Here is a 72,089-nt window from a genome sequence, read left to right on the forward strand (position 1 = left end):
AAATTAATCAACTTGGTTGTATCGTGCTCAACATAAGACACATTACGGAGCCTCACAGTATTACATAAAATATGGATCAGTGAAGATCAATATTGTGGAATACACAAGGATTCATTCTATCTTCCATCACTATTTGCATAACGATATTTAATAGACATAGTCCTTGAACACAAAAGATTTTAACCTATCTTCCATCAAAGAATTGACAATATAGGCTTAACTTTTGTATATGTCGTCAAGAGATCATCGATCTTGTATCAATATTGCATATCCACAGGTGAAAGAGTTAACATTAGACAACATATGGACATTTTATGTAGCAAGTTAATTTTGAAAGATAGACATTCAAAAGCTAAACATAAAAGTTATTACAGCCCATAAAGTATTAAGATAAGTTCAAACTGACACGAGAAAAGTAAACAACATAATAAGTTCAGGTACTAATCACTCAAACCATAGTGATCTCTTTCAATCTCATAGAATTTTTCCAAGAGTTCCGGAAAAGCATCTCCAGCATATTCAACTTTCTCTCGGAGAACAGCATTTTCTTCTCTTGCTTGAGAAATTTCTTCCTGGAGACGAGCAATTTCATCAACAACTGAGACAGATGTATTTCTTGGGACGTTTCTGACAGTATACGGCCTCATCTTTTCAATACTAGACATCTTCAGCACAGTTGGTCCTCCAAGATTGGACCCAATCATCTGAAGATTAGAGTTAGCACAAATCCTTGAGATGAGGCAAGGTAACCCAGGTTTCCTGTCACTGTGTCTGACACTAATCATAGAGTTAATGATAATTCCACAAAAATCAAGTTGCATTCTTTCAACAATAAGGTAAATGAACTCAGTAACATCCCTGGTCCAACGATTGCTATCACAGGTACTTGGCATCATATTTTCCACAATGAGTTTTGCAGCAACTTTGAGATGTAGACTATCTCCTTTTACAAACACCTTACCATCATTTCGGACAAGGTTTTGATCAAACAAGATATTGGACAGATTTTCTAGTGACAGTCTCTCATACTCAGGTGGAGGAAACCTAGCACCTCCAATGGGTACATCTAGCAAGCATGAGATGGTTGACCTGTTCAAGATAATAACAATACCTCCTACCATAGTTTTGAAGGAGTAGTCATCAGTATTTTCCTCGTGAATGTTTGTATAGAACTGAGCAACTGTTTCAGCATGAACAGTACCTAAGGGTTTGATAATGATTCCCCAATGATGATGATTAAATAAGTCGTCCAAATGAGGAACTCTAATTTTAGATGGGTCAAAGTATCGTTCACGAATGGGTGTTTTGTTCATGAATTCTAAGTACAGTTCACGAGCTCTGGGATTAATAAAGCTAGCACCTATACTTGGGTCAAAAAATGATTCATCTCTTGGTTGTCGGCTTGAGCTACCTACTTGTCTAGTTCTTCAATGTTCCATGGCAATAAGACTCCAAAAGAAGGTAGATAAACTTACTTGGTTCGCCGACTGATGCTAATGGTGAACTACGAATAGGAACTTAAAACCACAAACTGTTTTCTACCCAAGATGCAGCGGCTTCTTCCGATTTCAAAGATATAAACACTTTGAGAAATCAAGCAAGAAGAATGAAGAGGTATGCGAACTGTTGGTGTTTCTCTCAAGTTCTTGAACTGTGAAAGAAGAAGATGAAAAGAACGAGGAAGAGGGTATTTTCCTTTTTTGGTGTTTACACAAAACACTATCCACGTTCGCGCACTTGACTCGTTCATGATATGGTTCCTGAACCAACACATGAACCGCTTGTGTGATCCCTAAGGACGTGTTTGGTATATGGAGGACATTAGTGTAACAGTGACTGAACACCATAACACCATGAGAGAGGTTCTTTCCAACAGCTCCTGCATCCCGGAGATGTGAGATGTTTCCAGAACATAATTATCATAGAACTGTACAAGAGTATCAACAGAATCAAGATATTAAAGATCTAGTATCCCTTTCTCCATCCTATCAGAGATTGTTCTCGAAAAAAGTTTTGACTGAACCTGTCTTGATAACAATTGTCAAGAATTAGGAGATGAAAAAATTTATTTGTAACAAGGTATTTATGTGGCTGGGAATTAAACTCCTCTTGAGCAAAATCTTGCAGGATAGAAGATCCCAGAGGAGGAGCACAACTCTTATTGATAATTGAATCAATGTCAACCTCTACATAATTATTATTTGGCATAGCTTGGTTTATCCTTTCAAGATATTATTTCTCATTCTGGAGAAACATGTCAACATCAGAAGACATGCTTTCAAGTTTCTTTTCAATTTCAGAAAAGATTTCAAGGGATTTTGTACCTGGTGGAGGTATAAACAGATTTTCTTCTATAGATATTAAAAAATCAGACATGGAATAGAATTCTGAACTCCCTGGATCTGGTGGTGCATTTATTGAGATAGCACTACTTTCCATAGAGTCAGATCGCTACAAACATAGACTTGTAAGGTCTTGAACGTGTTTGCCTGCTCTGATACCAATTGAAAAAGCAGGGGTCTAACAACCCACATCCAATATTTCGCTTAGCAATCTGTATGGACAAACTCGAATATACTTTTAAGAGAATCAACAAGACTCAATCAATTAAAAGTACATCAACGAGTTTATATCTCTTTCTCTTGATTTGATTTTCTCAAACAGAAACTGCGAGTACTAATCAAATACAAGGAATAACTTGGATGGTACCAAAGACCAATTTCCAAGGATCAATCAATGACAATCAACAACCAAAGGTTGGATTACTCTAATTGATGATCTAACGCGCAACCTGTATTATTTCAATTATAAAGATAAAACAATATAATGTGGAAACTGAAATAACACCGGACACCAGAAATTTTGTTAACGAGGAAACCGCAAATGCAAAAACACCCTTGGACCTAATCCAGATTGAACACACATTGTATTAAGCCTCTACAGACACTAGCCTACTCCAATCTAACTTCGGACCGGACTATAGTTGAACCACAATCAGTCTCCCACTGATCCAAGGTACAGTTGTACTCCTTACGCCTCTGATCCAAGCAAGATACTGCGCACTTGATTCCCTTAGTTGATCTCACCCACAACTAAGAGTTGATACGACCCAAAATCGCAGGCTTTAACAATAAACCAACCTGTCTTCCACAGACAAGTCTATCAAAGGATCAATCTGTCTTCCACGGAAAAACCCTAAAGTTTTTGTTCCGTCTTTTGGTAATAATCAAGGTGAACAGGAACCAATTTATAATCCGGTCTTATATTCTCGAAGAACAGCCTAGATAAATCAATCACCTCACAACAATCTTAATCGTATGGTAGCGAAACAATATGTTACGGAATCACAAAAAATGAGACGAAGATGTTTGTGACTACTTTTTATATCTTGCCTATCGGAGATATTAATCTCAATCCAATCAATATGATTGTACTCGTACGATAGAAGATTCAAGATCAGATCACACAACTACGATAAAAGTAGTATCGGTCTGGCTTCACAATCCCAATGAAGTCTTTAAGTCGTTAACCTGGTTTTAGAAGAAGCAAACCAAAGGTTAAAGGAGAAACGACTCTAGCACGCAAACTAGTATCACACGTGAAGTGTGGGGATTAGTTTTGCACAATACTAGATGCCTCCTTTATATAGTCTTTCAAATCAGGGTTTCGCCTTGTCCCAAAGCAAAAAATATCCACCGTTAGATGAAAACCTGATTTAGATTCAAGCTAATATTTCTCTAGATCTAAAACTTAGCTTGTTATACACAAATGAAATGCACGCTTCTAGGTTTTTTAACCGTATCCAAACGTGTACATTGTTGGTTCAACAATAGTTAACCAAAAGGTTATCCATATAAGCATTTCATACCAACCATATTCTTCTTCACCATAACTATTTCAAATGACTTCAAGATGAACTAGTTAGAGAGTTGTTCAATTGCAAGGAAATCTTATGTACCACACAAGACACAATTGAAGCAAAGATGATTTGATTCACTTGAATCGGTTCATGAAATTTATAGCCACGATTTGCAAATTGCATTCCTTAGTCTTTATAAGTTTAAGTTCAGAAACCATCTTCAGATATATAACCTTCTTAAGTTCGCACACTAGTTTCGCGGACTTAAGTAACCGAGCCGAGTTTACAAACTCCAACAGAAAATATCGTCAAAGAATTTCCGTTGGTTCGCGGACTGGGTTCGCGGAAGCAGCTAGTTTGTCAACTCCAGCAGAATTTCTCGGGATGAGAAGTTCGGCAGTTTGCGGACTTGGCAACAAGCCATTCTTACGGTTTCTCTTGATCAACAAAGTTCGCAAACTTTGGTTCAAGGGATAAGACTTACGCACATATGTGTTTCTACAACAATACTTATGTCCATCATTGGTTATGTAATCTAAACTCTCATTCCAACCATTGAAACATTCTTAGAGGACATTATGTAGTTGTTACACCATTTCTCGTCAAAGCAATTTTCAAAGTGATTGAAACATATCATGACTTATGTCACTAGGTAAAGATAAACATGGTCGAAGTGAAACGCTTACCAACACATATTTCGAGATATAGATGGGAGAGGTATACCCGGCTCGAATTACCAAATGTGTATAATCTAAGTCTATATATAGCATACGACTTTTTGTCTCAAGAAGTAGGATATAGAGTAGATATATTTTTGAGTGGAAGATAAGTTCAAGTCTTCACATACCTTTTTGTCGAGAAGTTCCACCGGTTCCTTGAGTAGTTCTTCTTCTTGTATGATGAATTGCCATGAAGTCCTTGATCTCAACTACACTATCCTAGTCCGAGACTTAGCTATAGTAGACTAGAAATCAAGACTTATAGTTTTAATCACTGACATTGACAAACATGCTTGAGATAGCAACGCATGCGAGTTCGACCGAGCAATGCTCTAACAGGAATTCCAGTGAGAAAGGCAATGGAGATATGATTCAGCGTCCTTTTGGTATTATTTGATGTTAGATTCATATTGGTCGGTTTGGAGCAATTTTCCATTTTCAGTCGGGAAGGTACATAGGCCTTCAGAAGAAGATGAAGGTGGGAAATCAGGAATGGTGATTTTAAAAGTTGATTTTAGTTGAGTCAATGGAGATGTAAATGACGCAGAGATGCAATTGGATTTAAATGAGATTAAATTAGCCACATGAGAATGAAAGGTTAAGGAAATAGATGCTTAAGAAATTTGGGATTCGAAAGAATCCCTAACATTTTCAAAGGAGAGATGGAAGAAAATGAAAGTCTTCTATTAAGAATTAGAGATTTGAACTTGGTTCTGACTTTGAACGAGTTAATTATATCCTGGAGCAGTTCTGAAGCAGGTTCAGGAAACGGATCATCCGATCTGGCTGAGTCCAAGACTCAGTACGTTTCCGAGTCTGCTGATCTAAAATACTTAGAGTCTGAGGAGTGTAAAGGAATGTAGTTCTCAGGCAAGTTGAAAGGAAAAGTATATTTTCCTAAGACAAATTATGATGCCATGGGAATATCTTCATCAGTGATTACAGGACCGATGACTTCATAAGATGGATCATCTATTGACCTAGAGTAGTTATTGATTCCACTTGATTTATTTTTCTAAAAAAATCATTGAAAGTGTCTCTAACTCCTGGTAAATCCAAGTATGCTTTAACAGACTCTGAGTTGCCATGACAATCTACATTGTCTTTCGGGTTCCAAATTTGAACTGGTCTGTCATTCAACCAGTAAAAATCATCCCTTGGATACGACGAGTCCACTGAAATATCATAGATATTCTCCAAAGTTCTTCCTAGAAGGATAACACAATTACTTACCTTGTGGACTAACCTAAGACAGTGAGAGCATAACTTTGAAGGTGGGTTCAAATAGTTGAAGTTGTAGGGTATTTGTCAACCTTGACTAGGAGATTCTCTACTAGTGGTTTTTCTATGTTAACCCAGATTAGAACTCTGGGTAAACAATCTGGAGCCGATATTTCACTTCCTAAATATACCCTACTAACTTTACCTAGATTGTGTCATGTACCTTGTCATGACTTGTTATGGGCTAACCATCTTGTGTAGGTGCTTTTAGCGATTCGTAGGTGATGTTAGTTATTAGTAGATGTGGCTCAGGTTCATTGCGTATGCATGTGGGTCACACGCTGGCCTGGAGAATGTCGCCTTTATTATTTTGGTTGGTTGTAGGAAAGGGATATCATGAATTAATCAATTATTGTTGTTTTACTCTCTGCCTTCTCTTTATCTTCCTCTTTCGACTAATTCTTCTTCTTCTCTATGAATGCTTTCCCTCTATACTTCTAATCAAACCCTATTAAGAGTTGTTACTGATCACCCATTATAGTGTATTCACTACAAGTGGTATCAGAGCACTCGATTCTGAGTGACTGATAGCCATGGTGAGTAAATCTAAGTTCGATGCTTTGACTAAACAGATAGCTTCGATTGTACAAACAAATGAGAACCTAGAAAAGGAAGTACTAGAGATTAAAGCTAAACAGGATTCACCCTCTCCGCTGATACTAACTACGATGATGGATCTGTTCAAGACAGAGTCTAAGAAGTTGTAGGACGAATATCGAGACCAGAATACTAGATATGGTGATGGTCTACTATGACCTCCGGGAATGAGTAATAACCACAATCGATCTGGGGGTGGAAGCAATTTTACTGGTGAGAACTCTAATTTTGCTCATACTCAAAAGTTTAAAGTAGATTTGATGGTATTAATCCCAGATCATGGGTTAGGAAGTGTTCTAGATACTTTCAATTACATCAAATGAATGAGGAACAAAAAGTACATGTAGCTTCTATGTATCTGGAAGGGAAGGCCGACATTTGGTTTCAAGATTATCAAGTGGGAAAAAATATCATATACTAGGAGGTATTCTTGAGAGACATATGTTCAAGGTTTGAAGAACTGGGTCATGATGACATAGTGGGAGAATTTAACAAGCTGAGCCAAACAGGCACGGTGTTGGAGTATCAAGAGTTATTTGAAGAGCTGAAGGCTTTGATGCTGGCTAAAAACAAGCATCTAACTGATGATTATTTTACATCCAGTTTTATCAGTGGTTTAAAGGAAGAGCTCGGAATTACAGTACAAATATTCTTGCCTACCACACTCGAGAAGGCAATATACTTAGCCCGAATGCAAGAGATACTATTAGAAATTAATGCAAAACAAAAGATAGAAGCACTAGACCACCTCCAATTTTTATTACCCAGAACCACATAAATGCAGTGACTAGCCCAAAATCAACATCTCCTTCCCCTAGACACTCAGCTATCACCAGTCCAAAATTACCCCCAGTGAGAAAGCTCACATATGCTGAAATGAAGGCAAGAAAGGAGAAAGGACTCTGCTACAACTGTGATGAAGAGTTTAAATATGACCACAAGTGCCTCAAGCAACAGCTATTCATGTTGGTGGCAGATGAGGATGAACCAACCAACCTTGAAGAAGAAGCACCTCGTACTGCTCCATTCATACAAGAAGAGGTAGAAGAAGAAATGGAGATTTCAGTACATGCCTTATCAGGTAATACTTCTCCTAGCACCATCAGGATACAAGGAAAGACAATGAACAAGCAGTCCATTACCATATTAGTGAATAGTGGCAGCACACAGCTTTATAGACCCTGAGATAGCCAAGTTAAGTGGATGTTTGGTAGATCCAACACCAACCTTCCAAGTAGTTGTGGCTGATGGAAATAAACTAGTGAGCTCTTCTAAGTGTCCAAGGTTGCAGTGGGAAATGCAAGGCCATAAATTTAATTTTGATATGAGAATTCTTGCACTTGGAGGGTGTGACATGGTCTTAGGAGTTGATTGGATGAAGGGAATAAGTCCAGTTTAGTTTGATTTCAAAAAATTGGTTGTTACATTTCATATGGAAGGGAAAAAGGTAGTATTACAGGGTATAACTGAGAGTTCCAGCATTTCTCTTATGTTTGGGAAAGAGTGTGATAGATATATGACGAAGCATAAGCATGGGCTAGTAGGACATTTATACTCCATTTCAGGGGAAGACAAGCAAACCTTAATACCTCCTACCCTACAACCTCTTCTCAGCACATTCCAAGACATATTTAGAGAACCCACAGACCTTCCTCCTACAAGGAGCCATGATTACCACATACCCTTACAACCAAATTCATCCCCTCCCAATCAAAGACCCTACAGTATACCCTACATTCATAAGGACATAGTGGAGAAGTTAGTCAAAGAAATGCTATCTTCTGGGGTTATCAGGCCAAGCCACGGTCCATTCTCATCACCAATTCTGATAGTCAAGAAGAAAGATGGGAGTTGGAGGTTTTGTGTGGATTATAGAAGGTTGAATGAAATAACCGTCAAGAATAAATATCCAATACCTGTTATTGATGAGCTTCTAGATGAACTGAAGGGGGATAAGGTATTCTCCAAGATATACTTAAGGGCGGGGTATCACGAAATAAGAGTCCATCCACATGATATCCATAAAACAACATTCAAGACCCACCAAGGACATTATGAGTTCCTGGTTATGCCATTTGGGCTTACTAATGCTCCAACAAGTTTCCAAGCTCTTATGAATGATATATTTCAGCCCTATTTAAGAAAGTTCGTTCTAGTCTTTTTTGATGACAGACTGATATACAGTCCAGATATGGACTCACACATCCAGCACTTGAATGTCACTCTGGAGTTACTCAAGAAACACTCACTCTTTGCTAAACTCAGCAAGTGTTCATTTGGACAGTCACAGATTGATTATCTTGGACATATCATTTCTGGTGAAGGTGTTGTTGTTGATCCTGAGAAGATTGATTGCATGGTTAAGTGGCCAGTACCATCCATTCTGAAGGATCTTAGAGGGTTCTTAGGCTTGACTGGCTACTACATAAAGTTTGTCAAAGAGTATGGCCTCATCTGCAAGCCCTTAACTGAGCTACTTAAGAAGAATGAATTTCAGTGGAGCGAAGCAGCACAAGCAGCTTTTCAGCAGTTGAAATAAGCTGTGACTACTACCCCTGTCTTGGCTTTACCAGACTTCACTAAGCCCTTTGAAGTGGAAACTGACGCTTGTGATGTTGGGGTGGGAGCTGCCTTAATGCAGGAAAGAAGACCCATAGCCTACTTCGGCAAAGGTATGGGCAGCAGGTTTCTAGCTCTATCTACTTATGAGAAGTAAATGATGGTTGTTGTTTTAGCTGTTTCTAAATGGATAACTTACCTATTGGGGAATAAGTTTACCATCTACACTGATCATCAAAGTATCAAGTATTTTATGGATCAGGGAATTCACTCAATGCTGCAACAGAAATGGCTTGCTAAGCTTTTAGATTATAACTATGAGCTTAAGTACAGAAAAGTAGTTGATAACTTGGTAGCTGATGCCTTATTTAGAGTCAAATTTGGAGGAGAGATGTCTTGTCAGGCCATTACTCAAGTACATCCAACATGGCTAAATGAAGTTCAAGACAACTATAAAGATGATCCCACTGCTTCAAAATGGATACCTGAGCTAACAGTAAAGAAATCAAGAAGTAGATGGATTTTCTTACTTGAATGGAATCATGAGGTACAAACAAAAGATATACATTGGGCAATATGGAGATCTGAGAAGGGCCAAAATAACTGCCTTGCATTCCTCACCAGTTTGGGGACACTCAGGAGGTCAAGCCACTTATCATAATGCCAAACTATACTTCCATTGGAAGGGAGTGAAAAATCATATACTCCCATTTGTTAGGGAGTGTGATGTTTGTCAGCAACATAAAGGATTCAATACCTTGCCAGCTGGGTTATTACAGCCACTACCCATTCCTAATCAAGCATGGGAGGATATCAACATGGATTTCATTACAGGATTACCCAAATCTGAAGGAAGAGAAGTCATCATGGTAGTGGTAGATAGGCTCACAAAATACATCCACTTCATTGCACTAAGCCATCCGTACACATATGCTTATGTTGCTACCAGATTCATTGATACTGTCTTCAAGTTGCATGGCATACCAAAGTCTATTGTCTATGATAGAGATAGTATCTTCATCAGCAATTTCTGGCAAGTATTATTTGCTAAGGTAGGTACTTCCTTGCATCTCAGCACTGCATATCATCCACAAACTGATGGACAGATAGAAAGAGTGAATGCATGCTTAGAATCTTATTTGAGATGCATGACAAGCTCAAGACCAACCAAATGGGTTTCATGGTTATCATTAGCAGAATGGTGGTTTAATACTTTCTATCATACTAGCCTGAAATTAACTCCATTTGAAGCTCTGTATGGTTATGCACCACCACAATTTGGAGTCCTTTCTGCTCAAGCAGGTATTCATGCTGCAGTTGAAGATTATTTACAGCAGAAACAAGAAATGGGACAAGTCCTCAAGGAAGCCTTGGAATCTGCACAACACAGGATCAAACAATAAGCAGATAAGAAGATATCAGAAAGATCTTTCAATGTAGGGTACTAAGTATACTTAAGGTTGCAACCATACAGACAGTCCACTGTTCAGTTGAGAAGAAATCTGAAGTTAGTTTCCAAATTCTTTGGTTCTTCTCAGGTAGTGGCCAAGGTGGGAGTTGTAGCTTATCAGCTGAAGTTACCAGCAGGCAGTAGGATTCATCCAACATTTCATGTATCCCAACTGAAGCCCAGGATAGGAGTGGGAGTAGTATCTCATTCAAAAGAACCAACAGGCTATATCTCAAATTTTGGTTAAATGGAAGGGCTTATCTGAATCAGAGGCTACTTGGGAGGACAACCAACTCATGAAGATACAATTTCCAAAATTCATCCTTGAGGACAAGGATGTTGTGGAGTAGTGGGTAATTGTTATGTCCCTTGTCATGACATATTATGGGCTAACCATTTTGTGTAGGTGCCTTTAGTGATTCGTAGGTGTTGTTAGTTATTAGTAGATGTGGCTCAGGTTCACTGAGTGTGCGTGTGGGTCACACGCTGGCCTGGCGAATGTCTCCTTTATTATTGTGGTTGGCTGTGGGAAAGGGATATCATGAGTTAATCAATTATTGTTGATTTACTCTCTGCCTTCTCTCTATCTTCCTCTTTCGACTAATTCTTCTTCTCTATGAATTCTTTCCCTCTATTCTTCTAATCAAACCCTATCAAGAGCTGTTACTGATCACCCATTGTAGTGTACTCACTACAGATTGCTAGCAATAAGACATCGTATTTCTCTTGTTCTATGTTCATGCTTGGCATTAGAAATACTAGCCCAAATGGGTATTTCTTTAACTGCTTCAGTGGAGATATTTGGGCCGACCGAGCTCCACTGAAGCGAGGGAGGACCTTATATGGATACTTTTTTGTAGAATCTAAGTCATCAATTGACACAAAATGATTGGATTTCTTTTTGGTGTACACATGAAAATCCTAAAATGCCCCTCCCTTTTAGCCCAATTACTATAATTCCTTATGTATCCTATTTTTTAGGGGTATAATAATTGGAAAGTAAACTTTAATATAACATATCTAAAATTCTGTGTCTTGGAATTTTATAAATCTTATCTCTTTAGAAAGCTTATAAAAAAATCTACACAATGAGTACAAACAACAATATCAAATTTAGAGTTTTTACGAAAACTTCGGAGGTGTTTATCGTTTTAGACACAATTTGAGAAAATTAAATGTATATCCATTATGCTCTGTGAGAACACTAATTCATTCTTCTTCTTTTTTAGATAATCAAAGCTCCTATTCAGGTCAGGAGTGTTTACAGGACTGACTAGGTCTACATCTATTATATCAAATTCTAGTGCTTCAAACATACGATAAGAACATTTATGCCAGATTAACACCATAGTCCCAATCCCTCATTGGAAAAAAAAATCCTATGATTCATAACCGATTCCAAAATATCGTGACAAGTTTAAATGATCTTGCTTGGATTAAATGTAGCACATCCAAACCATATAGCAACTCTACATAAAATAGAGGTGTTAGGAAACCATTTCTCAAGATTTTGTTCAAAATCACAGTAACAGAAGAGACAAAGGTATAATATAATCTATAGATTAATCTTTTTGTCAGTGATTTTTTCTTCATAGTAGCAGTAACACAAGTAACAGGTGTAATGGGAATTTATACAAACTACCAGAAAGGATACATAATACTTTATGTAGCCATATTTTGATTTATGCATCGACTAATTTTCCATTACAACTAAAAAACGATTTACTCCCTCCGTTTGAATAATGGATACATATTTTGATCCAAAGATCCGACCATTTCTCAGGATTTTTTTCAACTAATTTTGCAACACATTCGCTCTGTTTTAGAAAAGTGATACTTTCGCCCCATTTCAGAAAAAGTGATACTTTCGCCCCGTTTCAGAAGAAATGATACTTTCCCTCTATTTTTTTTGAAACAGAGCGAAAGTATCATTTTTTTGACACTGAGCGAAAGCATCACTTTTTCTGAAACAAGGTGAAAGTAGCACTTTTTCAGAAACGATGCGAAAGTAGTCGCAGACAAACTCCATCTTCAGATTCTTCTTCGGTCAGCCCTCCCACTGTGGTAAAGGTTGTACTAATCATACCGGGATAAGCTGAAGTTGCCGAAAGAACATTTCCAAATGGGTACCAAGGACCGTTGAGGGAAATCCATTTCAGATCCTCCGGAGAACGAAAGGTAATGATCGATAAAAAGGTTAGGGTCCCAAAAATGACTTAATACACCTCTAATCTCCCATTGTTCGAAAAGGTCAGTTGAGAACACCCTTGCTAAGATGTTGTTTTCTTTTATGCCAAAATCTCCAATAAACTCGGGAGGTGTTGGAAGAATGCCCACATTGCTATGGTTTGTGAATCTCCGTGCTAAGCATAATCCACTTAAGTGTCTATATAACTTGTAACTATTCCGCATAGTAAGAAGAGAAAGCAACAGAAAAGAAGATTGAGAGGGGATGATCAATGAAGTATAAGAAACCAAAGGAAGTATAAAAGTTCTTAGGATATGGTTTGCTACACAACAACAAAAACTAATGATAATCTGCCTGCCTGGTGAAGGCCGCCATTCTATAAAGAAATGAATTCTGGTCAAACTATCATGACCAGTGGTCAAATACTGAAACGATTGCCAAAGCATGGACAAGATTCCTCTACTGAAGCATCCCTTACTCCTCATCTCAATCTACCACATGGTATGGTGAGATCAGTCATCAAACACTTAACCACCAAATGAAAAATGATGAATATTACAAGAAACTCGATTGTGCTTAGTTACAACAATGGCTATGGGGAGAAGTACACAACTTCAAATTAAGTTGGTGTGTGTGTGACATACAGGTTATAAAATAAAAACTGAGTTTCCTATATTTTTGGATCCACCATTCGTGAAGCAGAAGTATTAACCTAATGGTGAACCCAAAATGTTACTTTACAGGTCGATTGGTCGGAAAATAAAGATAACATAATTGACTGGTTGCGGTGTATAGCACCCATTAGCTAAAGCTTCGTTATAACCTATAATTTCGATAATTTTCTCCCTATAGTGAAGCTTATCTTAGTACGGGCTAGATTACAAACAAGAGCAGGTACAATGAAAAACATCCCTCCATAATGTTGTTTTTCTAAAATCAGATTATTTTGAACAAATAGCACAAAATTGACATATTTTTACTTTGTTTCGTCTTCTCCGGGTGCCAAGCTAGGGATTGATTAACCTGGTTTTAGCCGTCCTTAAAATCTTCAAATCCATACAAAACCTTTCATTTCCTATTTTATTGCGTTAAGCCCACCAAACCTTCCATTTCCTATTTTGTTGCACTAAGCCTACCAAATTTTTAGCATTTAGTCCACCGAAATTTCCACATTTGTTGTAGGCCTACAGTCTATGGGTGTACGGTCCAACTAGAAACCTAAGGATTTTCTCTTTACATGTATATAAAGGATACTTTACCTATGTAATAGGCTAATCAATATAGATCCTTATCTTCTCTGACTCTTCCTTTTTCTTCTATTATTCTACTAGAACGCGTTATCATGCACGAAGCTATACCACAGAGATATATTGGATTGGTTGATTTTTTTTTGCATGGATGCTTTAACAGGTATTTCTTTTGAACAAAGAAATTTCGTTTCATAGTATATGTTAGGGTTCCACGAAAGCACGATTATCAAAAGTATAGATTTCACCTTCATATTTTCATGAAATTTTATTATATTCAACCATATTAGTCGTTATTTACTCTGATAAAATTTCAATCAAATCGGAATTATGATTTTAGTAGAATTGTCTTCGTTTAAAAAACCCTAATTATAACAGCGTCGAAAAACCTAAGTTTCGTATAATTTTAACCGTTGGATTATTCTGTAACTTTTATATGTGATATATGTTATCCTCATGGAGGTACAGTAAAAATTTCATAAAGATCCAACCATGGAAAATACTCAGAAGTACGTGATATTTCCTGATGTGTCCACAGAAACGTGAATTCGAATAGTTATACGGCGTCATAAATATATTTTTATCTAGCCGTTGGATATCTTTGAAATTTTAATATGTTTTTCGCAACATTGGGTTGTATGTACAATACAAATTTAATCATGATCGGACTATGATGCCTTTGTCTGTCGATCAGAATAGTTGAAAGAAAATTAATTCAATTTTTAGGGTTAACGATATGTTTTGGGCTCATATGCTAATAGTTTCACACTTATTATAAATGAGCCTGAATATTTCATATATAATGGACCATATATGTTTATATTCATTAAACATGACCTTGTCAACCCAATGGACCAGGTCTTGACCAAATAGTTGACCAGAGTTTGACTAAACCAATTCGATCTAATTTGACCTTTTGAACTCATAAGTACTTGAGCACCACTAAAGAGTCTATTATGTGGAAGTTTTGTACACAAGTACAATACTTTCTTCATAAAAATCTTCAACTTATAAAGATACACCTTTCAAAGAGGAATACCTTCAACATTTCCAAGGCGATACATTAACTTCAGACGATGTATTTCTTTAAAGGAAGTTTGTTGAAACATTCATTTTCCCCCAAAATTGAATGTTAAGTGGGATGTAATCCACTTGTTAGATTATAATGAGTCAATAACTTTGAAAATAATATGTTGTAATGAAAAGCACACCTCACTTTTTGTGGAAAGAAACTCAGAAAAGTTTCCATGAGTCAGAGATATAATTCTGGCTCCAGTAGTAATGTACAAAGTAAATGTATCTACCTATAATGGGACAAAGATGTAATTCTGACTCATACCAATGAGAGTTGCAAATCTCAGTATAACCATTTACTGAGAATGATACAAGCATTGTAATGCAAGTATCATATATTAGTAGTCAATTATAAGAGATATAGGGAGTTTAAAGGAAAACAAACACACTATATTCTTGGAGAAGGTCATGCCCTAGACATCAACATTAATGGAAACAAAAAAATTTCCGAGTCAATACACTTGCCCATTTTTTTCCTTACCTTTATTCAATCGAATTAGTATGGTTAGATTCTACATTTTGATCCTAAACTGTTGTCTACATGATAGTTTGACATATATTTCATTAGCTAAAATAAAGAATTTCTTTTTCATTGTCTGCACTTATGGAATGAAAAGTATATCATTTTCATGAGATTGAAATACTCTAAAGAACTTGAGATATACTCAAAAGTACTTGAGTTATAAGGATCATTCGTACATTATGATGAAAAGTATATCATCTTCATGAACGGTAACACTCTAAAGTAAATGAGATAGATTTTCTTTTGTTACGTAATATGGTCACACCACTTATTATACGAAACTCTTAAGGAATTTAAATTAGTTGTTGAACTATTTCCTTATAATGTGACTACGATGATTGGATTATCGAGCGAAGCATGCTCAAATTTTGTTTCCAAGATGGAACAAAGATTAAAAGTCACAAAAGCTCTATATGTATCGAGAGCTAATCACCTTGTTAAATTCCAAAGAGACCCATGCAAGTGGATATCATATGGAAACAAACAATTATGAGAATGTAATTAATTGCATCTTTTATAGTCTCTAATATATTTGGAAGGAAATATATCTTATAGAAACTAATGAGTCAATCTAGTGAAATGTAAATCACTATAGTATTTGAATTATTGAATCCATATTGACTTCGACGATGAAATATTGGGAATTGACTCATACAGACTTTGACATAACCATAAAGGCACTTTGGTTGTGACATGATGTTTCGTTTTGAAATGACTCATACGTACATCACTGTGTTTGAGTGGACGAGACAACGAGAAAAAGATTGACAAAATGTGAAGTAAAATCATATCTCTCAATAAGTGTTCTCTAAAGAACTAGACACACATCCCCCCTTGCCGTTATGCTTTTAATTAAGAGAGCATATCACTCATTTCACAAAGCTTTCAGTAAAATAGGACCGAGACCATCCTAAGATGCAAATGGTAAACAATCCATATTACAAAGAAAACGAGGTGATATTTTGAAGAATATCCATGCCGAATACGAACCATTAAAGTGACTTATGGCTCTCATGGATTTTTTTTTTTGACATTTTGGACTAGTTATAGTTCCCAAGTAATGTTGCGTTTGGAAAACTACTACCACACATTATACATGTAAGGACTCACCATCCCTTGTAAATGCTAGAGAGTATACATCAAAAGGACTTGATGGTTATTGCATGTTTAATAGGATCAATGTAGAGCATCCTATACCCTATGGTATCGCAAAGGCTATCCTCAAAGGTTACATATGGTGCCTAAGGCATGGTTATGCATACAAACCTACCTTTAACTGCTTGGGGAATATGCAATATTACATACATCTTCACTTATTCGTTTTATACCCACAATTGGACAACCATTCTTTGCGTGCCAGTTGGTAACTGGATATAAGCCTAATATTTTGTGTTCCTACACATGTTCTTACGCATTTTTGGTTGCACTATATATGTGCCCTTACGACTCAACGTCGTACTATTATTGGGTCATCAAAATGATTAAGTGATTATGTTGGACAAGAATTTCCAACAATTATCCGCATTTTAAAACCTTTGGCAGGAGATCTCTTACCGCTAGATTTGCGGGTTATTACTTTAATGAGACAGTCTTCCCGTCGTTAGGGGGAGATAAGAAAAAGTATTTTCTAAGGGAACGACAGGAATTGCCGCGGTGTGTTCCCACTGTGTCTCATATTGATTCTTGTACTCCACAAATGTAACTGTGAAGTGAAAGAATAATCGATTTTCAGAATGTATATTGATGTCGCTAAAGTGATGAGGTCACACGTATCAGCTGCAAACCTTGCAAGGTTACAAATCCTCAATAAGGGATATACACCATAGACTAAGGTGTTGCAACTACACTTAGTGGAAGTGTGGTTGAGGCCGTGGATCCATAAAGCAAGTTGGAGAGACCACTTGGTTCGATCAATCCTCACTTATAAAGGAAGTAGGTGAGGAAGGCACACATTAATTATATCATCAGAAATAATCTCATAAGATTGTCTCTGAATATGTTCATGAATCAAACTGGAGGACGCTAGAAAGTTTAATGATTCCAGAGAACAATGACATCCCAAGTGGATTATGAGAATGCGCACGAGTCAATGGAAAGATCATGCGAGCATATTGATGATTAATTTCATATACACTTGCTTAAGGAAATAGAGCAAGATGAGATCGAACCGTGCTCCTTGTTGCTTAATGTCAACGAATAGTATATTTGGCCTATACAATCCAGGTAGAACTTGGTTCTTTGACAAATATACAGGTATTTAGTATGGTAGTGCTAACCGACCAAGTGTAAAGCCTATTGGACATACATGATTAATTTGTCATAAAGCATAATGAGAAGAAAGAAGTATTAAAGTATAAAGACTCTCCTTATGGCGCGAGGTTTCTCATAAAGCCTTGGAATTGTTTTGTAGGGAACTTCATAGTGTTCGGCTACTCAATTAGCTTAGTAATTTCAATAGGACTTGAAATGCAGCATATATATGTGGTTGTTACGTATCTCTGAAAGAATCAAGAGATAAAAAGATATTTACAAAAGTACTTGATAGCCTTTTGTTACCCAAATCAAGTGACTCTAACCCACATAGTGGGTTTACCGTTAGACAGAACGCTTACTTATAGATAGAAGCACTCAGGCGGATGTGGTATACCGGTCTAAATGGCTATTTGATTTGGAGGGGATACACAAGTAATTTATTTTTCCTTGCATATTCACAAGAAAGTTCCTGATTTGGAATTGTAGTTACCTATGTCGATGGTACAGACATGATGGGTACTCTTGATGTAATAAGAGACCTTAAAAGCTATTTGAAATCCGAATTTGAGATTAAAAATCGAGGGAAAGATCGATCGAATACTGATCTTGTGGTATATCATTCCACCAGTTTGCATATGTCTAAAGTTATCAGGCAATTTAATAAAGACATGCATCCTCATAGCACTCCCATGATTAGTCGAGGTTCAAATGTAAGTAAGTGACCATTTCGTTTAAAGAAAGATGACGAAGATGTGTTGGGGATGAAATTCCCATAACTAAGTACAATATACGCATTTTTGTACTTAGTATAATAATATACTCGATTAAATTTTACATCCTCATTGAACTTGTTGGCTAGATGTAGCTCAGCGCCAACGCAATGGCATTGGAAAGTGGTTCAATGAATGTAATCATGTACTTAAAAGTAACCATTTACATGAGTTTGTTTTATCCCAGCAAATACGTAAAAATGAATGCTAAAGGAACTGCAATCCAAAGGTTGTTGATTATGAAGGAACAATAATCCCTTCTCCAACGAAAGTAATCGGGGGGAGATATGGTAGACTATTTTCAAAGTCATTACCGATATTCAGTTTCGAAAAGTACATGAATAAAGAAACTGTTTGGAACAACTCTGAAAGTAATCAGGGGGAGAGTCCGACATCATGGGGAGGATCCAAGGATATGTTGTCGACATATTTTACTTCGAAATTGAAGTTGTGTTGTACTCTTTTTCCCTTCGAACGAGAGTAGTTTTTCCCAAAGAATTTTGTTACTCGACAAGGTTTTTAGCGAGAAAACACTAAAAAAATCAAGTATGTTGAACGTTGAAGATATAGAGATCGCGTTGATATTACTGAAAATATCTGAATCAAAGAAATGAAACGCTATATTCTCTTAAGCAACGTAACTTCCAGAATCAACAACATGGTCTTATAAACATTCAAGTCACCAAAGTAAAGTGTGATAAACTCCTTTTGATTGTATTAGACTAATGAAAATTATCTGACATCATGGGGAGCATCTAATGGTGTGTTTAACTATTTTCCTTCACCGAGGTTGCTTTTTCCCACAGGGTTTTGTTACTCGGCAAGGTTTTTAATGAGACAACAACAAATACTAGGAATATAGTTTCTCAGCTAAGGCTATTATATTTCCCACGAGTATTTTTTTCCGTAAGAGTTGTGAAGCAACTAGTCAACTTCAACGGAGCAAAGTGATCATCTGCAACAGATCACCTTTACTTGCATCTATCACGTTGTACTCTTTTCCCTTCGTCAAGGTTTTATCCCACTGGGTTTTCCTTGTCAAGGTTTTAATGAGGCAACATATTTGAGTCCGTCCATGTTCTAAGTTTGGTTAATATTGTACTCTTTTTCTTTAGTTCAGATTTTGTCCCTCTGGGTTTTCCTGACGAGGTTTTAATGAGGCAATTAACTTAGACTCGTCGATCTTTGAAAATCGTATTGCATGTGATGAACTACATGTAAAGTACATGACAACATGTGAAGAGTTTTACCAAGGTTTTATCCCACTGGGTTTTTCCTTGTCAAATTTTTAATGAGGCGATTGATTTCAGCACAAGTCATCAAGAAGAGGACGAAATTTGAAGACCTACATTCGAAGCACTACACATGAACCACTACAAACGGAGTTCTATTGGACCACACAAGGGGCAGTGTTGTAGGGCCTAAAGCCCATGGGTGTGCGGTCCAACTAGAAGCCTAAGGGTTTTCTCTTTACATGTATAATAGGATATGACCCATGCCGTAACGGCCCGGGTGTTTTTTTCTTGTCAATAATATCAGATAATCTTCTTCTTGTGTTTTGCATAGATTACACCTACTTTATTATTTCTTGTTGTTGGCATTTGGTGCTTGCTTAGATGGGAATAAAAAAAAATTAATCTGTTGGTTGTACAATAGGTCCATGTAGCACTATTATGAAGGTGTTGTCGGTCAATAACTTTTTGATACACAGTATGGAATCAATAGAAAAAACTAATCTTAATTTGGAAGCGATCAAGTGAGTAATTACTGAAATTAATGCCATCTAAATTACTCCCTCCGTACCACATATATATAGATTAAGAAAATTGCTTTGAATTCCTCATTTTCCCTACCCTTTCTTATTATACCCTTTGTCATATTCTCAACACAATTTTTCATACATAATAAATAAGGGTATATAGGAGAAATTTCATCTTGGAAATAGGACTCCGCCTATCTAGTGGTACAAATAAAAATCAAAATTCCGCCTATATAATATGTATGGAGGGAGTAGTTCATTGCGTCCTAAAATTATTTTTTAGTCGTTCCCAAAAGATTTGTAGTCTCTAATCCTCGTACTATCTTAGCCAAACCAATTCGTATTTTCAAAAATTTGCAAGACTTTACCTGCAAACTCGTCCAGTTCCAGGAATGCATTACTGGCAGCAGTTAGATATGAGTTGAAGAGGCGAAGGCAAGAGCGTCCAACATATCGAGGGATCCCATCCATTGAATCTCTTAAATTAGAGCCGGACCGGATGCTCAAGGGATTTTAACCTCACACGGACTACTGAGCTAATGGTGCATAACAGTTATGATAAGAATTCTGACACCATTCGCTCTTTGTATTTCAGCAACTAAATTGGATGAAATTGATTAACATTGTTAGACATGGAGGGAAAGATTAAATGATTTCGAAATTCACTCCCACAAACGGAATTCAGAACTAAGTCATTCCGAAAATTCTAAAAAACATAGTGCTAACCGCTAAGGTGCTATATTTTAATTACAATTTGTCATTCAGTATTCAAGTAGTAGACCCAATTTTTGTATTTTTCTGCTTTTAACTGAAACCCAAATGACTATATTGACGATGAAGAATGTGTAGCTTCCCAAACTAAGGATGAAGCTATTGCTTCTGAAGCAGTGAAATCCGTCAGCTGTAAGCAAATAAATGAAAACACATATGAGGAACTCGCACCCATAAACACGCAAATAGTTCAAAATATCAGAGCAAAAGAAAAGAAATCCAAATCAAAGAGCAAAAGAAACACGGGCATTGCAAGAGAGAAGTGATCTAATAATCTTACTGATGAGGTTCTTGGAGATGTTTGCATCGACTTGGAAGAAGTGGGTGAAGTCTCAAATCATTAAGTTAAGTGTGCTACTAACAGAAAAGCACAAAATGAGGGAATTGTAATTCTTAAAGTAATATATTCCCATAACCAAAGTTCAATCAGAAGAAAATAATTAAAATAATCTCACCAAAGAAGGAGAATATTCCTACTTCTATGAGAACCAAGACCAACTGATGGTTGAAGATATCTCCATAAAATTACCTGCATAGATATTTAACAAATTATAAAATATTAATTCAAATTGTCCAGCTTAATATACTCAATGACATAACTAAGAGGAACCAAACCCAAATCAAGCAGTTCAAAATTGCTCTTTAATAAGCTAACTGAACCTTACCTACATGATGGGTGCATCTTGGATAGTGCAAAGATGAACTCTCTCTGTCTGTTGTGGGCCATGATTTCAGTTATTTAAAACTGATACCACCAACTACATGAAAATAATTGTTTAATAAGTGATTAATGGTCACATTTTGATTAGTTCGTCAGCTTGGAATTTCATATTGGACATGTCTTAATACGTTAGTTGGAATACTCCACTCCATAGTCATAAAAAATTGGATTCACCGAAGTAAGTTTCATTGACAGAAACTGATAAGAAAATCAAACAAATTTGTTAAGTTATGTTTGAAATGATCTTGCAAAACAGAACATACGTAGCTGAAGAGTAGGCACTACCTTTACTTGGTTTTGTAGGGACGAAAAACAATTAATTATCTCATCCAACATAAGTGCCTTTCCGGTCACCTGCTAAGAGAAATTTTATATCTCCATCTCTCTTCTTTCAAGACAAAGGCTTGATCCAAATCATTACAGTAATTAAGTCAAGTATTCTATCAAAAAAACACAAATAAAATTGAGTTTTTTTTTTCTTAATCTGAACTGTTTAACAAACAGTATGGTTATCCAAAAAACATGAAATTTTATGGTGAAACCATCCAAGAACAACAAATTGTGTTTATCTTCAGCAACATTATCATTCAATAGTTTTTCTTAACTATACAACTGGAATCGTAGTTTTATGTACTGAAAAACACAACAATAGAAAATTGGTAGTCTAGGGTAACCAATCCATATGGTGTACGACGGTTGAGAATGCTAGAACCTGGAGCATGGGTTGATACTAAAGTAGTTAATACAATGGTAATAGCCTATTTTAAAAGATAATTGCCTTATATTCTTATATATTGGCATTTACATTAGAGGTGGATGTTGTATCTTTTCTAAATATGCAAGGCTGACCATTAGTCATAACATAAATCCACTTTGGGCTATCTAGGTCTGGGAAAAAATCATAACATATCTATGAAATCGCTAATAGTCAATAAAAATCTAGAAATGTTTCATACTAATCGACAACACTAATAATCATGCACCAAATGCTTCACAAACCGAATATTTCGAACTAATCAAAAGCTAGTCATGTTTTTGATCTTGTTAGTGAAGTGAGGCGCGGTTTAGCCTTAAGATAATTCTTAAAGGGGTGGGCGCTCCTTACATTATCATCCATCATTCCACTTTCAAGATATTAGAACGGGTGTCAGGGTTTTTCTTATTCGGCTAGTCATATTTAACTGAAAGGTCTGTAGTTGGTCATGGGAGAGTCTGGAAGGGATTGTGCAAATCTAGGAACTCATTTAAATAACCTACATGAGTATATGCAAAAGTTAGAATCCATCTCAGGTTGCAACCATCATATTCGAAGAATAACAAACTAAATATGCATCATAGCATGAGTGAGAAATCACAATTTATAAGATTTTAAAGAATAAGAACAGTTGCCACATTGGCATTATAACAAACAGTTTGTGACTGCATATAACCGGAATAACAACTAATTCAAATCAAGTTCAATTGGCATTTACCCGAGATTGTTACTTTTCTGATATTGAAATCTATGGTGCATTACAACCAACAACAAAATGAGTCCCCCAAAAGCTTATGGGAAAGTACCGAATACACAACAAAGCCATAAAACAAACATTTTGAAGATCAGAAAATTTTCCTCAGAGAGGTATTACAAACACAAAAACTTACATGAATCTCCATAAAAGAAAAGGGGATTAATAAGGACCGAGAACCCATGCTAGATAACTAACTATTTTGGGGGTTTATGTAGTCGAACATTTCAAAGGGATTTGTAACGAACTGACAGATAATGGTGTTGTTAATGATTGTTTTAATTTTTGAAACGCATGGAACAATTGGTAATGGTTGAAAGAATGGGAGTCTTAATTGTTTTTTCAGTTTTTCTTGACAGTGTTACGTTTTCTTTACGGATGAAAAGCTGGAGCAGAATAATAAGATGAAGAAAAACCTAAATAATGACAGCTAATCTTAGGCAACTTCGTGTAACGCATGAAATTAAGGAAGAAAAGCTTTGGGACGTTGGATTGGGCGTAGAAGGAGGGAGCATTTTCAGCCAGGATTTATCTTCTGCACTATGAGAGGAATGGCAGCCGTGGATGGTTATAAAATGCGGATAGAGAGCCGTTAGATTGAGCAAAACACATTTGTTTTTGCAAGATAGATAAAGAATACTTTACCTATGTAATAGGCTAATCAATATCTTATTTTCTTTGCCTCTTCCTTTCTCACTTATTATTCTACTGGTACAACATTTATATATTAAGAAAAAAAAAGAGAAAAAATCGACCCTTGAATATATTTTTCTGGCTTGGCCACTACAAGTCTCATAGCCCTTGGTATTAGTTGGCTAACCAAGGGACACAAAGTTGCGTGTCTGCGACAGAAGTAGAATCATTTCAGTGAATTCTGTTCCAGTAAAAAGAACACATCCAGTTCCTGCGAAAACGGACTCCCAAAAGCCCAAAAACACTTTTCAAATTCCGATTGCTGTCAAAACCGATCAATTTTGCGTAACGGATTTACACTCCTGATACCATCGCATATACGTCTTTCTTCTTCCCTGACATTATTATTGTTTTTATCCCTCTTTTAAAAAATCCACTCATCTCATAATTTCCCCTCCCCTTATCAAATTCTTCAAAATTAGGGTTTTGTTGCACATTTTGTATGGATGGAATCACTGCAAACCAGAGTAGAATCATGGATCAGAAACCATAGAAACAAAATCCCCAAAGTTTCGTGGCCGACTCAACTGATTTCATGGCCATGGAAAAATGATAGAGAACAGAAGAAGAAACTTCATGAAGAGTATGAAAGGAGAAGGAAACAGTTACAAGATCTTTGTCATGCCGTAAAAGTTGAATCCGTTTCTGATTTACAAGATGTTCTTTGTTGTATGGTTCTTTCAGAATGTGTTTACAAGGTATTTGTCTCAATTTAATCACTGTATCTGATTTTATTTTATTTTTGTAAAATTAGGTCATTCTTGATATTTTTAAGTGTCTCACATTGCTGGATTAATCATCACAGTTAATTCTTAGTTTGATGAAGAATCATTATTAAGGGGAGTGTTAATTTTATGGTCATAATTGGAAATTTGATCATGCATTACATTTCAGTTGCTTTACACAACCATTGATGGGTCTAGGACGAGAATTATGATTTTAGAGGAGTTAACAAACTGTGAAAATGCTATGCTATGAATTTAAGATATTTTGGTTCGGAGGAGGGTTTTTATATCACTGGAGTAAGGTTGAGAGGATATATCCTTGTACCAAATGTAAACTTGATGTTGCTTGGAAGTCCTACCCGTGAAGGTTTTAAGACAATACTGCATTATAAAGAATGTAATGGTATCCAGCTGAATCATTTCCATTTTCGTGTGTATTGACCATGACATAGATCTTGTATATTTGGGCATGATTGTTTAAAAGTCTTAGTTTATGGATAATAGCCCTTTTAGATACTTTTTCGATATACATTTATAATTTAGTTATAACTTTTTTATTTCATGGTATCGTGTGGTTTTGATATATACTTTATAATGTTACCGAAATCATGCTGTATGATGCTTTTGATTCAAAGAGTTTAAGGAGTGTACTGTAAAGAAATAGACTTAGTGTTGGTATTATGTAATTCAAAACAGAGGGAACCGAAATCATGCTGTATGATGCTTTTGATTCAAAGAGTTTAAGGAGTGTACTGTAAAGAAATAGACTTAGTGTTGGTATTATGTAATTCAAAACAGAGGGAACCATGGATGGTTTTAATCAGGTTATCTGATGGGGAAGGATTTTACAGTTTGCAGTTGTTGTAGACATGTGATCTTAAACTAGCAAAACTTAAGCTTAGGAGGATAATTGTTAAAGAGAGTTCACACTCCTGCACTAAGGTCATGAACCTTCTTAAAAGGCTGTAACACTTCTTCCAAAAATGTTATAAGATAAAAGTACGGTAGTAATATGCTTTGCTTTGCTTTCTTTTCTTATATCTCTTCTAGCTCACTAAAGACATACTTCTGACGCACTTTTTTGTAAGCTTAACATGTCTTTAAACTTATTTATATTATGGCAGAAGCCAGCTGCAGAGATTGTTCGAGTAGTAAACAAATTCAAAGCAGATTTTGGGGGACAAATTGTTTCTCTTGAGCGTGTGCAACCTTCTTTAGATCATGTTTCACACAGGTATTTTGAAGTCGCTTTTTGTACATGGCTAGAACCATGAATATTGACAAATTTTTCCACGTAATTGTTTTTCATTCTTGGACTAACCGATTAAGTACGTTGAGTTGAAGTGATTGATCTATCATGAAAGTAAAACTTTTTTTTTTTCATTTTGAGGCTGGGATATTAAAAAGTTCGGTTATTCAGGGCCTTCAATTGAACTGTTTAGAATACTTTGGTTTAGTGATGAAGATTTCGAACAGACTGATTACCTATTTCTAGAACTATGAAAGTGACATTCCTCCAACCACATAATTGATAGCTGATATAGGATCATTAAATTTATTACACAGGTCAACTGCTAATCCAGAAGGTTGATGTATATTGATGTTAGTTGCAATATTGGGCTAGGATCTAAAATATTCAATATCTTGTAGCTTTTGCAGATGCCTTAAATTTGGGGTTCTTTTGTGTTATGTTATTTCCTTCCTTTGCAGGTATCTATTGGCAGAAGCAGGTGACACATTATTTGCTTCATTCATTGGCACCAAACAGTACAAGTGAGCATGGATGAACCCTTTTTCCTGCTTCTTCTTCCGACTTGATGGAATTTTTTTTTAAATATATTATAACCTCATTTTCTTAGGGATATTATGGCCGACGCAAATATACTGCAGGGTGCCATATTTCATGAGGATGTTACAGAAGATATTGAAGGAGATGAAGAACCTGTAGAAATTGATACTCAAGATAAAAATGGAGAACCACTTATGAAGCCGCTAAAAGTTAAAGCTAACCAGCTGAAGCCAAAACCGAAACCTGCCGCCCATCGGGTAAATGTGGGGTTCGCTAGATCTCTGTGGCCCACATCTTTGTGCTTGGTGTGTGATTCTTGTCTCTGTATTCTTATATGTTTCGTTCTCTAAATTGTTACCTCTAGGGATTCTTGGCTCGCGCGAAAGGTATACCGGCGTTGGAGTTATACAGGTTGGCACAGAAAAAGAACCGGAAGCTTGTTTTGTGTGGACATTCACTTGGTGGTGCGGTAAGCATAACTAGTACTGGTAACTCCCCTAGTCCCCTTCCATGTATTCAAGATCAACAATTAATTATGTCAGTAGGTAGCAGCACTGGCTACTCTAGCCATTCTGAGGGTTATTGCTGCTTCGTCTCCATCGAAGGAAAATGAAAGGATTCAGGTCAAATGTATCACATTCTCACAACCCCCAGTCGGAAATTCAGCTTTGAGAGAGTAAGTTTTTGGAATGTTTTTTGTGTAATTTGCGGGGTATGAATATGATAATTGAATAACTTGTGGTTAATAATACAAATTGACTTGGTAACTCCTTTTTTTTATTTCCCTTGTTTCTAGTTATGTTCACAAAAAAGGATGGAGGCATTATTTTAAGACATACTGTATCCCTGAAGATGTAATACCCCGTATACTGTCTCCTGCGTATTTTCATCACTATAATGCGCAACCATCAGAACTTCCTGTCGATTTGGGAAGCATTGATTCATCATTTGCAAAAGGAGAAAAAGGAATTAAAAGACCAAGAGAAGTGAAACTGAAAGATAATGACGGGGAGCAGCTTGTGATAGGTTTAGGCCCTGTGCAGAATTCCTTTTGGAGACTTTCAAAGCTTGTGCCAGTGGAGGCTGTAAAGCAACAAATTAATAAGTTTAGAGGAAATCATATCCTACCAGGAGAAACATCTCCATCGAATGATAATGGCATGACATCACTTATAGATGAAATAGATGCTGCACCACAGTCGCTTGAAATTCAAGAGGGATCTGATGGGGTATCTCTTAAACCATTGCCCGCTACAGAAAATGATTCATCTGATCTTACAAAAAGTGCCAAAATAGTAGGTAAAAGCAACACTGGAAGTGGTAACTCTAGAAGATGGCGCAGAATTCCTTCTCTGCCTTCATATGTTCCATTTGGACAGGTATTTTTCTATCAGCTAAATTTCTGCCTTCTCATTTTGGTGTTTTTTTGTTTCTGATATTTGTTTCCCAGTATTCTGTTTTACCTTGTCTTACCTGGGTACAAATGGGTTCCTAGTTAAGGCCCTTGGATGTAGAAATACTTGAGATAAGATATTACCTCCAAGAGCATGCATATTACAATTTTGTTTTTTGCAGTCATTCTTCGCTAGATGAATGTGTCATTAACTTTCTACCAGTTTATATTAAATACTGCCTATCTTGGTGCTATCCTAAGACATCTGAACTTTCTCTCTCCAGAATCTACATAGCGATAGCTGCTTTTACTTCTCCTAAACTGGAGTCTGGAGTTCTAGCATTTAAATATATTTATCTTTCCTTTGGTTTTTGTATGTGCACCTTGCACCATATATGCTTCTTCTGGATTTAGTTTCCTTCATCTCTGATACCTTTAGATCCTTCCTCTCTTAGATATATCTCTAAACATCCTGGCCAGTTACCTCTACTTTACACTATGTTAAACTTAGAGAATTTGCAGTATCCTGACACCTGGTGCATGTAGAATCTGTTTCTGATTGTTGACTCATGAAAATACCTTGCTGGTTGTAATGTATCAGCTTTATCTCCTGGGTAGCTCATCAGTGGAAGCACTATCTGATGCTGAATATTCAAAATTGACATCGGTACGAGCTTCCTTCCGCGATTCTTATGTTTTCTATGTTTTATGACTTGTTGTAGTAGCATTGAAAACAAGGAATTTCTATGCTCTTTTTTCCTATATAATAAGGACTATTTCAAATTGTTGTTGGAAGCGAAATAGCCCCTCTGATCGTTGTTGCTTTCTTCTGGCAAAGGCATTTGCAGGTGAAGTCAGTGATTACAGAATTGAAGGAGCGTTTGCAGTCACATTCGATGAGGTCATATAGGTCTCGCTTCCAGAAGTAAGTGCTGATACTAGTTCCACTTGTTGCAATTTATAAGTTTCTCGAGATGTGGACATGAATTGTAATCTCATTTCAACTGAAACAGATTGAGCCTCAATCTACAGATTACTTATCAGAATTTATTATCTAGGACTAAATTCCAACTGTGGATTTTAGGATGATTTCAGTTGAACGGAGTATGTCAGATCTCTATAATGATAAGATGTCCTTAAGTGGCGTTCATTGTAGGTGGTACAAGGTCCTTAATGATTTAAATGGTGATTGTTGGAGCCATACTCTTTGTATTTCTCCTTTCATGAATAATGTTCATTTTTATTTATATTTTACAGAATTTATGACTTGTGCATGTGTGGTAGTTCTCCCTTCTTGGGAGTTGAGCAGTTACCACATTTACAACAATGGCTTGGTGTCACACTTGCTGGTGCTGTAGAACTAGGACGTATTGTAGATCCTCCTGTGATTCACACTGCAACATCCATTGTTCCCCTCGGGTGGAGTGGTAATCCTGGTGGGAAGAGTGGAGAACCTTTAAAGGTCGATATTGTTGGTCATGGATTACATCTTTGCACACTAATTCAAGCTCAAGTAAATGGTAACTGGTATTACATTCTCTTCTCTGCCTTTCTCCATTTTGTTTTTTATTACAGTACTTTTTAGGTTACTATAGATACAAAAATTTATCAGTAGTTGCCTGCCTTATTATAAGTAAATCATGGATACTACCAGATTAGCCATAGTTTTTTGTCAGTTGTGAGATAGATGAGATAATTGATCTAATAAAACCCACTTGCAGGGGACTGGAAGCCTCAATTACAGTTTGGTGTTTAGTAACCTTGCTTGCACCCATTAAGCTGGTTAACTTGTTTTGATTATAAACCCTGTTTTCTTATATATTAGGATTCAATTTTTCAAAACACTGATCAGAGCTAGTTAGTTAGATTGTTTAGAGTAATTTGTGCTCAGTTGATAGCTGGTAAATCTCTAGGTAGGTTTGTTCAAAGTAGATTGTGAGTAGCATGTCTTGTTTGTTGTGTAGGTTAACTGTGTTTTTTGTGTTTTTCTTCTGCTTCCTCCAACAAAGTTTACTTTGTATTTGTTTTATTCAGGTGCTCAACAACGGTAGAATCATTACCTTCAATGCCAGCTTATTCATCAAATCTTGGATTACAGCCAGATTTACAGAAGATACGGATCATAGTTGGAGCCCCGTTTAGACGCCCTCCAAAACATCCGATAGTAACTGATCAGTTGATGCCGGATTTCCCATCTATCAATGCCGAATCTGTTGGTCCCAGTAAGCAGTATGATATCAGATCATTTCATGAGAGAGGAAGCCTTCTTCCTGAAGGTCTGACTGACCTTGTGATATTTTGTACAAGTGACTTCACCACTGTTTCCAAGAAAGTTTACGTCAGAACTCGTAGAGTGAAGTTTGTAGGTCTTGAGGTATTTTATTGTGCAGATATATGTTGAATACTTCATTGGCAAAAATATTCAAATAAAAAATAGTTATAGTTGTTTGAAAGGTTGGTTATTGACTTTTGGGTTGTTTTAGGGGGCTGGTAAAACTTCTCTATTCAATGCCATATTGGATCAGACAAGAGCACTCGCCACCATCAGTCTTGGAAGTTCGGATATAGAAATGACTTCTGATGAAGGCATTGCAGGCGGCCTGTGTTATTCAGATTCTTCTGGAGTCAATTTGCAGGTATTTCTTGTTTATGTTTACATATGTGGAATGGTAGAATCGCTAAAGAACCTATGAGTTTCATATATCGATGGACATAGTGAATTTTCTAATTTAATTTGGTGGGATACATGTGTGGAAGGGTTATTACTAATTTTTCGCTAGTTAATTCAGAGAAAGTAACTTGGAAGATAATGGAAATTATATGGTGACTGCAGGAGTTAAACTTGGAAGCTGCCCGTTTCAGAGATGAATTGTGGATGGGAATTCGTGATCTTAGTCGGAAAACTGATTTAGTTGTTCTCGTACATAACCTCTCCCATAGGATACCACGGTCCCAGCAATCTAGTGCTTCGCCACCAGCCCTTTCGCTTTTGTTGAATGAGGCCAAATCTCTTGGTGTCCCTTGGGTTCTTGCTGTAACAAACAAATTCTCAGTTAGTGCACACCAGCAAAAGGAAACAGTTAGGTCTGTCATACAGGCATACCAAGCGTCCCCGAGCACAACAGAAGTTGTCAATTCCTGCCCTTATCATCTGCCTGGTACTGATAGTTCTCCTCAACCGTGGGGTGCATCAGATAGCGGAGATACAAAAGTGACAATGGCGGCACAGAAGCTTGTTTTTGCTCCTATGAATCTTCTCCGGATGCCGTTTCAAAAGAAATCCCAAGTTTTGCCCGTGGAGGGTGTAAATGCTCTTTGTCAACTTGTACAGCGGGTTCTTCACAGCCAAGAAGAGGCTTCTTTCCAGGTAGAGAATAGAGAGCTAGGAACGTTAACGCTCCAGGTTATTTAGAATAAAGTCAATTGCTTGTGAAGTTTCTCACATGTTCTCTTTTTACAGGAACTTGCTAGAGAAAGACTTTTGATAGAATTAGCAAGACAACATGCATTAACAGCAGATGCGAATAGAGATGGTCAGGGAAAAGGAAATTCGATTACTGCTGCTGCTGTGGGTGCATCTCTTGGTGCTGGCCTAGGGCTTGTTCTTGCTGTTGTTATGGGTGCAGCCTCTGCCCTGAGGAAACCCTAAGAATTTGGATTACCAGGGCAGTCAGCAGACATGTAATGCTTCAGTATTTTATGAAGTTAGGTTCTAACATTTGTTCCAAAAAAATTGGTCCTTTGGACGGCGCATTTATTGATTGTTTTATGTTAATCAGTAAATAACAGAAGGAACAGTGTTATGGTGAATTTATGCCTGTGATTCATACATCTACCGTACAGACAGGACATGTATCTATCATCTGAAAGGGGTTTCTATCAGTCTGATGTCAGCTGGAAAACCTAAGCTGGTTCAGTGTCATGTAATTTATTGCTGTAAATGAGAGCTAGTTTCTGTAGTTAAAACTTAGACGTGTTCTATATTATTAGTACTATGTTAACATTTTTTGATTTGATAAACAAGCGAAGAAATTTTGTTTAACCATAGTTCAGAAGAGAACATAGTATTTTATGAAGAATCTCTATAATGATTACAATACCAAAAACCATGTTGTTAGTAACTCTTCAAACTCAAAACGGTAACCAAACAATTGCAAAACTGATAGAAGAAGAATCCTATTACGGGGGCTTAAAAAGGCTTGGTTTTGGGGCTGTATAGGGTCACCAAATAGTAATAGTGAACACCCCCTATCCAAATATTTATACAATGACTAATATGATCCCGTTTGATTTGAGCTAATAATTTGATTAACAATACTAATCATGATTATCTAATCAATTAAGACTAATTAATCTCTTTAAGTTAAGTGATGAAGATGAAAATCAAAACAAAATAATAAATCAGAGGGAAGAGAAGAAGAAAAAAAGTTTGGGGAAAAATTGGAAATGAGTGATTCAAGCAAGACTATTGATGTAGATGAACCCTCATCTTCAAAATACGATAACATATTAATACCCATCGACAACGATCAGTTCTTTGCCGATTTTTCAGGAAATCATGAAATTTTTTCTCAAACTCAACATAACCCTTATGAACCTTATTATGTCGAAGGACAAATCTAAGAAGAAGAAGAAATCAAAGAAACAAATGCTCAAGATAACCAGGTATACCTTTAATCTAACTCCAATTTCAGTTTTGAAGGTTCGAGTTGCAAGAAGTTTCGGTTTTTTCCTTCCGAAAATCCTAGGTTTCTAGACACCAATTTCAATCACGGCTAGGAAACCATGAACTCCTGGCCATTATTATGTTAAACGACTCGTTCTTGATGACCCCAGCCGTTAATAAAAGATACCAGATGGAACGAATAATATTCCTGGACGTAACTAAAAATTTACGGCCATGTTTTTTCTACGTGCATGGGAAGTGTTAAATAAAATTTAATACTGTCGACGACGATTAGGTTTCCTGGCCGAAAATATTAAATGCTATTTAATGATGTCGGCGCCAGTTGGGTTACCCAGCCGTATCTATTTTTACAGCTCGTTTTCTAGGTCGTAGTTGACTCTTCCATCTACAGGCCAATTAATGGCCCGCAATTCCTGGATGTAAACTGTTTACGGTTCAGAATATCACTAGTTGAACCAGCCGTGTAAATTATGACAACTGGAATATCACTGATCGACCCAGCCGTATAGTTTATGATGACTGGATATTCCCTTTTTGACCCAGCCATTTTTGTGTGTTTAAATTTCTTTTATGACAAATGATGTGACATATTTTATTTTATTATAGATTGCGTACATTCCGGTGGAAGATCAAGGGGTGGTTATGGAAGATCAACCCCCACATGTGCAAGTTTCCGAGGACACAAGTGCTCACTATGCAAACAACTATGAGTGGAAAGATAAGGAAGATGCAAAGAAATTGGCTTGATCACAAGGGTTGAAAAAGATGTGCATCATAATCCAGAATAAACAAGTTATCACCACCACATTTCAAATGGTTTGCGAGTGTAGTGGAAAGTATAAGAGCCACTGAAAAATTGTTAATGAGTATAAACCAAAAACCACAAGGAATAAGGGACGTTATAATACAAAGAAATGCAGATGCCCTTTTAAGCTTCAATTTAAATATAATGATGATAAGAAAGTGCGGTTTATGATGAAATTTGTCTCGGGTATCATAATCATCCTATTCTGGAGAGTTTGATATCAACCATCCTTATTCGGAAAGGATCAACCCCTTAGAAAAAGAGTTAGTACGCGTGTTGAGTAAAAGATGCACAAGACCTATTGATATTCTTAGTGGCGTGAAGGTGTTAAACCCCTCAAATTCATCCTCATTGGAAAATATCTATAACGAAAGAGAAAAATTTAGAAATGAGACATGGAAAGAGAGGGTGCTTATGCAACAATTATTGTTTTTGTTTTAGGAGGCAAAGTACTCTACCGCCTATGACACGAATGAAGAAAAGGAAGTGGAATATATTTTCATCGTGAATCTGGAATATGTACAACTGGCAAGATGCTTTCATCAAATTCTCTTTATGGATTGCACGTATAAAACGGACAAGTACAACATGCCGATATCGAACTTTATTGGGCAAACATCTACCAAGTCGACATTTACGTTTGCGTTTTATTTCTTAAAAGACGATACGAAGGAAATTTATATGTGGGTATTGCAAAAGGTGAACTTATTGTATCAAGAAGGTTATACTCCTAAGGTGTTAATTACAGATAAGGAGCAATTATTGATGTGGGCCATACCACGTGTTTTCTCCTACATGCATCATCATCTTTGCACGTTTCATCTATGGAAAAATGTGCAAACTAATTGCAAGAGGGTTATTTAGGCAGCAAGGAAGACCGAGATGGAGAGGATTAAGAAACTACCCAAGGAGAAACAACAAGAAGAGAAATATAAGTTTAAGATCAACGAAAAAATAACCGAGGTGAAATGGGAGGATTTTCAAGGTGATTGGGAACAATTAATATGGTCGCTCACGGAAGAAGCTCTTTTCCTAAGGGAATGTTTTGTATTAAGAAAAATGGGATACCTACCCTGATGTTATAGCATATTTGAAGAACGATTTATTGGATCCCCACAAAGAAAAGTTTGTTAGTACATGGGTAAACCGTTATAGACATTATGACAATCAAGCCACAAGAACGGTGGAGTCGTCTCACTATCGGCTCAAAAGTAAGTTAAATGCTTGTGATGATGGATTTGTTGTTGTTTTTGAAGCTATGGTCGAGTATTTCAAGCGTGATCTCGATAGAATTAAAGGGGATTTTGAAAAGAGCCGGTCTAGAAGCTTGTCGATTACAGGGATAACCCTTGGCTCCGGGGAATACATTTATGCGTTTCTGAATGGGAAATCCTAAAAATTATGGCGGAAGTGGAGTCTTGGGAGAAAACTAATTTTCAACCGGGAATTAGATGTAATTGTCACTTAAAGTAGGCTTTGGGCCTCCCATGTAAGCATACGGTGGCCAATTATCCCTCAAAGATGATTTCGATCGAAGATATAAATCCATTTTGGAAACAACTATCGTTCAGCGATCCATTACCCAATCAAGGTCTTGGGGACGTGTTTTGCGACACCGACGCACACAGGTAACTTTTTGAGAAGTATGCTTCTTTACTACCGGCGAAAAGACAACTTTGGTTGTATGAATTGCGGAAATTCAACCGTCCATTCACCAGAGAAAATATTTTTGAACCTACCAAGGGGAAGGGCAAGGGTAGGCTTTCGAAAAAAACAACAGAGAAAAAGGAAAGGGCAGAAGCTAAGAGAAAGGTTCAATAGGGTTCACAATTGACTCCTTCAAGCGAAGAGATCTTTCGGGTTTTGAGAAGTTTAACGAGTTGTACAACGAGTTGAAAGATACGGCTACAAACAAACGTAAACGAAAGGAAAAAGGTGTACCAAGTCGGGCTAGTGAAATGAAGGTAAAAGGTCCCAAGAAGAAGGTGATCGTTGCATCCCAACAAAGTTCAAAAAGAAAATTTAATAGTGGAGCCAAAAATAAAGAAACGGTTGTTCCATCCCAACAAGGTTCAACAACAAAAGAAGTTAGTACAATCCAAAGAAAAGTTGGTGATGTAGTTTGTATGAAGCAATTAGCGAGAAACCAAGGTAATTATGTCAAAGGAAAAGCACATATGGTCGAACCATAGCAAATTACCCCACAAATAGTTATTGGTGGTGAGGAAAAAACGGTTTATATGGACGTAGGTCCGATGATATCACCCCCTACAAATGAGAAAGGTAATTATATCCGACCTATGTATACAATATACAAAAATTACATGTACTTTTTACCACATTTTATTCATGAGTACGTCAAGTCCACCGACGATGTTGAGGGCGACATAAATTGTGGTTACCATATGTTCATAGATCAACTTGGACCCTTTGAGGATGCCAAAGATTGGAATGTAGACCAAATTACTTATGTAAGGAAAAAATGTTTGCTTGAGTTACGTGGTTTCCCCGATTTCTACAAGCCAATGATGATATTCGAAAGAGATGAAACGGAGGCGGTGATAAATGAGGAGTTCCAAGCATTTGAACAACGTTTAAGAGGCAACACTACATTGACAAGTGATATTGAATGAGAATGCCAATATGTGGCTATCTACTCACCAACTCATTCCATTGCGTTATTCATTCCATCTCCTATGGACATAGTGTTACACACACACCAACAAGACATATTTTTACCGAAAAAAATCAACAAAGATAGTCATCATGGGGTTTGTGAACATGAACCATTATATCGGCCTCCAATTGAAAGAAGATTGCCCATTACCTCCATTAAGGAGGGGATACGGTGGTGACAACGAAATATTATTCGGTTGGTGTACTATGTTCGAAGAAAGATTTCAATTGTGGGAGGCATTACAGTTGTCGAGCGATGACTATGAGTAAATGCGGCGTGAAGGTTAGTGATAATATGATAACAATATTTTTTGAAGGGTGGTGATTAAAATGATAATATGATAAGAATGTGGTGTGAACCTTTGAATTTTGAATCACTCATTATAAATGAACAGTCTAATTTACTCTTATTATATGTTTACAAAACCAAAGATAATGGTTATTTAGAGGTGCTTACGGCTAGGTTGTACGCCGACACGACCTAGCCGTAATGACCGAATGAACTGGTAAATAAGATTTTCCCTGAATTACGGATGAAAGACCAAACCGTGAATAAAATTACGGCTAGAAATCCTACCCGTAGTGACCCAATGAACTTGTAAATAAGCTTTTCCCAGAATTATGGCGGAAATACCTAACCGTGAATAAAATTACCGCTGGAAATCCTACCTGTATTTCTGGGTACTGTCAGATTTACGGCTGGTAGTTCTACCCGTAAAACAAATTTACGGCTGGTAATTCTAGCCGTAATACATATTTACGGATGGTAATCCTAGTCATAGGTTACCGTGGATTGTCAGTATCAGATTTCATTCCGTTATACTTAAACACGATTCTGATGAATTAAAACACTAATATCCATTCATTCAAGGTAAATTAATATCTCATTACTTAAAACAAGCAAAATAACTCAAATCCATAACCTAAAACATACTAAAATTAAGTCTACATAATGAAATGCTGAAATGACTTAAACAAATACATAAAACAATCATCCACTACGACCAACAATTTTGGGAACATTCCACAAGATGTTGAAGAACTGTGGGGAGTTTTGAAACCACTAATCCAATCATCCTCGTCGTTAATATGGAGATTGTTAGAGCATTGCTCGGTCGAACTCGCAAGCGTTGCTATCTCAAGCTTGTTTGTCAAGTTTAGTTCCCAAAACTATAAGTCTTGATTTTTAGTCTACTTATAGCTAAGTCTCGGATTAGGATAATAAGTGTAGTTGAGATTTAGATTTCACGACGTTCACCGATTGAAGACGAATAACTATTAAGGGGAATGTGTGGAACTTCATCAAAAAAAGGTATGTGGAGACTTGAACTCATCTGTCACTCAAAAGTCTATCTACTCTATCTACTATTTGAGACAAAAGTCGTATATCTATATATACTTCAATTATACACTTTGATATTTCGAGGTGAGTTTAACTCGCTTACATATTTCTCGAAATATATGTTGGTAAGCTTTCGATTCAACCAAGTTCATCTTATATTCTTGAAGAAAGTCAAAAGATGATCATGTGAAAATTTCCTTATAACATCTTACATGATTTGTGTGAGACACTCATTTGATGTAGACTCGGAATGTTTCGTATTGATCATTCAATCACTTGAAAATTGCTATGAAGCTAATAGTTTGTGTAAGATAGTTATTGTCGTCTTCTAAGAATGTTTCAATGATTGAAATGGGAGTTTAGAACGATTAACCATGATTGGATATAGCATAGTATATGTTGTTCATATCTGTAACCATGGCATGCATACCCGTAAGCGTACTGATTGGTTTGGTGAAATTCCGGGAACCATAGTGCATACCCTTATACGTACTTGTTGGTTTGTGAAAGTCCAGGAACTTAGTATGCATACCGGTATGCATACTGGCGTGAGGTCAAGTTCTGGGAATTCAACTGAGTTTGGAAGGTATGCGTACCTGTTCGCATACTGACGAACCCAAACCCAGTCCGGCTACTTAGGTATGCGTACCTGTTTGTATACTTGAGTAGGTTATGTTCTAAAATCGATTTTTTCATGAACTAATACATTTATATAATAAGGAATGCAATCTTTTGCAAACCGTGGCTATAATGTTCATGAATTGATTCATGTGAGTCAAAATCGATTTTTCTTCGATTGTGTCTTGCATACTTCTATGAGAATATAAAGAATTGAATAACTCCATAACTAGTTTCATTTGAGTCATTTGAACTAGTTTTGATTAAGATGAATATGGTTGATATGAAAGTGTACATATAGCTAACTTCGGTTAACTATTGTTGAGCCAACAAAGGTGCACACGTTTTGGTTACTCATATCTAAATGAGGTCACTTTTTATTTGTGTATAACAAGCTAATTTCAATCTAACGGTTGAAAGATATTAGCTTGAGTCTAATCAGGTTTTCATGTAAAGGTGAATATTGAATGCTTTGTTACCAAGGTAGCATTGATTGCAAACACTGATTTGAAGACTATATAAGGAAGAACTCTAACAACTGGGAAACCTAATCCCCACACCTCCTGTGTGATACTAGTTGCGACTAGAGTCGATTATCCTTTAACCTTAGGCTTTCTCCAAAACCTTGTAGGTTAACGATTTGAAGACTTCATTGGGATTGTGAAGCCAGACCCAAATATTTCTTTGTAGTTGCGTGTTCAGATCTTGTTGTTTTCTATCGTGATTGAGTACTATCTTCTCTAATATTTGCTCGAGATTAAATCTCCGATAGGCAAGATAAAAAGTAGTCGCAAACATCTTCGTCTCATCGTTTGTGATTCCACAATATCTTGTTTCACTACCATACGGTTAATATTATTATGAGGTGATTGATAGTTCTAGGCTGTTCTTCGGGAATATAAGTCCGGTATATCAATTGGTTCCTGTTCACCTTGATATATCAAAATACGGAGCAAAACTCATAGGTATTTATGTGGGAGAAAGATTCATCTATTCAATAGACTTTTTTGTGTGAGAGAGATTGGTTTATCAATTCTCTGACTTTGGGTCGTAGCAACTCTTAGTTGTGGGTGAGATCAGCTAAGAGAATCAAGTGCGCAGAGTCCTTCTGGGATTCAGAGGCGTAAGGAACGGGACTGTACCTTGATCAGTGTGATATTGGTTAGGGCTCAACTACATTCCAGTCCGAAGTTAACTTGCAGTAGGCTAGTGTCTGTAGCTTCTTAATACAATGTGGTGTTAAAATCTGGACTAGGTCCCGGGGTTTTTATGCATTTGCGGTTTCCTCATTAACAAAATTTCTGGTGTCTGTGTTATTTATTTTCCACATTATATTTGTTTATATAATTGAAATCTCGCAGGTTGTACGTAAGTTCAATCAATTGGGAATCCAATCTTTGGTTGTTGATTAAATTGATTGACACTTGAATATTGGTTTTTGATACCGTCCAAGTTATTTCTTATATTCAATCGGGATCGCAAATTCCTATTTGTTTAATCGCGGATTGAATTGAGAAATTGAGATTAATTATTGGATATACTTTTCTTAAGATTGACACTGTCTAGTTGATTCCCTTGAAAGTATATTGGAGTTTGCCCATACATACTTCTAAGTGAAATATTGGGTGTAGTTGTTCGACTCTCGCTTTTTCAGAGATCATCATTCGTCGTAACTCCTGAAGCCTGAGAAAAGCAGTGTTTTTTGTTGGTCGCAATCCAAATATGAAACCTCTTCAATATTACGGATCTGTCCCCTGGCCATCCACTTAGCTCGCTTGACCTATTTTCACATCCTTCTATCAATAGTGGTACATAATTTAAGAAACGTGTACAAAAAAAATAATCATATTCTTAGTATACGTACCATTACCGTAGCAATATCACACATTGGTAGTTCCTGAGGTTCTTTTTCCTTTTCAGGGTTCCTAAAAATGGTGATAAAGCATATCAGAAGATAGGACCAATTCACTCAGAGTTATATAGTTACAGTTAGGAACCAACAGACAACCCATCAATATTACACAATAACAACTGGGAAATGTGAGACTTCCTAACCGTAAATATAGTCTCGACTAAGAAATATGCAGACGACCCATCTGTTTGACACAATTGCGGCCGGGAAGTGTGACACCACCTAACCGTAACCATAATATCAGCTAGGAAATATAAATAACGGTTACGAAATTTCGGTAACGGTGAGGAAATTCGCAGCCGAAAACAATAGTCACACAATTTTTTTCTGCAAACATAGGACAACTTACGGTTGGTAAAGTCCCATTCGTAAAAACATTTCACGGTTGGGATCTCGAATTCTCCTACCCGCATAAGACGTTAACGGCTGAGAGTTGTTGATGTCCCAACCGTTAGGGATACATTACGACCAAGACGATATGATATCCTAGCCGTAAACGCTTCAGAGAACCATTTTTTAAAACCCTAAAATAATCAATCAAAACTATTTTTTCAATCTAATGGTAAAATAACTGGTGGGTTTTCCGATTCTTACATAGTAGGAGTCATTTGTGGAGGACTCACAGGTGTTTGAACAGATTGGTTCACCACATCTCCATTAAAAGGAACATCAATAATTTTCCTTGTTTCAGAATCAGCGTTCAGTTGGCCGCATCTTGTCACTCTTGATCTTGCTGCCATATTGAGAATCAACTTGAGAATCGAATCACATTGAGCTTCTTCAAAAATCAATGGAGAAGAGAAGGAGATATCATTAGGTTTTGGAGTGTTTTTGAGAAGAAAAAGAGAGAATATGAAAGAGTTTTGATTTTGAATGAATATTAGGTTTAGATTTTATAAGTTTTGATTTTAAAATTGACTTCTGATTTTTGAATCACTTAAAATCTCCCCTATCCATATTTTGACTACCTAAAGCACATTAAGCCCCCAAATTCTTATTGAGTTTTAAGCCCCAATAATAGGATTCTAGAAGAAACACAACACAATCACTGAGTACAAATACATCCAGAAAGTAGTAATGTAAGATTCGACCGATTTGTGCAACTCAGGCCCACTCGACCGATTTGTCATATTTTTTCAAATATATTAGATGTGAGATTCGAACCCAGCACCTTAAACTCCCAGGATAGCACTTGAACCACGAGAGCAACCGTGCGTTTGTGTCAAAGTTATAATGTGTTTAGTATATAATGTAATTAAACTACAAATCATGGTCCTCCCACACTAACTTGTGCATTTGTATTTTTTCTAACATGCCGAATTTCTTAAGCCGACTTCATACTTTAAAAATGAATTATACACGTACATATGATGTTCCGAACTACTACCAAATAACGAACCGTTGATCGAATTTTTAACCGAATTCATATAATTTCTGTACATATACCGTCCCGAACTCCTCTCCGTATCCCTAATTACTAACTAGGATCTCTTCCATCAATTTTTACGTACATGAGACAACTCTGTCTGGGACCCACTTCAAAGGGCAGCCCCTCTCTTATTAGTCCAGAGGGCATCCCCTCTCTAAACTCACAGGACTAACTTTTGCTGAACTTTCTCCTTGGTCTCTCTTTATGCCATCAACATTAGTTAGTGTGCCTTGCTTATCATCATCAACTTCACGCGTCAATAACCCCTAGATGTCGTCGTGCCGCGCCAACAACCATTAGCTGCCACACCGAGACCCTCTCCGTGCCAACACCTTTCTCATGGCAACGACACCCTGCTCTTTCTTGGTGTATTCCTGCGCACATTTCTATATGGATATTTTTTTGAATCGCCTTTGTATGGAATATTTATCTTGAATGGAATACTATATAGTTGTTACCAACACACAAGTGGCTATTAAGCGGAGTTTTCAGCATTTCTGTTGTTTTTATGACCTTACAAGGAAGACAAATTTTACTAACCAGAAACCCAAAATATAATATCATTTCAGATTCACGAAAGATAAAAATAAGTGTTCCCTACTAGCAATCAATATCGATTCTACGTCTCTACGGAATTATCTTGCCCAAAAATAGTATCGACGTGATTTCATAGAATCATTCGATCTGAATGCTACATGAAGAATTTCATAGAGTAAAAGAAATTAGGGCGTTCACCAGGAGGACCCATTTTTTTTTGATACTAAAAGAAATTTATTGATCAACTGGTGGTAAATGTTACATAGTCTTCTTCTATCCATTTGATTATATCAGTTGGATAATTACTTTAGAAACAAAAGTTTCTGTCTTCTATTCTATCTTTTTTTTCTAAGGCATGAGCTACGTTGTTTCCCAGCCTATTAACTAACTTACAAAACCATAACTTATTACTTAACAAATTGTTTTTAATTACATAAATTAAGCCTTGATTGAACCAGTGAACTTGCAACTCATGAGAATTAATAAAGATAGCAACAATCTCACAATCCATCTCAAAAACGAATTGAATATATCCTAGTTCTTCAATCCACTCCACAACTTTCTCCAGAGCTTTGCATTCAAAGTATTCAACACTGAATTCAGCATCCACCTCCTCTTCCAGCTTGAATCCTTTCACCTCCTAAGCATTTCCCTACAAAATCACAAACAACTAGACCAATACTACCTTTTTTGGTGTTAGATATATATGAAGTGTCCAAATTAATCTTTACAAATTCCTTGTCCGATGGTAACCATTGTTTGATCAAGATAGCTGTGACTAGTTGAAATAGTAAGGTTGCATTGCTGAATTAAATTATGTATCCTGATTATTGTGCCTTGTGGATTCGGATTTGTGTTTTGAAACACCAAGCTACATCTGTCCTTCAAAATATGCTAAACCACGCATATTACTATGCAAATATTTCTTTCATGATCTATAAAACTATCATTCAAGTGCATATCATTAGATGTAAACCAAGTTATAACCCAATTATGAAAATTAGTAAAGCTATGTATGATGGCAGAGATATTCACATCCATAACCATCCATATAGCTCTGGCAAAAGTACACTCCATAAACAAATGATTAGCAGTTTCTATACTATTATTGCAGAAACTACAATGTAACTCAATATCTTGTTTGTATCTAGTAATTTTATCTCTTGTGGGCACTATATCTTTCAGACATTTATGAACTCTGTGAGGGGCTCTAACATGCCAAAGATTTTTCCAGACATCGCTAGGAATAAGGTCCCTATGAACATGAGTATCGACGTAGTTGCTGCAAATAGTATTTTAGGAATTTTTGACAGAAAACTTTCCCTTTCTATCAGGTTTCCATTAAAGGGAATCCTCACCAGAAGGAGGGATTCTCACATTGAGAATAGCACTAGCAGTATCCGGAGAAAATAAAGAGGTAATGAGATCAATATTCCAAACTCTAGTGTCAAGTATAAATAAATCACATACAAGATTATAAGAAAACATGCTAGAAAATCCAGTAACTGGAACAGGCTGGCTATTATAACCAATAACCCAGCAATCTAATCAAATGTTAATTTTAGTACCACACATAACTGCCCACATAGAGTGGAGTTAGACTACTTCAAGACCAGAATAAATACTTCTCTAGAGCCAAGAGCACTTATCGTTGAGTTTGTCTAAACAAAGAATACTACTATATCTGCCATATTTAGCTCTAACAATTTGTAACCAAAGGGCATCCTCATTACTACAAGCTTCCCAGGCAAGTTTTAGTAAGTAATGTCGTGTTAAAATGTTCAAGATTTCTAAAACCTAACCCCCCTAAGGCTTTAGGAATACTAAGCTTATCCCAACCAATAAAATTGATACCTCAATTGTTTTTATGGCCCCACCAAAATTGTCTCTGAATTGTGTTCATTTGAGCAATCATGTTTTTAGGAATTTTAAATCCATTTGATGTGAGGGAAATGCATTAAGAACATGTTTAATCATAATGGACCTAGCAGAATGATCCATAATCTTCTCTTTCCAAATCTTAAGCCTAGATCCAAAAGAATGCATGATAGGTTTGAAAGCTTTTATTTTGTTTCTACCTAAAAGGAGAGTGACTGCACCCAAATACTTGTCAGTATCCAACATCTCAGACATGTTAAGCTCTTTAGCAAGATCATGTCTAGCACCATGGCTAATATTGTTACTGAAACAAACACTGGACTTACCCAGATTTAGTATTTGACCAGAGACCTTACCAAATTGATCTAAAACATTCATAATACCAGCTATGTTATGCATACCCGTCTTAGTGAAGATGAGAATATCATCAGCAAACATAAGATGGATGATACCTGAAGCATTTATAGCAGCTTTAACAACTGAAATCATATGATTAATTTTTGCGTTCAAAAAAAGTCTCGGAAAATATTCCATGCCAAGGATAAAGAGGTAAGGGGATTAAGAATCCCCTTACCTTATATCCCTAATAAGAGTGAAACTATTACTAGGAGAACCATTCATTTGACCATATACCCCAGAAATCATTTGACCAGGAGGACCCATTAGTTAGCACTTAGCACATATCGGCTTGTGATCATTTGACCAGGAGGACCCATTAGTTAGCACTTAGCACATATCGGCTTGTGTGTAGAACTGTTCCGTTCACTTAGTGTCGTCTACGGGCCAACAAGCCCATATGGAAACGTGCTGTAAATCGTAATGTCATTTCCGCGCGCACTTTTTTCTTTCCCAAGAAAAACAAGAAAATATCCCCATTCCCATTTCCATTCTCATCTCTGATCTCGAAAGACACCTCAAGAAAACCCTAAAAATGGAGAGCTCTGCATGTCGGTTTCTTCCTCTGTGAAATCTCTTTCTCTTGTTCAGTTTCATTGTGTTCGTCTCGAGTTTTGATCTTCGTTTCGTTTTTGTTTTCCATTTGCAGCGAAAATATCGAAGTTTCAACAAATCTTGGATGAATTGAAGACCGATATGGATTATTCTCCAAGTACCGCTCCATTTTCATGATTTAAAACCTTAAGTAGAACTTATTTAACCTTCCTCGTCTTGATTTTGTTAATTAATTTTTTCGTTTTATATACAGATTCGAGCTCACCGCATTTTGAATTGTTTAATGCTGCTTACACTGGGGATTTCGACCGGTTCAAGAGTAAGATTCAGTATAAAAAAAGAGTATAATGTATTTAATTTTGAAAATCTTTGTAAGGATTTGTGTTAAAATCTTGTTTGGTTGTTTTTAGGGTTGGCTTTGAATCATGCTGATGATGAAGTGATTGCATTAGAAAAATCAATTGGAAAGGTTAAAGATGACGATGGAAGAGGATGTCTTCATTTTGCTGCTGCAGGAGGAAGTTTAGAAGTTTGCAAATACTTGCTTGAGACGTTGAAACTTGGTGTGGATTCCAAAGATGGAAATGGTATTATAACGCTCCTTTTTAAAATTATAAAACTAGTAATGTTATTCTGTTTCAGGGGTCAGATTGATTTTTCTTTGTCTTTTTAACGCTGATAAATTTAAGTCATAGATCTGGTTTGGGTGGATTTTTTGTTGGTTATTTCTCTTTGGGAAGCTCAAGCTCTATTGTGAATACGATTGTGGGAAGAAAAAAAATCAAGCACTTTGTTAAAAAGGCCTTAAAACTAAAAGATGTCAAGAAACACTGTCTAGTGTGAAGCCGTTATGCTTTCATTGCTTTCAACTGTATAGAAATTGGAAATATGGTTAAGAGTTAAGACCTTATCAAGTCATGGTGTTCGAGATTCATCTTTGTTTGAACTCTTCATTTGCTACTGTAAATATTATTTAGATGTGTCTCCTTGTTGTATCTATTTTACAGGTATCACATCCTTGTATCATGCAACTATAAAAGGGCATTTTGACACTGTTACATATCTTCTTGAAAAGGGTGCCAACCCTGATGTGTCAAATAATAGGAATGTCACTCCTTTACATTATGCTGCAAAATCAGGTACTCCTCTAGATCTTCTGAAAATGTTGACCCACCTTAAAATTTAGCTGTACCTTTTTTGTGCATATCAGTCTGTTTTATACATTACACCTAATGTTTACTGATTCGGAAAAGTTGTGACTGTGTCAAAAACTTCAATTGTGTGGAAACAGTGAATGATTTACCTCATTAAGTGAATTAGATGATTAGTGCCCGTATGTGATCTTTTATTTACTAGTAGACCTTGCTACATGATAGTATTAGATTACTTGTTAAGGATACCCAGCCTGACCAGTTTCTTGGATCAGTTAATCCATAGCCAACCAAAAGATTATCATAGTTAAAATTGACCTCTTTACCTGGCTTGGTGGTCAGCCTACTAGTGACTAGTTAGCCATCCTGATTTGGTTGTCCAAAAATATCCTAGTCCCAACTTGACACCATGAGATGGACGCTCAGGTCAATGTTATAATATCTCAAAAGCCTTCCAGTGGTTCATGAGACATGGAAAAATTCTCCAATTTGGTGTAGTTATCACTAGACCTTTCTAGAGCCTAGACTTCCTCAAAGTAAGTTGCGAAGTCTGAGTAACAATGTTCCGTAACTTCTTACCAAAAGCTTTGTTTTTCTCGACATCTATATAAGCATGCAATTCTTACGAGGTATTATGCGCAGGTAATACAAAAATAATAACCTTGCTACTTTCAAGGGGCGTTCGTGCAGATGCTTCAACTAGGTCTGGCACTCCCCTTCACCTTGCTGCTGGTCTTGGTCATCGAGATGCTGTCCATGTGTTGTTGGATCACGGTGCAGATGTAAGTTGGGTTCTTCTTCTGGTATTGAACAGTTGTTCGTCTGTAAGGTAGTTGATCAAATCTAACCTGTCCTTAGAATGTCAGCTTCAAAGCTTAAAACATGCCAAGTTACCAACCTTCTCTTTCTGTAAATTTGCAGTTTGTTTTGCTATTAAGCAATTAAGACTTTTGGACAATTAGCTCTATTTTAGAGCAACTTATGGTACCTGCTTATTCAACTCTTGCCAAACTTAATTGATTTTCTTTCACTATGCAGCCTAATATTGTCTTTCATGGTATGGTTACACCACTAATGTCGACAATTCTGGTCAAGTCATGGGAATGTATGGAACTTTTACTGCAGGTAACAAAATTACTAAACCTTCTGGTAGCAAAATGTTTTTTTTTGTTTACTCCGAGTCTTACTATGCAAAATTTAGGAAGTTGTAACTGTACGTTCCTTCATAAGCCAGAAGTGGCAATTACCATATGTATTCATGCATACATTGTTCAGGATTTTCACTATCTTCTGTTTAACGTCTAACTGGGTTTCTTCATTGTATTTGTTCAATATTTGTTTGGGCATTACCCGTGACCTTAAATTTTAGAGTTGACTACTGAATTTCTGACTGCAAAAATTGATGTTTAGTGTTCCAAAATTGTTCTTCTGAAATAGGGTGTCAGTTAGTCTTTTATCTTTCATTCTAGATAAGCTTGTTTTCTTTATCAGTAGGTCTTAATCGCTTAATTATTTTTCATCATACGAGGCTTGTCACTATTCACGCTTCTTATTTGACCTTGTAGAAAGCCATGTCATTCTAAATGTTGTTCCAACTGAATTAGCTGAATTAATGACAGTGTTTCTCTGGCTGACCTTGTTCCGAGCCATAAACCTGTCTGCCTTTTGTGAGTACAGCTGTGGGATATACCTTATATGTTACTCTTATCTCTTGTTATGAGCTTCTAGAAAGATTAGAAAATTATGTCTGCTAGTATTTCTCTTCTTTTTACTTATCACTTGTTATGACTCATGAGCTTCTAACAGGGTTAGAAAATTATCGTCTGTTAGTATTTCACATCTTTTTACTCATCACTTGATATGTCTTGTGAAGATCTTTAGATATTAATAAACTGGTTACATTGTTTAAAGTTCCTTTTATATTTCTACTATCTTTTTTTCTCGTTGTTCAAGCTTTCAGAATTAATATCGAAATTCTGCACAAAGCTAAATGGTTAGTATGTAGCGTTCTAATTCATATAGATGTTCTAGTAGAGAACACAAATCTGCTTAAGGTTTACATGGTTTATCATGGACCATAATAATGGGGAGGAGGTTTGGATAAACTCCTAATCATATTACTTGGTATTCAGGACGGAAACAACATACTTCTGTGAATTTACCTCCCATTATGGATCATATGTATATATACGTGTATAACCTTTTATAGCTTTTGTGTCCTAGGACATGTAATAACCTTTTCGAATTCACATATATATAGGCATGTGCAGAACCAAATGGTGTGTTTTGCGGATCAACACCTCTGATATTAGCAGTAAGCAATGGACGTGTAGAGGATATCACCCGCTTACTGGAAGCCGGTGCAGATCCAAATGTAACAAATAGTGTACGGCTGTATCCGCCTTTGCTTCTTGCTCCATTTTCATCCACATTTTACATTTTCTGAGAGAATATATATGCTATCTACTACACACATGAATGATTTTGCAGATCCATAAGACTTCATTATAAATTTTGTACCTTATTGACTAGTCAGAGAATTAGTTTTCCACCTATATTTGATACGTTTGATAGTAGTGTACGTAGTGTATTTCATATCTTGGTCACAGCTCACGCCTACCTAAGAAAATACTTTATAAGATGTCCTAAAACTGCTATGAACCTTATTGCATCAAAACTATAAATAACATGTTTGTTCAGTACTATAATGTCCTGCTGTGTGACGATCATTTTCTCATCTACGTTTGTTACTGTTTTCTGTCGCAGGCAGGGCTCACTGCATTAGAAGTTGCTGCTATAAAGTGCAAGGATCCAATTATTGGGGTTCTTTTTCCGGTGACATCTCCCATCCCAACTTATCCTGATTGGAGTATTGGCGGACTAATGAAGGATGTAAATTCTGATGCAAACAAAATGCAGGTATGGAGTTTATAGCGTACGTGCGCGATTTGTTGTCTAACTTGGCATCAGTTCCTTATCTCACAGTAACTTAGCAAATGGGTTCTTCTGGCTTCTTTTTACATTAATAGAAATCTTTGGCAGCTTCATCTTGCCCCTGCACCAGTTCATCAACGTCTAGGACTTCCCTTCTAGTTTATGCCTTCTTTTTTGCCTCCACTGTATAAGTCATCAAGTTTGTAATCCACTACTCCTACCTTCTATAGATCTACAGCAGTAATTGAAAATCCAAATTAGCCATCTAAACAGTATTCTTGGAAGTAGTCATGGCATCATAGGATGGCTCATAAGCCATAACCACATACTAGCCTTGCTATGATATTACCTGCGGAGCGAGCCGTCGAGTTTGAGGCTCGTTCGCTCCGGAATGAAACTTTATTCACCCTCTTTGAGATCACTAACTCAGAACTTTGAATATGCTGGAATTCTCAAATTTGATGTGATTTCAATTTGGAACATATTTGGCCAGAGGGAACTGGCTGCGAAGGAGAAATATCGTCAGTCAATATCAAAAGGAAGAGATGCATTACTGAGAAAGCGGTATCATCTGGCAGCATATCTTTTCACTGAGGTAGTTTTCAATCGATGAAATCCTTTATGTTTTTTACGTATAACAATCCTTCGATAACCCTAATGGCTATCAGATAAGACTGTTACTGGAGGTTATTTGATATTCAGCTACCAGTACAACAACCAAGCCTTTAGTCCCAAACAAGCTGGGGTTCCAATGTGGTGCGCCACAAAGAGGGTTACGCCCAAACAAAAAATCTATGAGTTTAATTTCCTAAGAGAGTACAATCATTGGCTCGCCACAACACCCTCCTCCTTTACCCTAGCTTGGGACAGGCTACGTCGACGAGACTACATTATCTGGGTTGTATTCCATCTAGAGTGTAGATAACGATTTATTTTTAACTTATCTTCCCTTTCTAAGTAGTGATTTTAATTTGTCATATATTGTATGGTCTCACATTTTAAAATGAAAACTTAGATTAGAGCTGGTGTATGGTGCATCTGCTAGGTCTTTTGATTGATTTTGACACTTAAAACATATCTGGTTTTCTGGTAGTGTCTATTGGAAGCAATGATATATCTATGCCATGATTCCATTTATCATATTTGCAAATTACTTTAGCCTCACTTCCTATATGGCTGACCGTGGATAGCCTTGATAAACTTGAGTTGACATTCATCAACATATTTCCTCTTCCTTTACCTCTTATGTTGATTACTTAAATGATTGTCTTTTTTGTAATGGAATTACAGGCCTTGGCCGTTGTTCCAACAGATGCAGATGCACTATCCAACCTGAGTTTGTGTTATGCGCATCTGGATGGTGGAATTCATGCATTAGACAATGCCATTAAATGCTTGCATCAAAGACCTGAATGGCCTAAGGCATATTGTAGGATAGGTGTCGCACTCAACATATTGAAAGTACGTATCTTCCCTTCATTTCCTTACTCCTCCAGTACACAAACTCAATATCCCTTTTCAACTTTTTGCTGCATTTTTTTTTGTCAGAGGTACAGTGATGCAGCAGATGCCTTTCTCGAGGCTTCGATGCTCGATCCGGGGAACGAAAATATTAAAGATGCGTACATGTAAAGTTTATACCTTCTCTACCAGCTTCAAAATCCTAGAAGTGCATTTTCCAGATTTATGGATATATTTTGTTTCGTCAAATTGATATTGTTTTTTCTCTTTACAGGGACAGCTTAAACTCTAGCAAAGTGTATAATGCTGGGTAATGTGCAAGTCCGGTTGGTAATATTGGAATTGGAACTCTCTCAAAGTGTAAGCATGGAAGATAATGTTGGATGTTGCTAACAAATTTTTTATCCATTGGACTTAGAAGACAGAAAAAATGGACTTGCATTGCAAATGGCAAAAATGTGGTGTTAGCAAACTCTGAATCTCAAATGAAAGCTTAACTAGCTTCGCAATGCAAACGTGAGTGATAGAATAAAAACGTGGAAATATCTCATGAACCCAAGTTTGGACCCTCTCTCTTTCAAAAATCCGATATATATTTATAGCCCAATATGTAAGATATACGTTGTTTTTTTGTTTTTTTCAAAACAATGTACATCTTATATATTGATCTAGTTCATGGGCTACATTGTTACTAAGTCTATATAGACTTGCAAAACCAAAAACAGCTACTTCTAAATTTATTCTTAATATCTTGAACCAAATTTTGATGGTACCAGTGAACCTGCATATCATTTCCAGATATTGACTTGACTACAGATTCACAGTCCATCTCAAAAATTGCCTTTGTTATACCAAGTTCCCCCAGCCAGTTCACAACTATTCCCAAAGCCTTGCACTCAACTCCAAACTCCTCCTCTATCTCCTCATTACAGCATAGTCCTCTTGCTCCTAGACATGCCTACAAAATTTCTTATAATTATTCCCACACTACCCTTTTTAGTAAAAGGAATATAAGAGCCATCGATATTAATTTTGAAAAATTCCTTTTCTGGAGGCCTCCATCTCTTAATCTGCAAATCATTAGAAACAGTAAATTGGTTTTGAGATATCAGATTAGTACACTGATTGTACAAGTAACCAATTCTAGCCACTGTGACCTGCAAATTTGGTTTTATGTCCTGAAATACTATTGAACGCCTATCTTTCCATATGTACCAGATGATACACATAAACCTGCAGATCAGATTAGCATTACTTAAGCACAAAGGAGAGCCATTATTAGTCACAGTAATAAACCAACTTATAATCCATTGTTAAAAATCAGAATATTGTTCCTTAATATGATCAATATTGATATTCATGGCAAACCAGATGGTCCTGCTATAACTGCGATCCAAAAAGAGGTGATGCATAGTTTCCTCACTATATTTACAGAAACAACAATGAGTTTCTATACCTTGTTTATATCTAGCAATTCTAGTTCTAGTTGGAACTATTTTCTTAAGGCATTTCCATATAAAAATTTGAATTCTATGTGGAACTTTGAATTTCCACAAATTCTTCCAGACTTCAGTGGGGATAGTATTACCTGTTGTAATGGAATTAACATCATTAGCGCAAATAGTATTGTAAGCACTTTTAACAGAAAACTTACCTTTTCTATCAGGCATCCATATCATGGAGTCTTCACCTGTAATGGGGATTCTCATATTGAGAATTAGATTGGCACATTCTTGGGAGAAAAGAGTATTCACAATCTCAATATTCCATTGTCTGGTACCAGCTAAGAACAAGTCACAGACAAGAGTAAAATTAACAAGACTAGATAATCCAACAACTGGAGCAGGTGGGTTATTTAAACCAATAACCCAGCTATCTAGCAAAATGTTTACTTTGGTGCCACATCTCACTTGCCATCTAGTGTGTTGTTGCACCACTTCAAGACCTGAGTATATACTTCTCCAGAGTCTAAAACCATCATCCTTAAGTTTATCTAAGTGAAGAATACTCCCATATTTGGAATATTTAGACTTAAGGACTCTATAGCAAAGAGAATTATCATCAGTACAAGCATTCCAGGCAACTTTAGTCAGCAAAGCAGTATTTAGATGCTCTAAATTTCTAAATCCAAGGCCTCCTAAACTTTTAGGTATCTGAAGTTTTTCCCAGCCTATAAAGTATATTCCTTTGTGATTACTATCTTCCCCCCACCAGAATTGCCTTTGTATAGAGTCTAATTGATTGATGGTGGTTTTAGGAACTCTAAAAACACCCATTTGATGAGTGGGAAGGGCATTTAAGACATGCTTAACCATAGTAGATCTAGCAGCATAATTCATGTTTTTACCTTTCAGGGAATAAGCCTAGCATTAAAGCTCTGAACTATGGGTTTGAAAGCTTTAGTTTTATCTCTGCCAGTCAAGAGGGTCACTCCAAGGTATTTATCAGTGTCTTTCGTATCAATCATGTCTAAAGCACTAGTAAGATCAATTCTGGAGTTAGGTGCTAAAGTGTTAGACAAAAACATCAAACTTTGATGTACTGGCGATGCTGCGACCATTGGATTCAGATGTGATCCAATCTGACGGCTGAGGATGAATGCGGGTATGGATATTGGAAATGGGTTTCGGTGAGGGTTTTGGACCTTGGGTATGCCAAGCCCATATCTTCTTTAGGAACAATTCTTTCTCTTCAAGCCCACTTCTAGCCTTTTGGTCTTGTGCACAACATTCTTTGCGGCTTCCTTGTGTAATTCCTCCCGGCTTTTCACTACTTTTCTGCTCTTTTCGCTCCGCAATTCATCCAAACTTTATTTACAACCTAAAAATGCAAAATTAATTAATAAAAATATTTATTCTTGAAAACAACGAAAATACAGAATATGGGATAAAATATAGAATTAATGCACAAAAGATGAGTTAAATGCCAAGAAAAATATATAGAAATATGCACTTTTTAGCACTCATCAAATACCCCCAAACCTGAATTTTACTTGTCCTCAAGTAAAACAAAACTAAGGAAATCCTAACTATACCACTGTCGCTGGTCTCTCGATTGCATTTAGCGAATGCAATGGGCCTTTTAAACCACTAAGTGTCCCTAGTGGACGAGGGAAGTCTCGTGAGGGTTTGCTTAGAACATACCCACAAAGTTCTAGGTCAAAATATGAGCTCAGATTCCATCAAATGTGACATGTGCAAGACAGTTTAAGCTCACAGCAAAATGGAGATGTCAATCTAGCTATCTAAGGCACAATCCTAGCACTGATAACAAATAAAGACATGTGATAAGAGTGTAAAGTGTATGTACACATGTGTAAAGAAAGATCAGATGTTATGACTGCTAATCACCAAGAGATAGTTTCTCAGGCTAAGAACCGAGGTCGAAATCTAGCTAGCTGTCCGGACTTTACGAGAATTGTGAATGAGTTGGAGGTATTTCACAATTACTCGCGTTGTACATCAATGGCATACACCCTTCCTTGCTTATTACAATGAAACAACAAAATGACTCTTATTTACATTGACAACTCTCTTTCATTTTTGGAACAAGAGAGGATGGAATTGTTAAATACTTGATTTTTTTTTTTTTTTTTTTGATTTTTTGATTTTTTTTTTAACAAGGTAACACTTGTGATTTAAATACAAAAGGAAACAAAAAAATACATGACTCTTAGCAAGAGGTAGCCCTTTTTGATGCACCCAGTTAAATTCGATGGTTGTCTTTCTTAATGTAACCTCCACCTTCTATCCCAACCAACCAAAGAACAAGCTAGTCAAGTTTCGTTCAGTATTCTAAAGTGATTGGCAATCGTGACTTCCGATAGAACACCTCAAGGATGAGGCTATACATGTATTGGTAGATCGTGCGTGTGCAAGTTTCTTATCACTATGTGAATTGTGCTAGAATCAGGGTGCCTAAATATCTAGACTAAGAATCCTAAAAATTACATATTTGCACAAGAGTCAACATTTCAAGGTAAATGAGCTCAATTTTTATGTTTTTTTTTTTTTTTTCAATTTTTCAATTTTTTATTTTGATTTTTTCATATTTTTTCAAAAAGAATGAGTTCCATTTTTCGATTATAGCATGTTATCAAAGTATCTACTTTTCACCCCCAAACCTAAAATAAACATTGTCCTCAATGTTTCAAAAGATAAACATGATTATAACACATACCATGAGAACGATGCTAAGTGTAGAAAAAGGAAAGAGATTACCGGATATTGGCGAAAGCAAGTTTTGAACTCCATTATTCAAGGCAAAACCCAACAGTAACTCAATTGAATTCACATCGGGTTAGCACAATATATACAAGAAACATATGATTCCACTAAACATTACCTACCAGATTATATACAAACAATTCACTATATACATACAGTCTAGAGAGTTGAGGATCAACCCAAAAGACAAAGTGTAGACATTTCAACAGCTTCACACAATAATAATATGATAGGCATGCAAGTGAGGCTGTGAAACAATATGAGCTACCCCCAAACCTGGATTTTTCAACAGATATAATTTTGGGTACAAAATCTCGCAGTTTTGGGGGTTCATTATGCACAAGGTCTAGCTCGAAATGAACTTTGCTAGGGACGGGAAAACATGCATATCCTAACTGTGGCTCCTCGAAAGTATTGTATTTAGATGCAAAATAGTCCAAGAGGACTTGAGAGGCACACAGTTCTAGGCCTAGATTAGGTATTCTCATGAAAATTGGTTTGACAATATTGTGACAAACTGAATCTAGGTAGGATGCAAGGCTATCAGACTGTGACTTAGGCAAGAAAGTGACATCTAAGCGTCTCACATGCATGAGATCAAGAGTATCAATATTATCAGTCACATCAGCATTATCTAAGTCACACTCAAGATGTGTAGCATGCTCATCATCACAAAAAATTTGCACAAGTCCTAATTCAGAATCATGGTTATCCGATATATTCAAATTATCATCAACAGAAGCAATATATTGTGGCTTAAGTATGGAATCAGACACATCAACTATGTTTTCATGCATAAGATCATTAGTGTCAACAGAAGATTTACCTAAGTCATGCTCTTCACAGGATAATTGCACAATATCTAAATCAGTATCAACATCACATGCATATGGAATACTAGAAGAAATATCATTCATGAAGGTCGGGGCAGAAAATCCTAATGTATTTGAAACCAAAGGTTCCACAACATTTTCAGCATAGACATGTTCTTCTAACATAACATTATCATCATCATCATCATAGTAATATGCATACTTGTCCCTATTAGCAGTTGTGGTGTTATTAGTCAACTCATGTTCCTCTAGATTAGGTTCATATTCAATATCATACACATGGGAAGGACTAAACATGCTATTTTCAAAGTTCAATTCATTATCACCTATATCATGTGACAGTGTCTCAGTTTCCCTAATGGATTCCCATTGACGGGTTTTCTCTGCAATCTCAGCTAAAAATTTCCATGCATCGTCCACAGTTTTATCAAGAAATTCACCATTACACATACACTCAACCATGACTCGAGATTTAAAGTCTAGTCCCTCATAGAGGATAGCGACAAGTCTCCACTTCTCAAATCCATGGTGCGGACATTCGCTCAACAAATTATTAAAACGTTCAAAATAGTCAAAAACAGTTTCCTCATCCAACTGGACAAAACAATTGATATTTTGACGAATAACGATGGTCCTATGATGTGGAAAAAATCTTTGGAAAAATTGATTAGTGAGTTGTTCCCAAGTGGTGATTGATTGTGGTCTCAAACCGTAAAACCATGTTTTGGCCTTTTCCTTTAAACAAAAAGTAAACAAACGCAAATTCAGAGAGTCTTCGGACATATGTTCAGGTTGCATAATCCGACAAATGTGTTCAAACTCTCTTACATGAGTGTAGGGGTTCTCAGAATCGAACCCTCGAAATTTTGGAAGTATTTGTATCATGCTTGCATTTATTTTAAAAAAGTTATCGGTTTGAGGTAAAACAATACATGATAATGGAGTTTTTACTGTGGGAAACATGTATTCATGGAGAGCATGAGGTTGGCCCATATTTGAAAAAAAGGAAACTAGTGTGACACAAAGCCCACTATTTGGTTGATGAAAATTTGGTTTTTAAAGGCAAGGGGCAAAGACCATTTTGGTTTTTAAAGATGGGGAGCAAAAATTTGGTTTTTGAAATTAGAAGCAATTTTTTTTTTAGCCCAAAATTTAGTTAAGTTTGGTTCACAAAAGAGGCAAGCCCAAAATCCAAAAAGTTAAGTTTAGAGCAAGCCCACTATTAAGAAACTACAAGCCTAACAAACAACTAAATTACAAGCCCAAATAAAGAAATAAAAATAAAACTAATTATTACAAACCCACAAAAAATAAAACTAAAACTATTACAATCCCAAATAAAGAAAGAAATAAAAATAAAATTAAAATAATTATTACATGCCCAAAAAGATAATTAAAATTACAAGCCCAAAAGAGAATAACAATATAAACCCACAAAAAATTACAAGCCCAATAAATTTGGGTTTGGGTTTAGGCTTACCTTTCTGGAGGGAAGCCCAGTTAGGCTTTGGTCCCTATTTTTTGTTGCACAACCCCAGTTGGGCTTGGTTCAAATTCTGTGCAACTCCACAAGCAGCTCCAGTTGGTTCACAACTTCTACTCCAACAACACCAGTCCAGCCCAGCCCAGCAGATCAGCAAAGCAGGGTCAGGCTTCAACAACAGGCCCAGCAGGGTATTTGGACTACCACACCCAGTAAACTGGGTTATATTTGGCTGATTTCTGCCTCAGCCCAAACCTTTGCTCAGTAACAGCACCAGCTACCTGTACACTCAAATGTGTGTGATCAGTACACAAAAAAGACAGGCAAAGTGAGCAAAATTGAAGAACTGTAATGCAGTTGTGCAGTTGCAGATGGAGCTGAATGGAATGCAAAACTGCAAAATTGCTTGGTTAGCAGTGGCAGTGGCAGTGCAGGTGCAGTTCAGGCCAAATGAAAGAGCTGCAGTTGCATTCAGTTAACTGATGCAGTTGAATATCAAAGTGAGCAGGAAGTTGGACTGATAAGGGGCTGCCAGATGCATAAATGCAAAAACTGAGATGCCAGATGCAGGTGCAGTTCAGAAATGCAGAATGCAAATATGCTTGGACTGTAGTGGAGTTGGCAGTTTCAGTTCAGCTCAGTTGAGAGTGCAGAGATTATGTGAATGCAGGAGGCAGTAAGATTAATTGAAGGATGCAAGTTATGATGCAGAACAGTATGCAAAGAAGATGCAAAATGTAAATGCTACTAGAGCAGAGAACATGCAGATGTAGTGATGATGCAAATGAACAACAAGAGAAAAAGTTAAAAGATAAATGCAAGTACAGCTAAGAAAGTGCAAGAATAGCTAAGATACAAGCCAAGAAACTTCAACACACAACGCCAAGTCCACGGCAGCGGCGCCAAAAACTTGGTGGGCTTTTAAGAGTGTAAGAAAATAAGACAATGAAGAAGCCTACTTGTTAACCGCAAGTGCACGGTGTCGATTGTATACAAGGAAAATACGGGTCATTTCCACAGGGACTTGGGTGTGAGTTGAAGCTTTCCTAAGCTAAGCTAGTTCTCTAAGCTAAGGCAGTGATAGTGACAGTGGCAGTGATAGTGACAGTGGAAGTTAAACAAAGGCAGTGAACTAGTGCAGTGAATGAAAAAGATGCAGAACTGTGTGAAGTTACTAAGGCATTGAATCCACTTCTTGGTCCTAAGCTAAGGCAGCATCTAATCGAATCATATCTTGTTTCATCTCAGGAAATACTATAATGGGTGATTTATCAACTAATTTTACTAGCATACCCCTAGCATCAACTGTCTTTCTACAGCATAGCTGATCACAGACTTGCTTGTTCAAATGGCTACTAGCAGTCCTAAATCATTTTTAACACTACAAGAACAATGACATGATTACTAACTATCTTAACATACAATCAAGAGTTTCATCTAAACCCTAGCACATGAAATCAGAACATGATAAACATAAAGAGTAATTGAAATTGAAATTTAGAATTAGAATTAAAACAAAAAATTACAAAACCTAACAGTGGAGAGCACTAGCTAATCCAGGCCTCCAAATGGTGCTCTGGCTAATCCAGGCATGCCCAAAAACAACACCCAAGAACCCTATTTATACATGCAAACCAAATATCCAAAAATCCCCAAAATATAAAATTTAGGGTTACACAAAAAATCCGAAATTGACCTTTACCTAATCTCTGAAATCAATCAATGGTCTCGTCCCATTCTTCTATTGCTTCTCCTCTTCCGTAATTGGTGGTTTGATTTCACTATCTCCGTTTCTCTCAAACCTAGTTTCTAAGTTCACTGTTTTTGAAAAGATAAAAGGGTTGAGAGAGAAGGAGCTAGAGGGTATCATGGTGGTGTCCTTTAGTGATGGCGGGGGTGGCTGATTGATGGGGTACAATGATGGAGGTGGTTGAGCGGAGTTGGTGGCGGACATGGTGGTGGTGATGGTCGCTGTGAAGAAGAGGGGAAGAAGAAGGAAGAGAACTCGATAGAGTTTCTCTTAGGGGATGTTTGATTTAGGGTAAATAGGTTAGGGTTCTAGACCTATTGAGCGGACCCATCGTATTTTGATGCTCAGATGGTGAAAGACGATGGATGAAAAGATGAGAGAATTATCCAACGACGAGAAGGAAATGGGAGTGGAGCGACCGTTGGATCTGAGATACATCAAAAATGACGGTCTGAGATGGAGTTAGGTGCTAAAGTGTTAGACAGAAACATCAAACTTTGATGTACTGGCGATGCTGCGACCATTGGATTCAGATGTGATCCAATCTGACGGCTGAAGATGAATGCGGGTATGGATATTGGAAATGGGTTTCGGTGAGGGTTTTGGGCCTTGGGTATGCCAAGCCCATATCTTCTTTAAGAACAATTCTTCCTCTTCAAGCCCACTTCTAGCCTTTTGGTCTTGTGCACAACATTCTTCGCGGCTTCCTTGTGTAATTCCTCCCGGCTTTTCACTACTTTTCTGCTCTTTTCGCTCCGCAATTCATCCAAACTTTATTTACAACCTAAAAATGCAAATTAATTAATAAAAATATTTATTCTTGAAAACAACGAAAATACATAATATGGGATAAAATGTAGAATTAATGCACAAAAGATGAGTTAAATGCCAAGAAAAATATATAGAAATATGCACTTTTTAGCACTCATCCCCGGCAACGGCGCCAAAAACTTGGTGGGCTTTTAAGAGTGTAATAAAATAAGACAATGAAGAAGCCTACTTGTTAACCGCAAGTGCACGGTGTCGATTGTATACAGGGAAAATACGGGTCATTTCCACAGGGACTTGGGTGTGAGTTGAAGCTTTCCTAAGCTAAGCTAGTTCTCTAAGCTAAGCAGTGGAAGTGAACTAATGAATCAATGATTGTGACAGTGGCAGTGATAGTGATAGTGGAAGTTAAACAAAGGCAGTGAGCCTAAGGCAGTGAACTAGTGCAGTGAATGAAAAAGATGCAGAACTGTGTGAAGTTACTAAGGCATTGAATCCACTTCTTGGTCCTAAGCTAAGGCAGCATCTAATCGAATCATGTCTTGTTTCATCTCAGGAAATACTATAATGGGTGATTTATCAACTAGTTTTACTAACATACCCCTAGCATCAGCTGTCTTTCTACAGCACAGATGATCACATGTTTACTTGCACAATCAATTAATCTATCAACTCTAAGGCATTTGGGCACAATCCTTCTAATGGGCTGAATTCTTAACCATTATCACTCACTTACCCATAGCATCAGCTGTCTTTCTACAGCACAGCTGATCACAGGCTTGCTTGTTCAAATGGCTACTAGCAGTCCTAACTCATTTTTAGCACTACAAGAACAATGACATGATTACTAACTATCTTAACATACAATCAAGAGTTTCATCTAAACCCTAGCACATGAAATTAGAACATGATAAACATAACGAGTAATTGAAATTGAAATTTAGAATTAGAATTAAAACAGAAAATGACAAAACCTAACAGTGGAGAGCACTGGCTAATCCAGGCCTCCAAATGGTGCTCTGGCTAATCCAGGCATGCCCAAAAACAACACCCAAGAACCCTATTTATACATGCAAACCAAATATCCAAAAATCCCCAAAATATAAAATTTAGGGTTACACAAAAAATCCGAAATTGACCTTTACCTAATCTCTGAAATCAATCAATGGTCTCGACCCATTATTCTATTGCTTCTCCTCTTCCGTAATTGGTGGTTTGATTTCACTATCTCCGTTTCTCTCAAACCTAGTTTCTAAGTTCACTGTTTTTGAAAAGATAAAAGTGTTGAGAGAGAAGGATCTAGAGGGTATCATGGTGGTGTCCTTTAGTGATGGCGGGGGTGGCTGATTGATGGGGTACAATGATGGAGGTGGTTGAGCGGAGTTGGTGGCGGACATGGTGGTGGTGATGGTCGCTGTGAAGAAGAGGGGAAGAAGAAGGAAGAGAACTCGATAGAGTTTCTCTTAGGGGATGTTTGATTTAGGGTAAATAGGTTAGGGTTCTAGAGTATTGAGCGGACCCATCGTATTTTGATGCTCAGATGGTGAAAGAAGATGGATGAAAAGATGAGAGAATTATCCAACGGCGAGAAGGAAATGGGAGTGGAGAGACCGTTGGATCTGAGATACATCAAAAATGACGGTCTGAGATGGAGTTAGGTGCTAAAGTGTTAGACAGAAACATCAAACTTTGATGTACTGGCGATGCTGCGACCATTGGATTCAGATGTGATCCAATCTGACGGCTGAAGATGAATGCGGGTATGGATATTGGAAATGGGTTTCGGTGAGGGTTTTGGGCCTTGGGTATGCCAAGCCCATATCTTCTTTAAGAACAATTCTTCCTCTTCAAGCCCACTTCTAGCCTTTTGGTCTTGTGCACAACATTCTTCGCGGCTTCCTTGTGTAATTCCTCCCGGCTTTTCACTACTTTTCTGCTCTTTTCGCTCCGCAATTCATCCAAACTTTATTTACAACCTAAAAATGCAAAATTAATTAATAAAAATATTTATTCTTGAAAACAACGAAAATACAGAATATGGGATAAAATGTAGAATTAATGCACAAAAGATGAGTTAAATGCCAAGAAAAATATATAGAAATATGCACTTTTTAGCACTCATCATGAATCACGACACTACTTTTTGGTGTATCCTAGTTATATCTAGAGTCGTCCTCTTCCTAACCCTTTTAGGGTTTAGCGACCACAAATACTTCATAGGGATTCGTGAAGCTAGGTTCAGTTATCTTTCCTTGATAACTCGAGTATCATGATCTTGATTGTTTGTTGAACTTTCTCTGTCGATCAAGATAGATAGAAATCATCAAAGTTCTCTTCGTATCAAACTTTGTTGATTCCACGGGTTTTATACTTGTGAGGTGAATAATAATCTAGGCTGCATTGGGTTGCGTAAGTCCGTATTTTGAGGTTAGCTAGATTTTGTCTATCGCTATCGATTTCCATATCAACTTAATCAAAACCTTTTTGATCGTAAAGGGAATTATATAAATAAGATTAATCTATGAGAGGCATACTGGTTCAAAGTCTTCAATTGAGTTGAAGAAACTCTTAGTTGGTGTGACGTCATCTAAGGGAATCAATTGCGCGGAGTCCAGCTGGGATTCAAGAGGCTTAAGGAGTGCAATTGTACATTAATCGGTGGGGTACCTTTTAAGGCTCAACTGCATTCCAGTCCGAAATTAATTGGTAGTATGCTAGTGTCTATAACGGCTTAATACAGTTTGGTGTTCAATCTGGACTAGGTCCAGATGTTTTTATTCATTTGTAGTTTCCTCGTTAACAAAACTTCTGGTGTCTATGTTATTTCTTTTTCCGTATTATATTGTTTATCTTTATAATCAAAATATCACAGGGCGTGCATTGATCAATCAAAGTAGATATATACGACCTAGTTTGTTGGATACAACTTGATTGATTCTTGGACATTGGTCTCTGGTACCGTCAAAGTAATCTCTTTGTGATTAGGTTCACGGATTTGTTTTTGTAAACTTTCTAATCACAAGAGTGATATATAACTCTAGATACTATTCTTTGATTGGATTTAACTCTCAGAGTTGTATTGAGTTTGTCCATGCAGATTGCCTAAGAAAAAAATGGTGGTGTATTTTGGTGAATCTCAGGGGACAAAATTTGAAATTTCTACATAACACCTAAAATTAAGCTTTTGATCTACATGTGTGTTCAAGATATGATTTATACAGCTCAGAGACTAGATCAATTCACGGATATTCCAAATACTTATCTCTTTGTTAATGAAACTTTGGAATATCTATTTCATCTCTGCCATTTCGGAAAAATGTTTGGTTTCTACCATTTCCCTCATAACTTCTCTCTCTCTCTTCTGTCACGCAATAGACGTTAGATTGGGACAGTAAACTTGCAGGTTGGACATATGATATGGGCCAATGGAGTTCTAGGTGCGCGGTCTGGCACATATGGAAGGCGCGCTAGATATACCAAATTATTTAGGAACATTGACCAATGCCCAAAAAACACTTACATGATGGCAACCAAAGAATGAAAACTTAATGAGGATCATGCCCGGCAGCTAACTCAGATTACATAGTCAACCCCTAGCACTTCAGTCAAATGCTTAACTTTTCCTACTCTTGGAAACACAAAATTTGACTTTGCTGTAAAATTTGACCAAAATACTCAAACAAGATTGATTGTTTTACACTTTTATTATAGGGAGGAGGATTTCTGATCAAGGGAGTAGAAAACTCGGGTTTAACTCACCGTCTTACAGATGATTTATTTTCTGATATTTTCAGGACTGAAACACCCTTTAAAGTTTACCCGCTTATTACTTTTGCTAACCCGCAGAGTCACATTGTTATATTTAAAAAGTCATAACTCCCTGCAACCAAAAACTCTCATAAAACCCTGAAATCTAATTAACCTATGGTTTGGTTACCGTAAAATCATCAAGATTTAGACACTATCCACTGAAACTATATCTTCATCTTCATGCCCGGTAAGTACATGATTTTTGAAGGTTGGGAATATGACACTCATCCCTTAACACTTCCTTATTCATTTTCAAGCTAAGAGAATCAAAACAAAACATTTGTGAATTTATCTCTTTAAAGTTCAAATGTATATACTAGAATTTGTTGGAAATAAAAATCCTAAGCACTAAATCTATTATAACATGGTTCTCTTGTTTTTATTTATGTATGTGTAATAAGGAAAAAATCAGTTTGTAAAACCTTAGTTCCTTAGTATAAGTGGAAGAGAAATACAACATTCATGTTCACAACTCTAAACGTGAAATCTAAATTTCTTTACAAAACAGAAGGTGGTGAAATTCAACATCTCACTACCACCGGGGAGACGGTGAAATACAACATTTCACTGTCATTTCATTAATGGTGAACTACAACCCTTCACTACCATTTCATTGGTGGTGAAGTACACAAGTCCGGCCAACCAATACACATAAGAATTATTGATGCACCTCAGATGAAAGAGGACGACGAGAACAATTCGCAGTGCCCCATGAAGCGTAGATTATTGCGCAAGAAGATGAAGATGCTATCTGAGTAAAAATATGAATCTTGTTAGGTTTTAGTATATACACTTCTTTATTTCTTGTAGTTTGTTCATCTTCCTTGCACCATAGTTCATTCACTTCCCAAAATGTACGATTCTTGAAACTTAGCTATGTTCGTATTACGTTCTTGACCCACTCTTTTAAGAAGTCCATAGGTTTTTCTATGCTTCGTCTCATGTAGTTGGCCACTTGAATTTTAATTAAAACCAATCATCAAGAATTTCCTTGTAATATAATAGAAAAGAGTAAAAACTTAGGCTCTGAAAATCGGGCGACTAACTTAGTTAAATTTTCTTCGTCAGTCTTCGTTTTTTGTGCTCAGATCCATTAATTTCAGGTGATTTCTAACCAAAATTCTTCTTGAATAAGGTGTTTCAGGTGATGTTTAGTCATTAAAATAAAGTGTTTATGGATTCTTTTCCTAAATCCACTAATTTTGAAACTTTCAATTCAGATATGTTAGGTTTTAACAAAGAAAAAAATTCTCAGGTAATTCCTTCGATTGAATTTCCTGATGTAAATCCGTGGAGGTTTTCTCTTATCGGTAGGTTAAATTTACAGCAAATTAAATTTGTGGCTTCTATTATTCTTCGTCAACAATGGAAGTTATCTGGTGATTGCAAACTTATTCCATTAGGAAGAGGTTTTTTCACGATTAAACTTGATAATGAGAATGATAGACAATATATCAAGGAGGGTAAATGGGAGGTGTTGAATTAAGTTCTGAAAATTAGAAAGTGGATCTCAAACTTTCGTCCTGAAAGCCAAAAAACTTCAAAAGCTATGGTGTGGGTGATATTTCCAGGGCTAGGGCTTGAATTTTGGAGTGAAAAAATTCTGTTTAAGATATGCAAGGAAATTGGTAATCCTATTAATCTTGATGAAGCAACTGCAAAATGTGAAGTTGGGTATTATGCTAATGTTCCCGTTGAAGTTGATTTTGCCAGAACAGTTCCAAACAAAATTTGGATTGGTACCAAATATGGTGGTTTTTTCCAGAGTATTTCCATTCCAGTATGTCCAAAATTCTGTTCAACTTGTAAGATTGTTGGTCACCTTATTACTGAGTGCAGAGTAGAGAAGAATAGAGATCGGCAATATAGTAATGCTCATACTCAAAACAAATCTACATCAACTCCTCCTCAACATCCTAAAACTGGTAACTCCCATGTACCATTTGATATTTGTGACAGATCAGAAGTTGGTGAAGGTAGTACATCTGGTGCTCCTAATAATCTCAATTCTGTCAATTATATCCAATATTGTCTCTCCTACTAATTTTCAATCTGTTGGTAATTCTATGTTACTTAACCTTGATGGTGGAAGATTTAGCGCTCTAAACAACCTTGAACAAAAAGAGGATGATGTTATAAGTGTTGATGAGGAAATTTTGGCTGAAATGGAACCTCAGAAGCTACTTCAGCTAGAAGAAGTTACTGAATTGGAAAAAAGTGTAGTAAATTTTGTGAATGCTGGTTTAAGTAAAGTTACAATTGAGCCAGTTCCTTTCACTACTTGGTCTTCAGTAGTTAACTCATCTGGTAGCAAGAAGACAGATACTGAAGCTAGTACTTTTATTCCAGCTATTAAGAATAATTCATCTACTAAAAAATACATCTCAGGCAGCAGTTAAATATAATTTTAGAATAAATTTTTCTAAGGGGGTACAAAAACCCTCCAACCAAAAGAGTTTTTTTTTTTTTGCTAAATCACATAATTTTATTAATTAAAAGGCTAAAATTTCAAGCCAAAAGTTTTACAGGGACCACATCAAAAGCAAACTGAAATACACATACTGCAACTTTAAATTGCAAGGAACACAACACAAGCAAAGAAAGCAAATCTAGATATCAGCATAAACAGAAATATGCTACTCTTGGCTGTTCTATCCTATTTAGAGAAGGGGGTCTTCCTATGTGAATGATTTTTTCTCCTGCTTTCAAGTGTACTCCATTTGATGCTAATGTGAAAGCTGGAAAATTTATTTCCTTTATGCAATGTGCTAATTCCACTTCCTCAATCCTTTCAATCACTGATAACCATCTTATTTTTATGTACCAGGGTACCACCTCTTTTGATCCTTTATATGACAGTAAATGAGTTTGACTGAATGATTACCTTGGTGAGTTCCATTTGAGCATCCCATTCAAGAGCACATAATATACCATATTCAGAAGCAATGGAAGTAAGATCCACACCCAGTCCACCTGTGAATGTCCCAATTACTTGACTATTGCAATCTCTAGCAATGACTCCACCACCAGCTTTTCCTGGGTCTCCAAAAGATATTCCACCACAGCAAAGTAGAGTAAAATCAGTTGCAGGAGCTGTCCAGAAAATCTCTTTGATACAATTAAATTTTATTTGCCTGTCACTAATTTTGAAGTATGCCAGAACTTGAGAATCATATTCTTGATTCCATTTGTTGCCTTTCATCCTGTAGCTACCTTCTTGTACTACCTTGTAAATCCTGCATTTAAATGCATTAAAGTTTGGTTTAATTTTCTCAAACAGTTGTTTGTTTCTTTGAAACCACAGATCTTTCATTGTTGCACAGGATGCAGTCATCCAGATTTCCTTTATAATTGGGCTTTTATTCTTAGCAGCTGCTCAAATGTCTTCAAAAGATTCTGGTTTTTGAAAACCAAAAATTGATTCAAGCCAAGACCATATCTCCAAACTGAACTTGCACTGCCAGAGTGTATGAGTCATATTATCCACTTTCTCTTGACAAATGCAACATCTAGACACCATGTGATAGCCAAATTTCATCATTTCTTCATCATCCATGTACACACCTTGCTGTAGATTCCAAACATTGCTAGCTATACTCGGATGCAAGAAAGATTTCCAAAGGTGATCAGGCCATACCAGCTTTGGTTCTTTTTCTGTGACTCTCTCTACTGCAGCTGAAGTTACAAATTTCCCACTACTGTGCCCAGTCCATATCATCTGATCTTCACCATTACCAATTTCTGGTAAACAAGACAAGGGTAAGAGATGTTGTATCTCAGTAGGTATACATCAAACTTTTCCATTTAACAAGCTTGACACCTTCATATTGATATTGTTTTGAATTAACTTAGAGAAACAAATATGATTTACTAATGGTGACTCTCCAACCCAAATATCAAACCAAACTGATATATTGGATCCATTCCCTACACACCACCTTATGTCTTCTTTTAAGCGATTCCAAGCCCATTTCATACCTTTCCATATAGATGATTGTTTCCATGTGTTGACCCACAGACCATATTTATCTTTAAATTTAGCATTGAAGAACTGAGCCCACTCTTCTTGTGAATTAAGAATTTTCCACAACAATTTCATCAGCAACATTTTATTTATCACTTCAATTCTGTGTATACTTAACCCCCTTCCTTATATGGAGTCCACACTCTCCTCCATGAAATAGTTTTGAATTTTCTTTTTTCTCCTTCACCAGACCATAGAAAGTTTCTAATAATATTCTCACAAGTTTTAATGACTAAAGAAGGCCACTTATATACTGCCATGGAATATATAGGAATGCTACACAAAACTGATTTAACCAGAATTTCTCTATCTTGAAATGAGATGAGTTTACCTTCCCAAGATGCTAATTTTCTTTGAAGTTGTTCTACCATAGGAAACACCATTGCTGATGTTACTCTTCCTGAAGCTAAAATATCCCCAAATATTTATCTGGAAAATGAGATAATTTCATATTTACCACTTCACTTATTTGTTGTTTTCTTGCAGTTGTAACACCATCCACAAAGCATTTACTTTTGTTTTTGTTAATTACTTGCCCTGAACTGATTTGATAATCATCCAATAGTGATAATAAGTTTTTTAAGCTCTTTTTTGCTCCATAGCAAAAAATGAAGACATCATATGCAAAAAACAGATGAGTAGGATGCACACCATTTCTAATCACCATAGGAAGAATTTTACCCATTCCAACTAACTTTGAAATATTTCTGCTTAACACATCCTCCATCAAAACAAACAAAATATGAGATAGTGGATCTCCTTGCCTCAATCCTCTCCCCACTGAGGAAAAACCCCTTGGACCACCGTTTAGCATGACTGATATCCTTGCAGATTGAAATAATACCATTAGCCAATCACACCATGAGGTAGAAAAACCATATTTTCTTAAAACTTTCATAAGAAATTACCAACTGACAGAGTTATATGCCTAAGAAATTGATGTGATTTTTAATTTTTTGTAGTAAATAGGATTCGCACTCTAAGACTTGTGAAAATTAATTATAAATATTTAAATAAAATAATAAATATAAACAAAAGCGAGAGTTACTGGGACTAGGATTCCACCAAATATTCAAATTCATGCGATTCACCTGTTTATTCTAAACCATTATAGCTCATTCAATAAGAATTTTGACTCTATTTCTTTGCCTAAGGTAGATTCTTAAAATATTAATTGTAAATCTTAAGCATGGCATATCAAAATAATTAATCCTAAGCATAAACCATCAAACGAAATGACAATTAATTAAGAATTTTTTATTTTTTTATTATAATTTAATGCAAATAGTCATATAAAGAATTAAATGAATTTACCACATGATAAATTTTGGTTTCCTCCGTCGCCCCAGATAAAGATTTAGCTCCACATAGTGAAAAACACGCTCAAAATTTATTTTTATAGCTCAAATGGTGTTTACAAAGAAGAAAAGGGAGGAAAATAATATAAACCAAAAGTTTGCAACGCCTTAATAGTCATTACAACTCACTGTTACAACTGTTGCGAAGAACTATAGTTATATGGTGTCGCATAAGAACTGCCATTTATGGATTGGATATGTGACGCTCAAGAACGACAGTTCTTATCAGTTTATTGTTCTTCAGCTTCTCCTTCTCTGCAACAGCAGAGAAATCTGCTCTGCAACTTCTTATTCTTCTCTGTATCCTCTCCAAAACTCTCGATCCCCCTTCTCCATGCTCCCACGGGCCTTTATATACTCAAGAGGTACGAGAAATCCCAGCAATTACTACCGAAAGTTCTCTTTTACTCTCCATGCAGGTACGAGATTTTCTTTCCATTTTTTTCTTTCTCACGCGTCTGTAGCTAGTATATTATCCTTTTTCTTAACTCCTTTGGGTATCTGTTGATGTCGACACACTCAAAAAATCTTTAGTCCTTATCCCTGTTGACGTTAATCATGCAACAACCACGAGTATTTCTTCCAAAAATATCACCTATACAATCTCACATATTTTCTTCCTTGTATTCTTCCAAGTCAACAAAATTCCCGGTAAATTTCTTCTTTGTTCGACATTTCCACACGTCTCTGAGTTTGGATAATTCAGATAATAAAATCGCATCCCATGCAATACGTATCCTCCAAATAAAAGAACGAATATCCGATACCTTGTTTATCGAAATCTCGTGAAATCCTAACTTCTTTCCAATTTTAATTCTATTACCAACCCTGTTTAGGTAAGAAGCCTCAATACAAACCAATTTCCGTGAAAGAGTCAACTCAAAATACGATTAAATCTTCACCAGAAAACTTCGCCTATAGCCGCTCAGTTTCCCGCCAAAAGTAAGTTTTATGTTTTGCTTCAGAACGACCACTCTAGAAAATTTTTATTGAAACGATGACCCATACCAGCTCTTTTTGGGTCTTAGGAGCAAACCATTTTAATTTCAGTCATTGAATCTCCTTGATCCCCGTCCAAAGTGCGAGCCCTAATGCTACAACCATTTTCCCGCCAAAAAACCAGATTTGAAATGGAGAAGATGAAGGATGCCCCTTATCCTGCTGCTGGGGTGCCGATAGTAATTTGAGTGCCCCTTAGTAATTTAGGTGCCCCTTAACCAACTGTGAGAGTCCGAATAACACGTGTCCTTTGGGTGCAAATAACATTTTTTTCGAGCCAATTCTCCACAAGAGCTTATTCTTCCAAAAAGAACTAAAACAAATTTATTAGAGAAATAATGAGTCCTCGCTAATGTATTTATGGGTTAAAATGTGTCGCACTTTCGTGCTTATCAAATTCCCCGACACTTACATTTTGCTAGTCCTCGAGCAAAACAGAACATTGACCCGCTACACAGCTGGTCATAAAATAAGAGAGAGAGAAGACCCGCTACACATCTGGTCATAACATGCAAGAAAAAGGAACAAACCCGCTACACAGCTGGTCATGATTTGCAAGGAATTTCCTGAAAAAATAAAGTAAAAAGTTAACCTCTCCCCCACACCTAAACATTACATTGTCCTCAATGTAATTGAGTCATCCAATGCAAATATTAAGACGGGAAATGCAAAAAGTAAACGAAAATATAAAAATATATAAAAAATAAAATTACACCTACTGGAATATACAAAAAGGATCCCCATAAACTAAGAACCTGGAAAATTTGGGGATCAACCCAAAATACAACATTTACAAATGACAGCTTCACACTTATGTTATCACGATGCGGAGACACTGAAACTATCAAAAATAGAGACTTACCTCCAAACCAAGTTTTTACAACACAAGGAAGTGTGTAAAGAACACAATATGGGGATATTATTGGGACTGATAAATTTTCAATTGGCTCATGCAAGATATCAGGAATAGGCAAGTCCTCTGGGTACTTAGATGCAAAGTAATCCAACAACACTTTAGAAGCACACAATTCTAACCCTAAATTAGGCAACTTTTAGAAGTCTAGGGGTCTAGAAACAACCTCTAAGTTGGGTGAATTATCTTGTGGGATGGATTCATCTATGGAATTAGGCAAATCTTCCACACAATCATCCACATGGTCATCTATATGTTCTGTTTGGAACAGAGAGTCACTACAAGATTCATCATCATCAGCATATAATCTTTGACATTCAAAAACTCTCAATCTTTGTTCCAAACTAGGCGGTGTGTGTTTGTAATACTTCTCATATATTGTTAAAGGTGATTCTTCACTTACCACATGTGGAGTAGAAACTCCATACTGTTGCCTACGCTTATAATCATCAAGCGTCATCCCAGATGAGGTTTCCTGATAATTTGACTTTCTACGCTTATATTCCGCCAGCGTCATCATAGGTGATGTCTCCTCGTAAGAAGTCATCATCCTCAAAAAGTCCCTGAAAAGAAATACAAAAAGAAACGCGTAAAAAGGAAAAAAGAAAATATAAAATGAAATGAAAATACTGTACAAAATAAAAATAAACCTAAAAATTAATCTAAAAACAAATCCGCATCGGCGGCGCCAAAAATTGATGTGATTTTTAATTTATTGTAGTAAATAGAATTCGAACTCTAAGACTTGTGAAGATTAATTTTAAAGATTTAAATAAAATAATAAATATAAACAAAAGCGAGAGTTACTGGGACTAGGATTCCACCAAATATTCAAATTCATGCGATTCACCTGTTTATTCTAAACCACTATAGCTCATTCAATAAGAATTTTGACTCTATTTCTTTGCCTAAGGTAGATTCTTAAAATATTAATTGTAAATATTAAGCATGGCATATCAAAAGAATTAAATCCTAAGAATAAACCATCAAACGAAATGACAATTAATTAAGAAAGATCTTTTTTTTTTTAATTCAATGCAAATAGTCATATAAAGAATTAAATGAATTTACCACATGATGAATTTTGGTTTCCTCCGTCGTCCCAGAGAAAGATTTAGCTCCACATAGTGAAAAACACGCTCAAAATTTATTTTTATAGCTCAAATGGTGTTTACAAAGAAGAAAAGGGAGGAAAATAATATAAACCAAAAGTTTGCAACGCTTAATGGTCATTACAACTCACTGTTACAACTGTTGCGAAGAACTATAGTTATATGGTGTTGCAGAAGAACTGCCGTTTATGGATTGGATATGCGACGGTCAAGAACGACAGTTCTTATCAATTTATTGTTCTTCAGCTTCTCCTTCTCTGCAGCAGCAGAGAAATCTTCTCTGCAGCTTCTTATTCTTCTCTGTATCCTCTCCAAAACTCTCGATCCCCTTATCCATGCTCCCACAGGCCTTTATATACTCAACAGGTACGAGAAATCCCAAAAATTACTACCAAAAGTTCTCTTTTACTCTCCATGCAGGTACGAGATTTTCTTTCCACTTTTATCTTTCTCACGCGTCTGCAGCTAGTATATTATCCTTTTTCTTAACTCCTTTGTGTATCTGTTGATGTCGACACACTCAAAAAATATTCAGTCCTTATCCCTGTTGACG

At 36.5% G+C, this 72,089-nt stretch overlaps 4 protein-coding genes across 5 annotated transcripts; 2 read left to right on the plus strand and 2 right to left on the minus strand.

Moving 5' to 3' along the window:
• Window positions 1–24,143: 24,143 nt before the first annotated feature.
• LOC113283871 lies at window positions 24,144–31,921 on the plus strand. 2 transcript variants are annotated; one of them, XM_026533245.1, is made up of 14 exons: window positions 24,144–24,670; window positions 25,822–25,931; window positions 26,408–26,470; window positions 26,557–26,749; window positions 26,851–26,955; window positions 27,032–27,162; window positions 27,283–27,865; window positions 28,481–28,546; window positions 28,728–28,804; window positions 29,137–29,406; window positions 29,914–30,253; window positions 30,363–30,515; window positions 30,713–31,246; window positions 31,340–31,921. In XM_026533245.1, exons 1-14 carry the CDS (start codon window positions 24,419–24,421, stop codon window positions 31,526–31,528), a joined length of 3,066 nt encoding a protein of 1,021 aa, XP_026389030.1. In that variant the 5' UTR covers window positions 24,144–24,418; the 3' UTR covers window positions 31,529–31,921. The 2 variants fall into 2 exon arrangements, with proteins under 2 accessions (XP_026389030.1, XP_026389031.1); XM_026533246.1 differs by having other exon boundaries at window positions 24,145–24,670; window positions 26,557–26,743.
• An 11,875-nt stretch (window positions 31,922–43,796) lies between these two features.
• Window positions 43,797–44,426, minus strand: LOC113280252. The gene is made up of 2 exons (XM_026528901.1): window positions 44,369–44,426; window positions 43,797–44,242 (listed from the first exon to the last, which is right to left on the minus strand). Exons 1-2 carry the CDS (start codon window positions 44,424–44,426, stop codon window positions 43,797–43,799), a joined length of 504 nt encoding a protein of 167 aa, XP_026384686.1.
• Window positions 44,427–44,665: 239 nt separating this feature from the next.
• Window positions 44,666–50,857, plus strand: LOC113280253 (tankyrase-2-like). Its single transcript, XM_026528902.1, has 13 exons — window positions 44,666–44,710; window positions 44,809–44,871; window positions 44,968–45,033; window positions 45,125–45,301; window positions 45,722–45,853; window positions 46,508–46,647; window positions 46,904–46,990; window positions 48,126–48,251; window positions 48,632–48,784; window positions 49,293–49,394; window positions 50,090–50,260; window positions 50,348–50,427; window positions 50,535–50,857. Exons 1-13 carry the CDS (start codon window positions 44,695–44,697, stop codon window positions 50,572–50,574), a joined length of 1,353 nt encoding a protein of 450 aa, XP_026384687.1. The 5' UTR covers window positions 44,666–44,694; the 3' UTR covers window positions 50,575–50,857.
• A 589-nt stretch (window positions 50,858–51,446) lies between these two features.
• LOC113280254 (uncharacterized mitochondrial protein AtMg00310-like) lies at window positions 51,447–52,599 on the minus strand. The gene is made up of 3 exons (XM_026528903.1): window positions 51,915–52,599; window positions 51,717–51,848; window positions 51,447–51,493 (listed from the first exon to the last, which is right to left on the minus strand). The coding sequence occupies exons 1-3, from the start codon at window positions 52,597–52,599 to the stop codon at window positions 51,447–51,449; spliced, it is 864 nt and encodes a 287-aa protein (XP_026384688.1).
• Between the last annotated feature and the right edge of the window lie 19,490 nt (window positions 52,600–72,089).

This window comes from Papaver somniferum, chromosome 5, assembly GCF_003573695.1.
Source record: "Papaver somniferum cultivar HN1 chromosome 5, ASM357369v1, whole genome shotgun sequence".
NCBI lineage: Eukaryota > Viridiplantae > Streptophyta > Magnoliopsida > Ranunculales > Papaveraceae > Papaver > Papaver somniferum.

Excerpts from the sequence above, each read along its gene's own strand:
- LOC113283871 (XM_026533245.1), top strand. The coding sequence starts at position 24,419 with ATGGAATCACTGCAAACCAGAGTAGAATCATGGATCAGAAACCATAGA. Across the intron at positions 24,671-25,821 it reads TTTCAGAATGTGTTTACAAG|AAGCCAGCTGCAGAGATTGT; the intron begins GTATTTGTCTCA and ends ATATTATGGCAG. Across the intron at positions 31,247-31,339 it reads AAGAAGAGGCTTCTTTCCAG|GAACTTGCTAGAGAAAGACT; the intron begins GTAGAGAATAGA and ends CTCTTTTTACAG.
- LOC113280252 (XM_026528901.1), bottom strand. The coding sequence starts at position 44,426 with ATGGGTCCTCCTGGTCAAATGATTTCTGGGGTATATGGTCAAATGAAT. Across the intron at positions 44,243-44,368 it reads TCAAATGAATGGTTCTCCTA|TTGTTAAAGCTGCTATAAAT; the intron begins GTAATAGTTTCA and ends ATATGATTTCAG.
- LOC113280253 (XM_026528902.1), top strand. Across the intron at positions 46,991-48,125 it reads GTATGGAACTTTTACTGCAG|GCATGTGCAGAACCAAATGG; the intron begins GTAACAAAATTA and ends ACATATATATAG. Across the intron at positions 48,785-49,292 it reads CTGATGCAAACAAAATGCAG|AGGGAACTGGCTGCGAAGGA; the intron begins GTATGGAGTTTA and ends ATATTTGGCCAG.
- LOC113280254 (XM_026528903.1), bottom strand. The coding sequence starts at position 52,599 with ATGAATTATGCTGCTAGATCTACTATGGTTAAGCATGTCTTAAATGCC. Across the intron at positions 51,849-51,914 it reads ATGGATGCCTGATAGAAAAG|GTAATACTATCCCCACTGAA; the intron begins GTAAGTTTTCTG and ends CCATTACAACAG. Across the intron at positions 51,494-51,716 it reads AATTGCTAGATATAAACAAG|GTTTATGTGTATCATCTGGT; the intron begins GTATAGAAACTC and ends TCTGATCTGCAG.